This window comes from Momordica charantia, assembly GCF_013281855.1.
Source record: "Momordica charantia cultivar OHB3-1 chromosome 4 unlocalized genomic scaffold, Mcharantia_2.0 BLBB01000004.1, whole genome shotgun sequence".
Taxonomy (NCBI): Eukaryota; Viridiplantae; Streptophyta; class Magnoliopsida; order Cucurbitales; family Cucurbitaceae; genus Momordica; species Momordica charantia.
This window is the reverse complement of record NW_028275162.1, coordinates 12,468,583-12,540,671: the sequence shown is the minus strand read 5'-3', so window position 1 is coordinate 12,540,671 and position 72,089 is coordinate 12,468,583. Positions and strand designations below refer to the sequence as shown.

Sequence of the window (72,089 nt, the reverse complement as noted above, 5' to 3'; positions counted from 1 at the left end):
ATGTACATTATAACTATAGGTTATACGAGAGAAATGTTATAGAATATGATTCTATTTTTATGATAAATAATTAAGTGTTAATTATTTATTTGATTTATATATATATATATATATATATATATATTAATTATTAATTGGATTAATAATTAATAATTATTTATTAATTAATATAATTAATTTTATATTTTAATTATTATATATATATATATTATTATATATATATATATTATTATTTATATAAATATAAATATATATATATTATTAATATTATTAATATTAATAATATTAAACTCCCCTGCAAAATTGCAGGGGAGTGGGAGGTTAGTGTGACGTGGGGAGTTACCCCACGTCACTGTTTTGTTTTCTCTGCAGTTGTGCAAAAATACATAATACAGAACATAGCAAAAAATCTCCCAGTTTTCTCTCAATCAAGCTCTCCCTTAACTCTACATGACATTCCAAACAAGACGCTCCCACAAGCACGGTTCTCGAAACCAAAGAGGATAACAAGGAAGACATAGTGGTGGTGTTCGAGGGAAACTCGTTGAAGAAACGTTCTTCAAAGGTAAAGTTTCCTCTGTATTTTCTTACTTTGTAATTCGATTTTGTATCCCGAAATTCAGCAACGAAAATCCGTTTCCGCTCCGGGAATCACATCCCTTCACTTCCTATTGTAGGGTTTACAAAGGAGTCGACACGAGCAATTGGGAACTTGATTGGTAAGTTTGAAAAAACTGACTGCGATGAAGATGGGTCATGCTGGGGACAAATTCTTAGAGTTCGAATCTCTATTGACGTGACAAAACCTCTATGGTGAGGCGTCCTAATTAAGGTGGGTTCCATGGCTGACTAGAGGTGGATTCCTATCACTTATGAGAAGTTACCGATTTTTTGTTATGGATGTGGGAAGTTGGATCAAGTTCTAATAGATTGTGAAGAATATGTTCCTGAAGTGGGGGAGCAACTTTAATATGGACCATGGCTTCGCGCTATAAATTTTGCTAAGAAAACTCGGTAGAGCCCTAGATCTGTAGGAGAAAACAAAAGGGAAGGGGAAAGGGTCGGGGGAGGAATGAGAGATGGAACGTCAGTGACGAGGAAGACGAGCGGCAAGACTCGAAAAATTCTGGTTGTGAAGGGACGAGTGGTGGGGGGTGATCAGTGGCCGCTACCCAATCGGAGAAGGCAGTGGACGTTTCCAGTGATGATGTACAAGGAAAACCGATAATTGAGGAAGCAATTAATGTAGTTTCTAAGGAAAATAAAGAGGGGCAACGATCTGATTCCAATCATCTGAATCAGTCATTAGATACAATAATGAAATCTTCCATGAATTTCAGTATGGGTAAAGAGGGGACCCACATGGATGCTTTAATCTCTCCTTTGCTGGCATAAAATAAAAGAGGACATGTGGAACAATGTACAGCTGTAGACGTGGACCAAAATAATAATGAACCGGTGTATCAAATTAGAACTCTCACCCAAACCAAACCAGTGCAGATTTTTCCAGAAGTTGTGACAAAAAAATCTCAAACACTACCTACTAGAGAGGAGACGATGAGTATAGGGGAGAATGATCTTAAACCAAAACGTACCTGGAAGCGAAAACAAACTCCGAATGCAAATTCTCAAAATGGTTTAATTAGAGAAGACTTGGTTTTATGTGGGAAGAAGCATGATTTGAGCTGGAAGATTCGACAGTTAGCAAAAGAATGTGTGTGGTATCACAGGATCAACTGAGAGACCAATGAAAATCTTAAGTTGGAATGTTCAGAGTCTAGGGAATCCCCGAACATTAAGAGTGCTGCGACACATTATTCGTAGCCACAAACCCCAACTGGTGTTCCTGATGGAAACCAGATGCCAAAGTCATAAAGAGTGGAAGATAAGATTGGAGTTGAATTTTGATAATTGTCTTTGTGTCCCGAGTATATGCCTTAGTGGAGGTTTAATGTTTCTTTGGAATAAAGACTGGGATGTCCCAATCTTCTCGTATTCTCAAGGACACATTGACGCAGTTATTAATAAGGGGGGTCTAAAGTGGCGTTTCACAGGGATTTATGGCCAATCGGTCCAAGATAGGAGAAAGGAAACTTGGGAGCTTATCAATTGGTTGTATAGTATTTCGTCACTTCCTTGGGTGTTGGGAGGAGATTTTAACGAGATTCTCTATGATTCGGAGAAGCTAGGGGGAGTCTCGAGGCGACAAAGGCTTATGCAGGATTTTAGGGATATTATTGACTTGTTTGGTTTAATTGATCCGAGATATTCAGGATATGACTTTACTTAGTGTGATGGGCATTCCTCGAGACAACCCATTTGCGAGAGGTTGGATAGATTCCTCATAAATGTGGATATGTTCCAGATTCAAGCTTCTATGGTTGTGCATCATCTGGATTTCTTGGCATCGGATCATAGGCCAATTATTACTGAATGGAGTGTTGAGGGTGAAGACCTAAAAACTGGAAGTAGGGGTCGAAGGCCGTGACAGTTTGAAGCTTCGTGGTATTCAATGGGTGAGCGCAGGGAAGTTATTCAAAGAGTGTGGTCAAAACAAGGGGGAAGCAATGCGATAACGTTTCAACGAAAGCTTCAGAATTGTTTTACTGAGCTCAGTAGGTGGAATAGAATCATACTAGATGGTTCCCTTCGTGGTGCTATAGTCAAAAAAGAAGCTGAAATCCGGGATCTGTCGCTGGCTAGATCTGGCAATTAGAGGCAGAACATTTGGAAGGCTGAGGGTGACTTGAACAAGTTGTTAGAAGAGGAAGAGGTCTATTGGAGGCAAAGGTCTAGGGAAGTGTGATTAAATTGGGGAGATAGAAACACAAGATGGTTTCATATCTGAACAACTCAGCGGAAGAAAAATAACAGAATTGATGGCCTCTTTAATGACTCAGGTATATGGTGTAGATTAGAGAATGATTTTGAACAAATTGTCGTTTCCTACTTCAAGCCGCTTTTCTTGTCAAGTAATCCTAGTGAGCAAGATTTGCGGCCAGTCTTGGATGTAATTTCTCCTAAACTCTCTTTTGAGCAGAATTAGAGGCTCTCAAAGGATTTACACCTGAAGAGGTTATGAGGGCTTTAGCTAACATGACCCCATCTAAAGTGTCGGGTCCAGATGGGTTCCAAGCCTCTTTTTTTTCAATCTTATTGGGACATTGTAGGGGAAGAAACTATTAATATTTGTTTACAGGTCTTTAACGGCTCTAGGGATGTGGGATATCTGAATAATACACTTGTGGTTCTCATCCCTAAAAAGAAAAATCCAGAACACATGAAAGATTTTAGGCCGATTAGCTTGTGCAATGTGATTTATAAGATCATTTCGAAATCTCTAGCTAATAGACTGAAACAGGTGTTGAACGATGTAATTTCTCCTTCCCAGTCGGCTTTTGTCCCAAGGCGTCTTGTTACGAACAATGCAATTATTGGCTTCGAATATATCCACTCTCTCCAAAACAAAACTTCTGGAAAGACTGGGGCAGTAGCCTTGAAGCTTAACATGTCAAAAGCTTATGATAGAGTGGAGTGGAGATATCCGAGAATGGGTTTCTGTTCCAGATGGGTCGAGTTGATTATAAGTTGTGTGGAATCGGTGAACTTCTTAGTCCTTATTAATGCAGTTCCAGGGCCATACTTCAAGCCAGAGAGAGGACTTCGTCAAGGAGACCCTTTATCCCCTTATCTTTTTCTTTTATGTTCTAAAGGTTTCTCTTCTCTCCTCCAAAGAGAAGAGGAGAAAAATAATTTTTGTGGCTTTCGTATTAACAAATATTGTCCCTCACTTTCGCACTTATTTTTTGCAGATGACAATTTAGTTTTCTTTAATGCTACTAAAAAAGATTGCGGTACTATTAAACGTGTGCTTAAATGCTACCAGATGGCATCGGGTCAAACTATTAACTTGAATAACTCACTGTTCATGACAAGTAGAAATACGAGCCAAGACATGGTGGACTATATACATAGAGAACTTAATGTCCTTCATACACAGCAGCTAGGACAGTATCTCGGCTTGCCTTTGTAGATTAACAGGGATAGGTGCAAAGTTTTTTTCAGCGCTTTGAAAGACTCAGTTTGGAAGGTTCTGCAGGGTTAGAAAGGAAAAATTTTTTCAATGGGTAAAGAGGTTCTCATAAAGGCAGTTGCTCAAGTTATTCCCAATTATACCATTAGTTGTTTTAGGCTTCCAACCACTCTTTGTAATGAACTCCACAATATTTATGCTCGGTTTTGGTGGGGCTCAACCTCTGAGAGTCGTAAAATCCATTGGCAAAGTTGGAAACGACTTTGTACTCGTAAGGATCAAGGTGGGATGGGCTTTAGGGATCTTAATATTTTCAATCAGGTCATGCTTGCTAAATAAAGCTGGAGGATACGAAATCATCCAAATAGTCTCCTGACAAGAATTCTTAGACGGAAATTTTGAAGACCGGGACTTTTTTTATAGCCAAATTGGGTTATAATCCTTCTTATGTGTGGAGAAGCATTATTTAGGGTCGCGAGCTTTTTGAGAAAGGATATCAGTGGAGAGTGGGATTCTAATATTTCAATAGATGCTGACCCTTGTATTCCAGGGGACGACCCTTTTAAACCCGTTTTCACCCCCACACATGTGCGGAATCGTCTGGTTGCTTGGCTTCTGGCTGAAAAGGGAAGATGGGATGTGGAGAAGGTTCAAAATAGTTTTATTGCATCGGAGGTCGACCAAATTTTGCACACCCCATTACCTAAGTTTGACGTGGACGATACAATTATTTGAGGATTGGATAAAAAAGGTGTTCTTTGTTAGAAGCGCTTACCATCTGGGTATGCAAATGGCTGATGTCCAAGAAACAACTTCTTCTAACTCGATGCATCAATCCTATGTTTGGAATCGATTTTGGAAAACTACCGTCACTCCTAAAATTAAAATTGCTTGCTGGAGGATTGTGAAAATTTTAATTCCCCTTGAGACTAATCTGATAAGAAAAGTAATTGTTTCTGATGGTGTGTATGTTTTTTGCAAGAAGCACGAAGAGACAGCGGTACATATTTTTTGGGAATGCAAGATAACAAAGAGCTTATGGGATTCTGTTACAAATCTTAACTTGTGGCATTTTCCGTTTGACAGGAGAACGTGGACAATCGGGGATTATTGGATGTGGATTTTGGAGATTGCAAGTGTAGAGGATCACCATCATCAATCAGTAGTCTAGACTCTAAAAATGCTAGCAATCCTATCAATCTTCGAAGAAATTCAGAAACAAACCCAAAGTGGGTTCCTCCAGCTACACATACCTGGACGCTAAACACATACGCTTCCTCGTCGAATTCTCACCAAGCAGGAGGGCTAGGGTGGGTGCCGAGGAATTGGATGAGGGACGTGATTTTAGCCGGCAACAAATAGGTGAATTTTTGCTGCAACGTAAAGAGGTTGGAGGCAAAAGTAGTGCTGGAAGGGCTGCTTCATCTATGATCGTGCGCGCCTTCTTACCCAGTTCGTGTGGAAACTGATTCAGAGGAGGTCGCCAAGCTTCTGCCTGGAGAGGATGAAGATTTAACGGAAATTTGGTGGATCGTTGAAGAAATCAAGCGGATGGAAGGTTTTTGTGGGATAATTTCCTTTATGAAAGTGAATAGAAGAGCAAATTTTTGTGCTCATGCACTTGCGAGGAGAGCCCATGAGAGAAAGGAAAGTGAGATTTGGGAAAGTTGTATCCCTAGTTGGCTGACTTGTTTAGCCAATCAGAACCTTCTTTAGTTCAATTAGTCGTTTTACTTCTATATAAAAAAAATAAAAAAAAAACTTCACCTTCGTACTAACAATATTGAGAACTTCATTGAAGACTTATTCAAAGTACAGTGACTAAATTTAGACATTTGAAAATACACGTACTGAAATATAATATTAAGTCTCAAAGTACAGAGACTAACATGATATTTTAATCTTTATTATGTCAATAATATGCATTAATAGGGATTAGATTTGAATAAACAACTAGTCAAAAAAACAGGTCCGATTACGCCTATTCCTAATCCTAAATGGAATGTAAGGACGTAAGTATGCATATGTAAACATATTATCTATTTAAATACGCTCGGATGACCCCTTCTCATAATTATAATGTATATAACCTAGCCCTATTCTGGTCTAGCCCGGTATGGAATGAACTTATAATCATGGAATCGACTTGATCATCAGATTATAGATTATAAGTTCATAACCCTATTCTCATTTTGGGCGTGTAAAAGAAAAATCACTCTCCAAATCATGCCTACATTTTTTTTTTACTTATTCCACACAGCTTTACATACGTATACATCTAAAATATAATGCTTCCCTAGGAAGCAAGGTTCGAAATGTCGATGTCAATGGAAATGTCGAGGTCCCGATTTTATGGGCATGTCGATGTCGACAGATAATTGTGAAAATTAATAAAAATTGTTTTCATTAGCAAATAAAACTTTAATTGTAGCTTAATTAAACTATAATTGATCACTTTTATCTATCATCTGTAAAAATATGAGTAACTTACTTATGAAAATGTCGATGTTGATAGAAATTTCGGAATAAGATAACGAAGATTAATGAAAATAATTTGAATTAGTAAATTGAAGTCTAATGTTGCTTAATTATGTTTTACTAATAATTCATATCCAAATATAGTCTTTAGTTACATAATTGTACAAAAGATATGAAATATTGATATATACACACAGGAGGATTAAATTGGGTTATTAGAAATTGAAGGATAAGTTTGAAAATTTATAATTAATTTTGAAAAGAAAAATAGGTTTAAGATTGAAAAATCAACAGGAATAAAATAAGACAAGTCAATAGTAAAAATTGAAATAAATAAATAAATTTAAATAATAATATGATTATTAATTCTAAGAAAGAGAGAAAAAAAACAAAAGGAAAAAAAAAGGAGCAGCGCAAAGGTGGGAGCCCTTGTCTCACATTGAAAAGATTATGAGGGGGGAGGGGACTGCCTCTTATTAAATCCCCTCCCCCTCCCCCTTCTCCTTCACTCATTAGTTTCCATCATTATAGATCGTGGATGGGCTGGGCCTATCTTATGGGCCTAGTGTTTTAGTTAATTTTTTTTTAATTTTTAATGAAATGTCAGATTATATCATGGAATGTCGATATTTCATCCGACAATATATTGACAATATATAAAATATCGTTGATAAGGGGGGAAATGATTTCCCCCATATGTCGATGACGACCCTTTCGACATGTCTACGTGTAGGTCGACATTTAGTTCCTTGCTAGGTATAGATTCTAACTAAGAAACTAACATATTCAGTTAATCAACTCCTACGAACATTTTGTAAGGAAAAATAATAATTTCTTTTAGTATCTTTTCATTATTTATTTAACTTACTTAAGCATGATAATTAATCAAACCATCATAATACTTGAATTGTTTATGTCATCAATAAATAGGTTGCCTAATATCAGGACAATGGATAAATCATGGAGGAAAAAAATAGATTGTCTGGAGATTATGACTTGTGAGTCGAATCATTCATCGAATCTGGGTTTCGTCATGCGAGTGGTTCTAATTTTATTTGCTGTCCCTGCTTGAAATGTGGAGACCGTGTAGCTAAAACGATGCTGCAACCATTAGAAATAACTTGTACGAACATGGTATTGATCAAAGCTATAGGGTATGGTTTTGGCATGGTGAAGAATGATACAGAGTTCAATCAGAATGATGAAAATGGTAATGATTTGTTTGATGTGATTGACATGGTTCAGACTGTTTATGAAGGAATTTCACATGTATCGGAATCATTTGAAAATATGTTTGATAAGAAACTATTATACAGTGGATGTTAAAAGTTCACGAAACTATCAACTCTAGTTATATTATACAACTTGACGATCTGGGTGGAGTAATTCGAGTTTTTCAGAACTACTATCTGTAATAAGTTATCTCCCACCAAAAATGAATGAAACGTCGAAATCCATGTACGAGACTAAAAAAACATTGTGTGCTATAGGTTTGAATTACGAGAAAATTGAGCATGTCCTAATGATTGTTGTTTGTACAGAAAGAAATATGCACGCATCAACCGATGTCTTTATTGTAGTTTGCCTAGATGAAAACTAAGTAAGAATACAAGAAAGGAGAAAGAAAAATGTCCCGCTAAGCAGATGTGGTAATTTTCGATAATTCAAAGATTCATTAGACTATTTAGGAGCTCCGATCATGCTAAGAATTTGACATGGCATAGTACAGGTAGGAAAATGAATGAGATTTTGCAGCATCCAACTGACTCTCCCTATTGGATGTTAATAGATCACCTTTGGCCAGATTTTTGTTCGGAATCAAGAAATCCGTTTAGGTTTACCAACGGATGGTGTGAACCCACATGGAGATAGGAACAACAAATATAGTTGTTGTTTTTTGGCTTTCCTGTTCACACAATCTTGCGTTTTGTTGGCCATTGCATGTAGGAGATTGAAATTTTGTTGCGTGGAAGATTTGATCGAATACTTTTTGGCAATACCCTGGTTATCAACTACATCTATTGTAATGGTCTATTGAGGTATGGTTATTGATCACTATTCATGCCTCATGTTATTGACTATATTATTGAGCTGAAACATATCTTATGATCTTGAAACGCATGTGTTGGTCATCGTGAAATTATTCGTTGTAGACATCATATTGCTATCATATATTGTCTCAATCACCACCCCATAAAATTATTTATGCATTATGTTTGTTATGTTTCTATAAGAATGGAAAAGGTAATATAATTATTGTGGCCATACCTATTTCAAATTAGTGTGCCTCATAGGATATGCTTGCTACAAATCACAATTTGTTGAACGAGTATTCATTCTAGACAAACCAATGTATGAAGTTAGGTTCATGTTTTCTTAATTGTTTGTTTTGAATATGTTTTTTAGTTTGTGGGAGCGAGGGTTCAAGAAAGCAAGAGCAAGAATTCATTATGGACAAACCAATGTATGAAGTTAGATTCATGTTCTCTTAATTGTTTGTTTTGAATATGTTGTTCAGTTTGCAGGAGCAAGGGTTCAAGGAAGGATGAGCGGGAGTTTCTATATGATGTTAAGGAAAATATCTTAATGTACTTTCATGTTTATGTGGTATGAACTCTAACAACATATAATAGTAATATATTAGCTACATTTTGTAGTTTGATATTTCACGGATACTACTGTGAAATTTGAGGTTTTGTTCCATTGCTTAAGTCTTGCAAGAAGAGTCTAGAGAACCATGGAGAGCTTAGAAGTGAAGAATCACTTTTGGGTCATTTTTTGTTGGGTTAGCAGTTACTTGGAATATAGTTTGTTTATGTATGGATTGATGTACATTTGAATATAATTTGTTTATGTAATGAATGAATACTTCATTTATGTATATATAATTTACTATATGTATACACACTTTGTATTTATATGGGGTTGCTGTACTAATAAATGTATATGCTTTTGTATGTAAAATACGTCACAATTAACAAGGACTGGTATAATTATGGAAAGCGATTTCTTAAAACATTTCAAAACAAGTTTATATGAAAAAAATTACATTTATAAATGACAACAAAATAGGTTTCGTGACAAAAAAAAAGTAGTTGAAAACCGTTTCCTGAAAATTAAAAAATGTCATTGTCGAACTTCTATTGACATTTCTGAACCTTGTCCAAAACATGAAACTTGTTATTATACAATTTTTCGTGATTTTTAAATAAATGTCATTATTAAATATACCATGATAGTTTGAAATTGTCGTTATACAATTTTTCATGACATGTATAGAATGTAATTATTTAATGTTCCATGATTTTTTTAAGTTGTCATTATACAATCTTTCGTGATTTTAAATAAATGTCATTATTAAATACATCATCATAGTTTTCAATTGTCGTTATACAATTTTTCGTGACATGTATAGATTGTCATTATTTAATGTTCCATAACATTTTTAATTTGTAATTATAAACATTTTCATGACATTTATTAATTATCATAAAAATACTTTTTGTGACAATTATAAATTGTCAATACATTTTTTTGACTCGAGGATATAATTTCTACTTCATTCATTGATAGTTATCAATAAATGAGTAATTTGACATTTTTAAATTGTGGTGATTGATTCTTAACAGCTTATAACAGTCGTTCTAATTGTATTGATGATAATATTTCAATAAATGTCACGTTCTCTTCTTCCTTGATGCCTTAATCCATGACAGTTATATAACTGTCATGAATTATGTTAATGACAATTTTTAATTATCATTGAAGCCAGAATTTATACTAGTGAAAGCTAAGCATTCATGCAAGGGCTAGAAAGTAAATTTACACTCCTTGATTTCTCGAAGAAGTCTAGCGCACTCTCTCACACGTTCCTCTTTTGATCGGATGAAGAGGAAGTGAAAATAAACAAATGAAATGAAACGAGCTGGAATTTTAATTGAATGAAAAAAATAGAATTTTTATAACTTAAAAACAGAAAAGTAAGGTGAAGGAATGTTTTAGACAAAAGTTGCGAGAAATAAACTAAGTAATTCTATGGAATGAAAAGTTCCTTTAATGTTTCACCTCATGCTAAATTTATAGGGAGCTGGGTTGGTTGGTTGTTTTGCCTAACCACTTTGACCAACTAAGCCAAACAAATACGTAGAGAAGAATAAGTCAAAACTCATTCAAAATTCGGTGTTTTATATTTTCTAAAAATTGCTCTAGTGCACTAGGCATAGTGTTCTCTATAGGCATATTGTTTTAGCAACATCCTACTTCTACTAAAAAACAGAGTTTTTACTTAGAATTTGTATAAAAATGCATAATACTAAGTCACGCACTACTGAATTATGCTTTGATAAATAGGCACAACTTTGGCCCTGAGAAAGCTTATTAGGGATATCTACTTATTAAGCTAAGCTCAAATTAACATGGATTAACTTCATTTTACCTTTGAAATCAAGGATTATTAGTACGACAACAACATCTACCTTGTCACTCTAAGAACCACAACAATGGTTACCTGAACTCTCTCTATCATATATCTCTTATGTAACAAAAAATGTCTGTTTTATTTAGTTGGTTAGTTAGAACATCTTTAGTTATAAAGTTTATTAGGCTTTAACCATTATGTTAAGTAGCTAATGTGCATACTACCCTTAAATAGAATACGTTAACTATCACTTACACAAGGCGAACCAAAGATATCCTTGAGGAGTACATGAAAAGGACGATAATGGGAAAACTACCCCCGAAGAATGTCGTGGGACATCACTGTTTAGCCTATGCACAACGCGTCTAGTCGAAATAGTCTTATACGCCCATACCTACAATCCTAAATAAGTAATTTTGATGAGTAAACAAATTTTAAGTGTAGTTGCTCAAATAAATTAACCTGTAAGGCATGTAGGAAATTATACAGACTATACTTCTCAACATGTCCGACATTATTCTTCATCTTTTTCTAGTATGTTGCTACTGTATCCCTTAAAGCATTATGGAGGCTTTTGGTCGTCTTATTGAATATAATGGTACTCCAATCATAATTATAGAAGACATCCACTACAAATATGGATTTTAATATCGGACAAAAAAAACACGGAAAAAACAATGTCGCACAAAAAAAACACGTAGGAAACAATGTCGAACAGGATTAAAAAGGCGATAAAATAAATAAAAAATTAAATTTTATGTTTCAATGTCGAGCTAGGTCCGACATAGTAAAACTGCCTTTAATGTTAGGCCCAGCCCGCCATTAAAAGTGACCTAACTTTTTTAACCCTAACTTTAAGTTTCACCACGAAAATTTGTCACTTTACAAAATTTTTGCCTCCCTCCGCCGCCGCGCGAACAAGCTCCGTATGAAAATCTAGCCCCATTGCGTGCGATGGGGACGATCGGTGGCTGGATCGATGAAGAACTCTAAAAACAACCTCCATCTTGAAGCGACAGTGGATTGATGTGGAGAGGGCAACCAGATTGATGTAAGAGAGCACGATGACATTTTTTAAAAACGTTATTGTTTGTTGAAATCCCAATATCATGAGACTAGTTTGGTTTTGGTACAATTAAGATGGCACATGTCGCATATTTTTCTCCCACTTCATTTGATCGTGAGTATTATAGCTTCTTTTAGTTTTGTGTCATATTATTTTGAAGTTGAATAGAATGGTCAACTTTAAAAACATTACTGTTTATTGAACAAACTACAAGGACAAAGTCATAAAAATCAAAATGCATAATATATAATTGAAGTTGGGGGAAAGAATCAAAATGATCAACTTGGTCTAAGTACCATTGAAGACTCTCTTGTGTAGCAGAAAATTCAAGCATTTCGGGTAGCGTTGTTGTTATTGCTATTCCAAATGAATACTCTTGTGATGCTTCATGCTTGCTTGTGCTTTTAAATTTTCAACTTTCCAATTGAATGCATTTCAACCTTGGATAGACTAGATAAACTTTGATCATTCTTTTCTATATCTTCATTCTAAACTAATCTACTGGCACATAGACCTTTTTTTTAATTTTTTTTCTAGTTCAAGATACTTAATTAGCTCGAAATATATGAGCCCATAATTCATGGAGAGATGTCATCCTTCAAGGCCATATCTGCAAATTTCATGAGTCAACAAAGCTCAGGAACATGCTCATCTTCTGGATAGGTATGAATCACCTCATTCTATAGTAATTTGAACATGCATATAATTTTGATGATAAGAGACGTAGTTGTATGGCTATCATATAGTTATGGTTGCCAGTTAATATTTAATGCTTATCATATGAATAAGGGTATATACATATTATGTTTAAATATATGTTATATGTTATCATATCTCACTGTAGTTTATGATATTGTAGTAAAGGTCATGCTGAAATTCTGACATTTTTTTTTGTTTGAGTTAGATTTGATCGATGAATGAGTATTAAATTCTTATTGTTTATTGTCTTCATTGAGTTATGTTGGCCCGTCATTAATATCCGTCTGACATCAAAAGTTACAATAACACTCAAAACGATGTCGGACGCGTGTCCAACATCGTTCCCCTTCATGACGGGCAATGCCCGTCATTAAATCCCGATTTTGTGGATGTTTTCTATAATTATGATTCGAGTACCATTATATTCAATAAGACGACCAAGAGCCTCCATAATGCTTTAAGGGATATAGTAGCAACATACTAGAAAAAGATGAAGGATAATGTCAAACATGTTGAGAAGTATAGTCTATATAATTTCCTACATGCCTTACAGGTTAATTTATTTTAGCAAGTACACTTAAAATTTGTTTACTCATCAAAATTACTTATTTAGGATTGTAGGTATGGGCGTATAAGACTATTTCGACTAGACGCGTTGTGCATAGGCTAAACAGTGATGTCCCACGACATTCTTCGAGGGTAGTTTTCCCATTATCGTCCTTTTCATGTACTCGTCAAGGATATCTTCGGTTCGCCTTGTGTAAGTGATAGTTAACGTATTCTATTTAAGGGTAGTATGCACATTGGCTACTTAACATAATGGTTAAAGCCTAACAAACTTTATAACTAAAGATGTTCTAACTAACCAACTAAATAAAACAGACATTCTTTGTTACATAAGAGATATATGATAGAGAGAGTTCAAGTAACCATTATTGTGGTTCTTAGAGTGACAAGGTAGATGTTGTTGTCGTACTAATAATCCTTGATTTCGAAGGTAAAATGAAGTTAATCCATGTTAATTTGAGCTTAGCATAACAAGTAGATATCCCTAATAAGCTTTTTCAGGGCCAAAGTTGTGTCTATTTATCAAAGCATAATTCGGTAGTGCGTGATTTAGTATTATGCATTTTTATACAAATTCTAAGTAAAAACTCTGTTTTTTAGCACAAGTAGTACGTTGCTAAAACAATGCGCCTATGCAGAACACTATGCGTAGTGCATTAGAGCAATTTTTAGAAAATATAAAACCCCCGAGTTTTGAATGGGTTTTGATTTATTCTTCTCTACATATTTGTTTGACTTAGTTGGTCAAAGTGGTTAGGCAAAACAACTAACCAACCCAACTCCCTATAAATTTAGCATGAGTTGAAGCATTGAAACAACTTTATCTTCCATAAAATTACTTAGTTTATTTCTTGCAACTTTTGTCTAAAACTTTCCTTCACTTTATTTTTCTGTTTTTAAGTTATAAAAATTCTATTTTTTCATTCAATTAAAATTCCAGCTTGTTTCATTTCATTTGTTTATTTGCACTTCCTCTTCATCCGATCAAAAGAGGAACGTGTGAGAGAGTGCGCTAGACTTCTTCAAGAAATCAAGGAGTGTAAATTTACTTTCTAGCCCTTGCATGAATGCTTAGCTTTCACTAGTATAAATTCTGACTTCAATGATAATTAAAAATTGTCATTAACATAATTCATGACAGTTATATAACTGTCATAGATTAAGACATCAAGGAATAAGAGAACGTGACATTTATTGAAATATTATCATCAATACAATTAGAACGACTCTTATAAGTTGTCAAAAATCGATCACCACAATTTAAAAATGTTTCAAATTACTCATTTATTGATAACTATCAATGAATAAAGTAGAAATTATACCCTCTAATCAAAAAAATGTATTGACGACAATTTATAATTGTCACAAAAAGTATTTTTATGATAATTAATAAATGTCATGAAAATGTTTATAATTACATTGGAACATTAAATAATGACATTCTATACATGTCACGAAAAATTGTATAACGACAATTGAAAACTATCATGATATATTTAATAATGACATTTATTTTAAATCACGAAAGATTGTATAATGACAACTTAAAAAAGTCATAGAACATTAAATAATGACATTTTATACATGTCACGAAAAATTGTATAACGACAATTATTTAAAATCACGAAAAATTGTATAATAACAACTTTCATGTTTTGAACAAGGTTTAGAAATGTCAATAGAAGTTCGACAATGACATCTTTTTATTTTCATGAAACGGTTTTCAAATACTTTCTTTTTGTCATGAAACCTATTTTGTTGTCATTTATAAATGTAATTTTTTTCATATAATCTTGTTTTGAAATGTTTTAAGAAATCGCTTTCCATAATTGTACGTAGTACCTGTTAATTATGACATATTTTACATAGAAAAGCATATATATTTATTAGTACAGCAACCCCATACAAATACAAAGTGTGTATACATATAGTAAATATCCCAATCATCCAGAGTATCTACAAGTCTAATAACCATATATATTGCTTTATCTTCTTGCCCATCATAGCAAGCTCACTAAAATATATTGAGGCTATCTTAGCTGTATCTTCATCATTATTGAACCTCGAGGTAGTAAGAGATTTTTCCAACTCAAAACATTTAACCTACACATTAGTGTCAAAATAGGTCTCTAAGTCTTGATCTTGATACATCTCTTCTCATAATATTCCCTGGGGGTGTTTGTTTCTTTGGGAATGTAGATGTCCGCTATCTTCAGATTACCACGTTTGTTTTGTAGGAAAATTTACAACGATGTGAATATTTGGATAGCCACACTTATTTTGCAAGATTTATTCTTGGGATGTTCTAAATTTAGATAATATTCCAAAAATGGCCTTATGAATATTCATATAATTTATACATTAATTTAATATAATTTTTAATTTATATAATAGATTTGTTTTTATATTAATTCTGGATAAATATTATTTTTTGTAGGTTGTTAGGTAGAATTCATATTAATATAAGATTTTTTTAAAGTAATTAATATTAAATATAAATTCCATTTTCAACTTTAACATTTTTCCAAAAATACAATTATATAATTAATATTATCGAGATAAAATTTATTTATTATATTATCAAATTATATTTGTTAGAGTATTAGTCTCTACAATATTCTTTGAAGGAGAAAAATATGAAATATATGATAATCATTAAAAAAGGTTGCTTCATTATATATCTTAGATGACAGATATTATTTATAATAATTCCTTCAAAATCTTAAAAATAAATGAAGATATTACATAATTTAATTGAAGCTTATTTTATATGTAAATGTAATATATAAATATACTTAATTGCATAAAGTGGTTTATTAGTCAACGAGTACATTAATGTATTTAAATTATAAAATTAAAAATAAAAATAAAGAAAATTGATAAAAGAAAATATATGAAAAAATAATTAAGGGCAAAAATGGAAAGAGAATATGCTCTCGACATGGGAATCTTAGAAATCCATGTTTCAAAATGACATCCAAAAAAACTCAGGTGCCTCCCGTATGGACATTGTAGGATATCAGGTATTCTACCTGCAAAACAAACGTAGAAATCTAGATGTTCATCCCAAGGGAATCTTGGATTTTGATGAAACGCCCCTTTATGCCTAAGATCAGTAACTAGGGTAAACATCCTATGATGTTGTCTTCCCCAACAGGTCAAAACTAATGACCTTCGTCTTGACTCATTAACCTCTTTTAACGATAGGTGGTAGATAAATGGACCATTACATATTACATCCATATCTATGATGCGGTTGAAATAAGTTCACTTAAACATACATAGTTGGGTTGAGATCAACTTGTCATTAAGGGCCCTTTGTTTCTTGGAATGTTGATACCCGGCATCTTTAGATGCTCGAAATCTCAGATGTCTGGAATTTTTATGTCCGAAATTTAAGATAGTCAACTGGATAGGAACGAGTCCAGTAGAGTTAATCTTAGGTGTCACTTCATAAATTCCATAGACAGGAGAAAACTTAAAATTGTAAGTGTGTAGAAAACTATTTTTATGCTCTCAAAATCTTTTTGGAAAGAGGGGAAAAGAAACCCTAACACATAAATCTTTCATTCGTGATTCATTGTTTTAGAAATCTAAAATGGCGAGCCACAAAAATCTTACCTAGGAGTTCATCTTCCTTCTTTCGTTCTTTCCTTTGGGAGTACCAATAGAAATTTTTTTAGACATTTCGGATAACTGTTTTTTTTTTTACCTTGAACTCATTTTCTAAAAAAGTGAGGGTGTTGTCGTAATTTTACAACTGCCACCATTTAAAAGGGGTAAGAAAACATTGTCTACAGGTTAAAAAAAAAAAACTTTAATTGTAAGAATTAGGTGAAATTCCTAAAACCCAAAACTCTTTTTTTGTTACTTTTTATAAGTTCCAAGACAGAATCGTTTTCCAACAATGTGAAGTAATGAACCTAAACATATCCATCATAAATTTTTTTAAATTTTATTTTTGTCAATAACTTTGTGTTTTTTTTCAAGTGAATAATGAGCATGAGTGGTACTATAACTCCAACTATGTAAGCTAGTGTTGATGCGTGGATTTCGGTCCTCCGGTTCTCCTCCTCGCACCCACCAAACTTGTTACTTCGAGACTAGTACCTGAAGCTTAAGTTAGCAAGAGAATAGCGTAAATGTAGTCAACTTTTGGATGCCCTTACCTCTAAGGTTGGATGGCTACTTATAGCGTGAAGTTGTTCCAGAACTTTCCGTAGCTAACCCTAATTCACCGTTGCAGGGCCTGGGCGAAATTGTGGGGATCGTTGGCTGGGCCGTGGGCCGAGCACGGCTCGAGACCAAGCCCCGGGTCGGGACCGAGCCCCTCGTGGCCCAGTGGGCTTCCCTCCGGTCGTAACTTGTAGCTCGACTATCGATTCCCGTTGCATAACAGTTGCCCCTTATACTCCCAATGCGATGCTTTCGATCTCATTGGGAATATAACTTTTATAGTGACTTATCTTGTCATGTAGGCCCGTGATCCAGGAGAATACAAGTTTTTCGGGGTTCGCACCGAGAATGTTTCGGTCTAACGGTCAAGGATCGTGGCCCGAGCCGATTGAGTTGTCGAATCGTTGTGGGGCTCATGGCACCCTAGTCGCAGTGACCTGTCTTATCTTCACGAGACACAAGAAAGTGTATGTCGATTTTCCCTTTCCTTGAAAGACTTTTTAGCTTTTAATCAAGTAGCTCCTTCCCAAATCGTCCCGAATGGGTGGTCTACTTTGATCAGTTGCTTTATTTTGTGGTCGTACCTCAGGGGCGAGCAGCCTCTAACCGCTGCGGATTTTATGTCGCTTTATCACTACATTGCTCGTATTTCTTTTCTTTGGAATTATCAATTAACCCTCTTACCAATCACTTATTGGCTTACGGCTCTAACTCTGATGGAGTTTTGTTGCTTTCATTTCCGTAGGTTTCTAACCCGTTGGCCATAGCCAATGGTTTTACACCCGCTGCCGTTTTCGGCCTTTTACTCCATCTTATGTTTTAACCTAGCTAGGTCAATCGACCCGCTTCTGGTTCGGCCGTGTTAAGATTGTTTAATTGTTCTTTCCAAATGTGTCGATTAAAGTAGATTCGTGTTCCGTCGCACGTGGTCGGCGTCGAGTGGTGGTCGGACCCGAGCCCTGCTCAGTCGAAAATAAGACCTATTGACAAGAATAGGCTATCTTATAAAACTGTCGATTAATGTAGATCTGTGCCCGTTCGCACTTGGTCGACGCCGAACAGTGGTCGGACCTGAGCAGTGGTCGGTCCCGAGCCCTGCTCGGCCTGCTCGACTATAGCTGGTTTTACCGTCGCCGTGTAGAGTTGGATTTACCAAGCTCACGTTGCCGAGTAGCCAGTACCTATTGCCCCCTACTCTCAAGGTAGTGTATTGTCGATATCTATTGAGAGTACGCTTGTAGACGAGGCAATGTGTTTTATCAAAGTCGCAGCTCGGTATCTCGTTTTGGATTTAGGAGACATAGTTGACAGAGAACCAAACAAATGAATACTTTATTGCATAAAAGAAATAGTAATTAAAAATCTTGCTAAAAGTAGAGAAACAAAAACAACCACATTTGAAAGAAGAAAGGAAAGGTCAACAGCCCCCCTTAGTAGAAGTCCTCTCGTTGTCCCTCATTGAGGTATAGTAGCATTCCCGCGACACTCATTGTTCTCTTTTAATCTCTCCTATCCCACCTGGTGTTGGGAACTTCATGGACTGGTGATATGTGAATGGTATTGCTTTGAGCATATGCATTGTCGGTCTTCCCAATATTGCGTTGTAGGAGGATGTGTAGTTAACAACCAAAAAGTCCACCATCTTGGTGACACTCTTCGGCCCACTTCCGAACGTTACAAGCAACTCTATCCTCCCTTCGGGAATGACCCGTTCCCCTCCAAATCCTACTAGTGGTGCTGGGCTGCTCTTAAGCACCTTTTCTCCTAGATCCATAGCTTTATAGGCTGTTCAGGAGATGATATCTGTCGAGCTGCCCCCATCCACCAAAATTCGATGTACGTTCATGTTTGCTATTTTCAAAGTGATAACCAGTGCATCGTTATGAGGGTGGAGGAGGTGAGTCGCCTCGTCCTCTGAAAACTCGATCGTCATCGGCCGGTTTGTAGTATACGCTTGGTAGACCTCATTTTGTTCGTGATTCGCCCTAGCTTCTCGCACATCTGCTTTTCTTTTCCTTCCAGATTCTCTTTCTATGGGGCCTCCCATTATAGTTCGAATCTCTCGAGCAGGAGACTTGTCGCTTTCGCCGTTTTGTGTCGCTTTAGGTTCCTCTACATACTCTTCGAGGTAGCTCCTTCGGATTAGCCCTTCCACCTCTTCCTTGAGATCAAAACAATCCTGAGTTGCATAGCTGTGATCCCGGTGGAAAAGGCAATATCGGCCTTTACTTCGCTTAGTTGACGGGGCCTTCATCCTCTCTGGCCACTTAAGCAACCTTTGGTCTTTGATCTCCATCAGCACTTGCTCGAGTGGAACGGTGGTCGGGGTATACTTTTCAAATTTTCGGGGTGGATCTTTCTGGCTACTCCGATCCATCTTCTCCCATCTCGACCTCTGCGGTTTATCTCCCGACCTCTCCTTCTTTTGGTCGGTTCGCTTTCCGTCTGGCTCCCTTTTTGAGTAAAAGAACTCACTAGCGCTCATGTACCTCTGAGCTCGACTCAGCGCCTCCGAGAAGGTACTCGGTGTTCTCTTTCCGAACGAGAACGACAAATGCTCATCCCTGACGCCGGACATGAAGGCCAGCAGAGATACAGCGTCTGTAAGGCCTTCTACCTACAGCTTCTCCTCGTTGAACCGAGCTACATAGTCGTGCAGACTCTCTGCCGTCCTCTGTTTAATAGTTAAAAGATAGGCCACGGGTCGGCTCCGACACCGTCCCCCTACAAACTGGGTCACGAATGCTCTGGTCAAGCTCTTGAAACTCGAGATTGACCCTCGTTTTAATTGTCGGAACCATATTCTGGCTGACCCGCTTAATGTAGTCGAGAATACCCGGCACCTGATCGCTTCCGACATTCCGTAGATATCTATCCATTCTCGATAAGCATCTAGATGGTCCACTAGGTCGGTCGTCCCGTCGAATTGTTTCACCGTGGGTAGCTTGAATTTTGGAGGGACCCTCTCTCCCATGATCTCCTCCGTGAATGGTGAGTCGGCTTGATCCAGTAGTTCTTCGAGGTCGAATCCCTTCTCCTTTTGGTTGTGTCGCTTCTCCGAAGGCTCTGGCCGATCTGTCAGTTTGCCTTTGTCGAGACTTATCGGCTCAGAGTTTCTGTTATCATGGTCGCTCTTGCCCCCATTTGGTGCCGGGGATTTACGTTGCTTTTTCATCTTTTGGGAGTCGAAAATCCGGGTTCGTCGCCTGGTATTTCCACCTATCCGCAACTTGCTCCCTGCACTGTTTGTTGACTCCTCGGTCTCGCTTTGCGCTGGGCCCTTCCCCTTTCTCGGGTCTCTGACAAGGGGTACCTCGTCGGACTCTTGTCGCTCGAATTGTCGAAGGACTTGGGTCATGCGTTGAAGCATGCCCTCTACCTTGTCTTCCAAGATCGCAAACTGCTTTTGGAGTGGCTCAGGGGTCGTTAGTGCATGCGCCTCGGGCAACCCCTCCTGACGTTCTGGGTTTGGCTGGCTGGTCCCATCCTCGGGTCCTCCAACCTGGGGGTCGTCCAAGTTCAGCCTCCTCTTGGCATAGCAGTTATCATCAGAGCGTCGTGGACTCCTTTCTGGTGTCATGTTGCTCAACTGGATGCTTTAAATCTTCCCTACAGACTGCGCCAATTGTTGATGCTTGGATTTCGGTCCTCCGGTTCTCCTCCTCGCACTCACCAAACTTGTTACTTCGGGACTAGTACCTGCAAAACCAAATCGAGCTAAACCGGTGTGACTTTAGTCACACGGGCTCCGATGCTTAAGTTAGCAAGAGAATAGCGTAAATGTGACTAACTTTTGGATGCCCTTACCTCTATCTAAGGCTGGATCGCTACTTATAGCGTGAAGTTGTTCCAGAACTTTTCGTAGCTAACCCTAATTCATCGTTGCAGGGCCTGGGCGAAACTGTCGATCGAAGACGGGGGATCGTTGGCTGGGCCGTGGGCCGAGCACGGCTCGGGACCGAGCCCCGGGTCGGGACCGAGCCCCTCGTGGCCCAGTGGGCTTCCCTCCGGTCATAACCTGTAGCTGACTATCGATTCCCGTTGCATAACAGCTAGCCACATGCAATTTTGTCACAAATAATTAAGCGTGTGTTTGGAAGTGATTTTGATATGTCCAAATTCATTATCAAAATCAATTCTCTTTCCATTAATATATTTTACCAAATTAAAAAATTAATTTTTAAAAAGTTTAAAATCACTTTAAATTGATTTTCATTCTATCACTTGTATTGTGATTTTAGAAAATCAATTATACTATCTTTTTTTTTTTCAAAATCACTAATTTTACCCAGGGTTCAAAATGTCGAGAGACATGTTGACATGTCGCTGGACATGCCGACATCGAAATAAGGGGAAAAAGTCGATTTTCCCCCATGTCATCGACACGTCGAAATGTCGACATGTCTTTTTCTTTTTCCTCTTCTTTAAAGTTATTTTATTTTCATCATCTTCTTACTATGCCACTGCAGTCTATAATAATTTAGTCCTTACTCAATGTCGACGTGTCGTGTAAATTTGATTGGAAAGTTGGATTGATGATTGATTTGAAGATGTGTTTGAAAAATTTGTAAATTCAAAATTGAAAAGAGAAATAGGTAAAAAGTAAACAGGTACGAGTTAATTAGAATTTAGAAATGTGTTTGGAAACCAAATCAGTAATTATCTCATTTCCAAATAAATCCTATTATGAAATAATTTCCATCAATCTTCATTAAACGAAAAAATCTTTTTTCGATATTTCTATCGACACGACATTTTCATAAGTAAAATGGTCATATTCTTACATTTAATGATTAAATGTGATCAATTATAGGCTAATTAAGCTACAATTCAATTTTTATTTGCTAATTCAAAAAATTTCCATCAATTTCCACAATTTCCATTATTTTTCCCGAAATATCCATCGACATCAACATGTCCGTAAAATCAGGACCTCGACATTTTCAACGACATCGACATTTTGAACACGGATTCTACCATCACTTCCAAACACACCCTGAATTATTTATATAAGCAATAATTAAGCAAAATAAACGCAATCAACTACCTTATTAAAAGAACCAATAAGTTATAGAGGTATATTTACTATTTGAATCAATAAGGCTGACCACCTTGATAATGAATATGAGAATCCAAATCCAAAGATTGTAAAGATGACTACATCATCAGACATTGGTTGTGTAAAAATCATGGAGACAGAAAGTTCAAACATTAAACATTCTAACTTGAATCAGCCATATGCCTCCAAGTTGACAAGTCATTCATTATACTCCTTTGTTAAAGATTATCAATTGAAACCAATCATTTGGTTTAATATCACAATCCCACTTTGTTACTCAAATCTAGCAATTGGGTGATACCCAAGTCAAGGAAAAATACTTCACTTCAAAGGCAATCTTAGGTCATATCTTTAACATAAATGAATTTTATAATCCCAAGTTCGGGCCTTGGGGCTTGCCCGTAGTTCCAACTCAAAAGAATTTTGTAAATGTGAATAGCGTTTTAAAGAGTATTATAGACAACAAAGTGAAAAATGAAGTTTGAAGGCAATTGAAGGCTACAGTACTACAAGAGGGAAGGATCTGATCACTTCTAACACTCTGTTGTAAGTATAAGACACACCTACAAAAGTGATGAACTAACCCTTAAAACTCTATAAAACAAAACTGAACATGAACTATTTTACATAATGTAAGAGGATATCTTGAGCATGCAGCCATAGACAAACAACACCTGAGCGAGCACAGCCCCGACACTGTATGCTGAGGGAATGAATCAACCATCAGACAAGTGAAAAGAGCCATCATTCAAGCATTCGAGAGCAGTTATAAATCCATTGGTTGAGCAACAAGCTGCAAAATGGAAATTAACTAACAGCACATAATTTTTGTTTTTTTAAATTAAACACTTTAATGAAAAAGAGATGCATTAATGAAGTTAAAAGAAGAAGAAGAGAGAAAAAATAGACCCACTAAGCATAACAGAAAATAAAACTGCTTCACCACTTACAAAGAATAATAAGAAAAATCACTTCATAGAGAGCATAAAAAAGAAGCATAACTTTTTGCAAAATCCCATTTAGTAAGCCAATCGAGATTTTAGGAACCGTGGACAGAATGAAGATTTTAGGGAAACAAACCTTTAAAGCCTCCTTCCCAGCCCAGATGTGATGCCAAAAGAGAACCTTTGTTCCATCACCAACTTTTTTGGAACATAACTGAAATCAATTAATGACTAACCATCCAAAATCCATCCACTCAACCCAAAAGCTTAAGCTGATAGGTTTGGGTAAATTTAATTCATTTATATTGGATGTCATCTAACACTCCCACCCACTTGTGGACTTGGAAAATTGCAACAAAACCCAACAAGTGGAAATTATAACAAATGGGGAGAAAACAACAACATGGTGATTCGAACATAGGACCTCCCGCTTCGATACCATCTTAAGGATGAATAAACCACTACTCAACCCAAAAGCTTAAGCTGATGGGTTGGGTAAATTTAATTCATTTATATTGGATATCATCTAACAATTTCATTCAAATCTAACTGATTGACTCCATGTCCTATTTTTTCTTGAATAGCCAACTTTTCGATTTCTTATTATCCAGTCTTTTAGCATCTTTTTTTTAATGGTCCAGTCTTTTAGCATCAATTGAAAAAATAATCATCAAATATTCTCACAAATATTTCCACTGCAAAACTTGCTTCTCTTGAATGATCAACTACCACCTCAAGAGGGATGGAACCGTTAAAAGTTCTTAGTTTGAATACAATCTTTCAGCTAGTCCCTCGCATGGATGGTTATTGAAGCACACCAGACAAAACCCCCATAATTGTTCTTAATTGCTTTAACAATCTCCTCCACTGAAACCCTAAATCTCTCAATTTTGGCACCCTGTTATTGAAAGAATATCAAAGAAATTGGATACATGGAAGAGGATTTAGCTCCCTGGGGGCGGTCAATTGACTCTATGTAGCATCCCTTTATTTCAAATGCCTTTGGGGGTTTGTAAACAAATTGAAAAAAAAAAGAATGAGAATTTTCGCAAGGCAATTCAAAAGGGCCTTTGAAACATCTTGTTTACTGTAATATATTTTTTTTATAGGAAACAGAGAATAATAGATTCATATCAAAAGAGCCCTAAAGGGCAACAACAGCCTAAAGGCGGAGGGTAGAGAGAACCCTCTCCTAAGGAACTATACAATCGTGGCTTTCCAATCTTGTAATATCGATAAAAGGCTATAATTACAAATAAAACCTTCTCGTGGATTGATGCTCCACCAAGAAGATGTATGCTTAATATTCGCGCAAAAAAAAAATCTATGTGGACAAATGTGTACTCAAAAAGTCTACTGTTCCTCTCTTTCCATAGAAGCCAAAGGAGGGCCCTTGCCCCACAATTCCAAAGGACCGAAGCTTTCCCATTGAGCGCTGGACTTCCAAAACCTTCTATGATAAAATCATCAATCTTTTTGGGGGGACAGAAAGAAAAGTCCATAAGGGAAGCCAAGTAGTTCCAAGCCCGTGAGGCAAAAGGACAATGGAGAAAAATGTGATCCACCATTTCTGCATTCTTTAAGCAAAGCACACAAGCCGAAGGAGAAAGAGCCCAATAAGGAAGCTTTCATTGGATCCTCTCGGCCGTATTTGTGCCCCTATAAAACGAGTCCATCGAAAGAATTTCAGCTTTTTCGGTACCCTAAAATTCCAGATAAATGAATCTGTTGCCGTGCTCAATTTAGGGGAAGATGTAAAGCTAGAAAAGATGATTTCGCTGTAAAAAGTCCCTTGTTGTCTGTCTTCCACCATAAACAGTCCCTACCCTGAGAATCACTCCTTCCAGCTAGTTGACAAAAGCAGCCCATCTATCAATCTCCCAGTCAAAAAAACTCCTCCTCAATCCAATGTCCCAAGTTGAGGCCTCAGACTTCCAGCAAGCTGTTCCAAGTTGTTCACTGGAATATAACCTCTAAGCATATAGAAGATAGAGGTTTGGGATTGGTCTGCCGAAGAAGAACAGCGCATTACTAGCAAAATGGGGTTGGCGTTTTGGCCTTGAACCCCTCTTGCTATGGTGGCAGGTGGTGGACAGCATCTATGATTCAGATAAGTTTGGTTGGTTTACAGTTGAAAAGCCAAATGCTTGTCTCCGATGTCCTTGGGTCAATATTACTAAGCATTGGAAGAAGGTGGAACTCTATTCTTCTTACAAGCTTGGTTCTGGTGAGCGGATTGCTTTTTGACACCATCAATGGGTAGGAAATTCTCCTATAATTGTTAGTTTCTACAAGAAACTTCCAGCTCTCTCCTTCTCCCCTTGGTTCTGTCTCAGATTTTTGGGATTTAACAACTGCTTCATGGAATGTTGTAACAAGATCTTTGAAAGATGATGAAATTAATGAGTTTGCATGCCTTCTGTCCGTCCTAAGTTCAACCGCTACCATTAATAATGAAGATGGTGAATTTTGGCTTTTGGAGGCTTTGGGTGTTTTTTCAGTTGCTTCATTGTGCATACCCCATTCTCCCTATTCCTGGCCTAAGGAATTTTTTTTTTTCTTTTTTTTGGAACAAGATACGAACTTTTCATTGAAAGTATGAAAAGGAACAAAAAATGTTCAAAGATACAAACTCCCGAAGGAGCGAGAGAGAAACTAAAAGAGGCAAGCTTCTTAAAGAGAGCAATAAAAGCGAACAAGAATTAAACGGGAGCAATAAAGGCCACCCAAAACAACATAACAAAAAGGATGAAAAACTAGAAATCTCAGAGGGATGCTTTCAACTTCGAAGGGATGCTTTCAACTTGGCTAGACTGAAACTATCCACCAATGACTTGCTTTTTCCTTGAGACAACGACCCAAAAAGAGGACTCCACTTCACTACAACCCAGAAAAAATTCATCTGACTCCAAACTAGAAGGAATTTCCTGCTTGATACCAACAAGGCACAACCGCAGAACAAATAAAAACAGGAATTTGATCTCTTTCACTCCTCTAAGAAAAAGTGTTGCCCCTAAAACCAACACTTTCTCCAAAAAGACCAACTGAACCAACAAAGAAAGCAACCAAGATATCATTTCTCGGATAACCACTGATCCAAATGCCAAAATTTTCTGCAAACCAAACAACACCAAAAATCAACCCTTGGAACATTGAAGACCAATGACTTTGGAACTCTAACTTCAAACCCTACTGCAAGACCAGAAAAACTTTCCATCAAAAACAACTGCTGCAAAAAGTTGTTTGTGAATCCCAAAAAACGAAACATCAAGAAGAACTTTGATGTAGAGTCTTGACTGCTTATACTCAAATTCAAATCATTCTCATCGTCCGCAAAATAATAATCCACCTGGATTTTCTTTGATCCTTCATTGGTTGACCTAATAGAGCCGAGAGAGAGAGAAGGGTGGATCTGAAGGGACGTCTGGAAGATTTAATTTGAAAACCCTTTAGAATCCCTTCTCTTTCCTCAATAAAATCTTGTGCTAAAAAGGAATGATTTAAACCAGCTATATTTGGAGAATCGAGATCAGCACTTTCTCTTTCCTTCTCATTAAATGCAGATTCCAAATTTAAATTGAGAGAATCAACTGTCAATAAAGCTTCCACATCCTTAGTCGAAATTTCCTTCTTGAATAAAAAAAAGGTAGGGGAGGAATAAAGTTTCTCCTTGAAAATATATCCGGGTCAAATTTAGGGCTACACTCACCAACTGGAGTGGAATCCGAGATTGCCTTTTCCTCTTCCGATAATTTCCTCTGTCTTCTTAAAAGTTGTTTCATCTTCAACCAAAGACGCTTCATCTACCCAAAACTTCATGAAACCTCTTCAGATCCATCGAGTTTGAAGATTCACCAATCAAAAACTTCATGGGATGATTGACTGTTTTAAACAAAGGTTCCACACGAACCACAAAAATTCTAGATTTCGAATGAACATCAATAGAGGCCGGAAGAAATCCAGCTGATAATTGGATAAAAATAGCTGAAGTTATTTTGCCTGTTTCCTTCATTTTGTGTCTTATGGGCTGTGCTAGTGGGGAATGTATGGATCATTTATTCTTCCAGTGTCCCTTCGCATTGCACTGCTGGTCTTTACTATTTCAGGAGTTCCATTTGAGTTGGGTTGCGTTGGATGTCAAGGAGGATCTGATCCAGTTGTTATATGGCCCGGTTTTACCGTCCAAAGCTTGTCTTCTTTGGACTAATGCTTCCAAAGCTATACTATCTTAATTATGGTTAGAAATAAATCTTCGTATCTTTGAGGGCAAGAGCAAATTAGCTTTCAAATGTTTCAGCCTTGCTAAGTTTAAAGACTCATAATGGTGTTCTCTTTCAGATCCTTTCGGAAATTATTCTCCTAATCCTATTTGCCAACTTGGACACTTTCATTTTCCCTTCTTAATTGTTACCTTTTATGTTCTCTCTTCTTTTTTCTGCACTCTTTCGGGAGTTTGTATCTTTGAACAATTTTTGTTCCTTTTTTCATACAACGACAAGTTCATTTCTGGTTAAAAAAAACAATCTCCTCCACCAAAGCATCAACTGTAAACCCCTCTGTTTGATCAATACCCATTGCTTGTATTCTAACAACCTCAGACCGTCATGCTTAAATAATTTCACTTTTCAAATTTAAGGAAAATTTTCTCTACTGCCTTCCACCCATCTGGTGAGGTATTTCCTCACTCTTTGATTGAATCTCGAGCAAAAGCCCGTAGGCAATACAGAAACACCCCACCTATTCGAGAGGGTGGGTAAGCTCTCCTTCTACCTCCTTACAATACTGACCAAAAACAAGCATAATCCCCGACATTCCCTAACCTCCTTCTATATCTACTCGGCCCTCACTCCCACACTGATCCCTGGGCCCCACAACCTAAAACGGTTATTCCTCCCCTCTACCCGAGTACAATTCCTTTCTTGCCCCTCATAGTATATTTGTTAACTATTGGTGGCCTAACAACTTCCCCCTCTATCAGCTCCACCTTGTCCTCAAGGGAGAAATCCGAAAATTGGAGTTGCATTTCCTCGAATTATTCCCAGGTAGCTTCCTCTTCAGGTAGTCCCTTCCAACTCACTAAGACTTCTGGAGCACCAGTGGCCTCATTAGCTCCCGTAGCAAAGATTTCTTCAGGCTCTAACTTCCACTCCATCTCCTCTGTCAGTTGGGGAGGGGATCTGTTGGACAGCAAAGTTGCTTCCAATAGCTTTTTTAAGCTGAGAGACATGTAATACGGGGCGGATCACGGCTTCTGGTGGCAAAGCCAAGCGATAAGCAACCTGGCCAATTCGTTGTTCCATTGTGTAAGGGCCAAAGTACTTGGCAGATAGCTTTTCATTCCTCCACTTGGCTAAGGACTTCTGGCGGTATCCACGAATTTTCAAGAATACAGCATCCCCTACTTCAAACTCCATCTCTGTGCGATGTTCATCCGCCAACTTCTTTATCCTTCACTGTGCTCACAGCAGGTTGTCTTTAAGCACCAATAGTGCTTGGTCTCTGTCCGCCAATTGTTGGTCCAGTGTTGCAATAACTATCCTCTGGTTGCCATAGTATAGCAATGGGGTGGTGCACACCCATAAACGGCCTGGAATGGTGTCGAGCCGAGGGAGCTATGAAACGTGGTATTATATCAGTATTCTGCCCACGATAACCAGCTTTCCCAAGTACGTGGAGATTCCCCACAGAAACAGTGAAAATAGGTTTCGAGGCATCGATTCACCACCTCTGTTTGACCATCCGTCTGTGGGTGATAGGCGGTACTCCTTTTAAGCTTAGTTCCTTGGAGGCGAAACAGCTCTGTCCAAAAGTTACTTAGGAAGATCTTGTCTCTGTCGGATATAATTGATTGTGGGAACCCATGTAGACGTACCACCTCTTTGACAAATGCCGCAACCACTGTCTTTGCTGTAAACGGATGACAGAGGGGGATAAAATGTGCATACTTGCTCAACCTGTCAACAACCACGAATATTGTGTTTTGTCCCCTTGATTTAGGTAGTCCTTCCACAAAATCCATTGTGATGTCTTCCAATATTTGCATTGGAATAGCTAACGGTTGGAGTAGCCCTACAGGGGAAACGGTCATAGACTTGTTGTGTTGGCACACACAACATTCTTCCACAAACTTCTTTACATCAGCTTTCATCCCTACCCAGTAAAGTTCTCTGGTTATCCTCTTATAAGTGCGTAAGAATCCAGAGTGGCCACCCATAATCGAGTTGTGGTAAAGATGGAGGGTGGATGATTTCAGTGAGGAACCACCAGAGATTACCATTCGATTCTTGTAGTTGAGGGTACCATGTTGAACACTGTACTTGGGATGGCTCTCCGGGTCAGCTGCTATCTCACGCAAGACCTTGGATAGGAACGGATCGGTCGAGACCTCCGACTTAAAGAGCTCTACATCTAACAAAGCGGCGACGGTTAGCACATTCAACTGACTGGTGGGGGGCATCCTCGAAAGGGCATCAGCCGCTTTGTTTTCTAAGTCGGGCTTGTACTAAATCTCAAAGTCGTATCCAAGGAGTTTAGACACCCACTTTTGGTATTCAGGCTGCACAATCCGTTGCTCTAGTAAGTACTTAAGCGCCTGCTAATCAGTTCGGACAATAAACCTTTACCTTTGCCCCAACAGGTAAGGCCTCCATTTCTGAATTGCTAGTGTTACCGCCATCAACTCCAGCTCATACACAGATTTAGCTTGTCCCTGTCTAGACAGCGTATGACTGTAGTAGGCAATAGGTCGTTGTTCTTGTGTGAGCACTGCTCCCAAACCAGTACCCGAAGCATCCGTTTTTATCACGAATGGCAGATTGAAATCAGGGAGAGCTAGGACTGGTAGGGTCACCATAGCTGTTTTCAACTTCTCAAACGCTTCGGTTGCCTGATCATTCCACTTGAATGCGTCTTTTTTAAGTAGTTGGGTGAGAGATGCAGCAAGGTTCCATAATTCAACACGAATTTTTTGTAGTATCTGGTTAGGCCTAAGAAGCCCCGGAGTTCCCTCAAATTCCTGGGAACAGGCCAACTTAACATTGCTCCAATCTTCTCAGGATCGGCCTCTACCCTCTCTTCTGATACCCAATGCCCCAAGTACTCCACCTTGGTCTGAGCGAAGCTGCACTTCTTGTAATTGGCGTATAGGGAATGATCTCGCAGCAAGTTAAACACCACCATGAGGAGAGTAATGTGCGTTTGCAAATTAGGGTTTTGGAATAGACCCAAGACCATGTAACTCGTCCAACAACTGATCGATCACGGGTATGGGGAACTTGTCAGGTATGGTAATGTTATTCAAAGCTCTATAGTCCATGCAAAAACGCCAGCTCCCATATTTCTTCTTCACAAGTAGGACTGGGCTCGAATATGGACTAGGGCTCGGTTGGATCAATCCTTTCTGTATCATGTCCTCAATCATTCGTTCGATCTCTGTTTTTTGGGCATGGGCATAGCAATAAGGTCTGATGTTCATCGGAGGTTCCCCTTCTCTAATCCCAATTCGATGATCAATGTTTCTGGGGGGAGGTAACTGTTCGAGTTCATGAAACAAATCTTGATATTCCGCTATCAATTGCAGAATTTCTGCCGGCAAGGTTACCCTGTCCATTTCCAACGCCACATTCAAGGCCCACAGTTCCACAAGGAACCCTGATCAGTTTCTTGCCAAGCACGAGTAAGTCTCTTGAGTGAAACTTCCAATCGTGCCAATGTAGGGTCACCCCTCAGCATGATCCATTTGTCTCCTCTGATAAACGACATGGTCAAGGCTGGCCAGTCCGTTTTCATCTTCCCCATTGATTGAAGCCACTTCATTCCCAAGATTACATCTAGGTCATTCAACTCGATGGGTAGGAAGTCTTCCACAACCGTCACTTCTGGTAGTTCTAATATCACCCTGCAACAGATTCCCTACCCCTTTAAAGTCGTCCTTGTTCCTACGATTATTCCGTAATTAAACGTTTCCGATTGGGGAATTTTGAGTTCACTTACGAGCTTCTGTGACATAAAATTGTTAGTAGCTCCCCAATCCAACAGCACCACCACCTCGCGCCCTTGCACTGTTCCCCTTACTTTAATCATGCCTGGCGTCGTTAGTCCGACAATCGTATTGAGGCGACACATCACCGCCTTCCCTTTTTCCTCCATGCACTTGTCCACTTCCTCTTTCCTCTTTCGATATTCCTCCTCCGTCAAGCGCTTATAGGCAGTTTCTCTCCTCGCCGTCGATGTCCCTGCCATCGGTACTACCGCTGCGGTGGCGACTGGCTTAGTCGTCAAAGTGCCGGTGCGTGTGGCTGTCGTTTCTAGAGGTTTGCCCGTTGGTTTACCAGCAACGGCATTTACCCTCGTGGCCCGATCAACTGTTCCACTTCCTGCTTCTTGGACCGCTGTGGCGATATCCTCAATTAGTTGGGACCTGCGCATCATCTGCTCTAGACTGATAGGCTCAGTGGCCAAAACTTCCGCTCTAATGACTGGGTCCAGGCCATCGGAAAGGTGAGACAACGGCGCCGAGAGGGCTTCGAAGGTCTAACAGTATTCCTCCACTAATCCTTCCTGTTTGAGCGCTAGGACTCGTGCACATAATCGTCCCTCTTTGCCCTTTTCTGAATCTCACTAGCAATCGTTGTCTCAAATTCTCCCAACTAGTGAACTTATCTCTTGGCTCATGCCAACGATACCACGCTAAGGCTACCCCATCGAAGCTAACCACCGAGACCACTAACTTCTCTTCGTCAGTGAGTTTATGAATCTCAAAGTACCTTTCAGCATGAAATAACCAAGAATCGGGGTCCAAACCAGTGAATATAGGCATTTCGACTTTTTTGAACTTACTTCGGTCATATCCTTGGTCGTGGTTCTGGTTCCCTCCGATCATTTCCGCCGTCTGTTTGTTCTTCAACATCGACGATTCTCCCAGTTGCGAAACCGACGAAGTCGGCCCTCCGATAATTTCGGCCATGAATGCTTCCAGCATCAGCTGTGTTTTGCCGCTTGCCTTCTGTTGTTCATCGAACTTCACACACAAGGTTGCGATTGCCCCCTTAATGTCGACGATTTCCCTCTCAGTCGCTTCACACCGTGTTTCAAGTTCCTTCACCGTCATCTTCTCTCAGTTTTCCCTGGCACCGAACTTATTCCGATACCAATTAGTGAGGTATTTCCTCACTCTTTGATTGAATCTCAAGCAAAAGCCCGTAGGCAATACAGAAACACCCCACCTATTCGAGAGGGTGGGTAAGCTCTCCTTCTACCTCCTTACAGTACTCACCAAAAACAAGCATAATCCCCAACATTCCCTAACCTCCTTCTATATCTACTCGGCCCTCACTCCCACGCTGATACCTGGGCCCCACAACCTAAAACGATTATTCCTCCCCTCTACCTGAGTACAATTCCTTCCTAGCTCCTCCTAGTATATTTGTTAACTATTGGTGGCCTAACACTATCATGCTTACAAATTAAATGGATTGGTAACTTAATCTTCTTCGGAATTTTTAAATATTTCTTTCAATAATGCTCTACTTATACTACCTTTTTCCTTTCCTCCTTTCTGTAACTAATTTTGTCTGCTATAAATGTTGATTAATCAATATTTTAAAAGAAACACACATGGTAGAAACATTAAAGTGGATGACATGATATGCAAAGACCAAAGTAATAAAAAAAAAAAATAATTGTATAGAGATTGTTACCTTATCAAAAGTACACATGCTCCATATGTAACTGAAATCTGAGTAATGAATTCAAACTTTTCTACTGGTAGAGCTCAGCATTCTTTACTCAGCGCATCTGCAATTACATTCCTAGCTTCATTGCACAATGTTTCTGGATCCCCTTCCACCAAAACTTTGTGGACAATAACTTTGACAGATCCCACATTCAAGATGCCTTCAAAACCTGATGGCATAATGCTACCAGTTCCGACAAGTGTAATGGGTACAACAGGCACTTTGGTCTTTGCTGCAACACTGAATGCTCCTTTCTACAAATCAACACTTTTGTTTCAATAGAAGACATTTAATTAAAAAACTATACATACAAATGAACAGATACTTTTATACTTTCTAACCATTCAAATACAATTTCCTCTCAAGCACCTTATTTAACTTCAAAGATACAGAAAACTTTCTACGGAATTCAATATGGTGAAAGTAAAATGGTAAACAGAAAGTTAACCACACTAGAAAACTGCAAAGCAACCAATACAAATAATATAATAGAAAGCAGCAAAGCAAGAAGACAATTAAAACGGTGAAACAGTTTATTTTAATGCTCTAACTTCAGTATTGAATGGGATTGGTACTACCATTTAAAATAATTGTGTATTTCCAAGTCGAGTAAACCACACTAGCTTGTGAAGAAAATATGAATTCCATACATCTGTTCGTGTCTACCAAAAATCAACACTAGTGTCCCCAACCTGCAATGGTTTGAAATATGATGCCTCTTACCTTGAAAGCACCTAATTTTCCATCTTTACTACGTGTTCCTTCGGGAAAGAAAAATACAGATGCACCCTTCCTTATAAGCTCCATGCATCGCTTCAGACAGTCCTTCATTAAAAAATTAACAAACTTTGATACAATAACCTAACAATATAATTCTTAACCATATAAAAAATTCCACTAATTTACACAATTCAAATTTGTCTCCTAAATGATAAACTGTGCAAAATCCACACAGATAATGGAAGAAAGTACCAACTGGCTTCTGCTATCCATGCGCTTCAAAGGAATGACGCCCATCATAAACATAGCCCAACCAATAATGGGAAAGAGAAATATTGTAGTCTTGCTAATGAACTTAAAGCTTCTGCCAAGAGTAAGAAGTGTATATATGTCTAGAAAGCTCTGATGGTTGGAAACATACACAGCAGGAGAGTTTGGAGAGGGCAAATTCTCCAACCCTTCATATTTGATCCTAAAAAATGGAGCAATAGACAAAGTTGCCCACATTTTAGCAATTGTATAATGAATTCTTCTGCGGTATCTATCCATCAACAACACAACTGGATGTGCCACCAGCATAAGCATAAAGAGAAAAATAGCAGTGATTGCAGTAGTAGCATAAAAGCACATTCCTCTGACTTTTGAGCCCAATGGTACTTCTGCACTTTAGGTAGTTGAAAAGAAACAAAGTAAATTTGGAATTAGACATATAAGATAACATGTTAAAAGAAAAAAAAAAGGAGAGAAAAAAAAAACAATATTCATCCAAGAGAGACCTGATAATGGATAATCAGCTTCATGAATTCCCATTTTTGCAAGTTCAGACCTAACAATAATGTGCCGGGGTACTCTTTTTCCACTAAGCAGTTTATTGTGCCAAGGGTTGTATAGATTCTCGTTTGGAGTAGGATAACACCAAGAGACACCAGCATATTTTCGGATGATAGATGAGAAGCAATGATGTTGAGCTGTAGGATATCAAGAGAAATGTCAAAGCCTTAGCTATAACTAACTTTATTTTTTTTAGATCAAGAAACTATTTCATTGATATATGAAAGCTATAACTAACTTTCTATTAGAAAAAAAAAACGAAAGCATAATGTTAATCAACCCAGTACTGCTTTCAAGTTTCAACACATTTTCTCACAAACAAGTTATGTATGAAGCATTTCATAAAATAGTTGTGTCAAAATAACATGCTTTTGAGTTCTGCAGCTGTGTCAAAAGAAGTTGTTTTTTCCTTAAAAGGAAATTCATGCTGAAGCATTATGAATTCAAGTACATGTACATCCAGAGCTGTTTACTAACACCCAGTGGTTTCCTAATGACAAAGTCAAGAAGTATAGAATCTTTTTGCATGGTTGAGAATCAGCAGGTGATCAAAATAAAATGAAGAAAATTGCATATAGAACACTCGATAAACAATAATTGTGCGCAATTTCTTCATAACATGTCATATTTCTGATAATCCTAGTCATTAACTAGTAAATGAACAAGGAAGGTTTAGACATGAACAGTTGCACAAGGTTTAATACATTCCACTTCACAAGCAAACATGCTATAGGCAAAAATTTTGTTTTATAAACTCTGCGTCTGGCCTAAGATGAAAAAACCGAATATTTGGCAAACACATGATATAGCATGAATCATTATACAATATTGGACAGGTCATAAATTTCTGTTTGTCTAGGCAACCTACATGCTGCTAAAATCCCAAAAAAACAAAAGGTAGTGGAAACTACTGAGCACTCAAAAAGTGTCAGGTTACAGTTAAGTTATTTGAGAGAACAAATTAATTAGAAGAAGATTTCTTAGCAAAGAATAACTTACCAACATTTCTCAAATTTGCTCGTTGATGTAGAGAGACACAATACTGAAGACCCATAAATGCATTCATCTGCAATTAAAGTGGTAATTAACGTTCTCACTAACAAAATAAATGCATACTAGCGTTTCTTGTAATTGCCCTTGGGGCCTTTTGTATAGAAATATTTGTTTCATATTAAAAAAAAAAAAAAAAAAAAAAAAAAAAAAAAAAAAAGAAGAAGAAGAAGAAGAATACTAATAATGCCAAAAAAGGATGGAGCGTTTCTCTCTCTCCTTCATCCTATTCTTGTGACCTCATCCCCCTTCACCATGCTTCTACAATTGCCCTCTTCCGCGAACATGGTTGCTTCAATCAGGCAGCCAAATGTCTATTGAGTGAGCAAAAGGTGTTTGTCCTTGAAGAGTGCACGGATAAGCATTTTGAGGAGCATGGTTGTCTGAATTAAGCATTGATTAAGATTTAAGGGTATTTGGAAAACTAAAGTTCACTAAGAGATGAAATTCTTCCTTTGAGCATTTGCCCGACATCAGTTAAATATCTACTATAGAATTCATAAAGGCTTCCAAACTTTCTTTTATTTCCTATCTGGTGTGCACTGTGCCAAAAAGCCTTAGAAGATGAAAACCATACTTTTTACCATTGCTTTTTTGGAACTAAGAGTTGGAGAAATCTATTTTGAAATATCTTCATTTGCTAGTGCTTCACCAAGAGCAAAGCGTTCCTTCCACTTCTTTGTGGACATCCTTCAGGCTCCCTAAAATCATTTGGTCCAATACCATTATGACTACACTTTAGTAGTTAAGGTTAAAAGAGAATCTTTCAAGGATATTCGAGTTAAATTTTGCAATGTTTAAACACATATCAAGCAACCTACAAGAATATCTTCCAAACTCTATCATCAGCTAATCAGCAGACTTAAATTTTGCAACAGAAAATATAGAAATAAACAAAGACAATTGAACAAAAGTGATAAAGAGATCGACTAAAACGCTTACCGGCAGAGAAGATGAAGCACTGGAAAGCCCAAGTTCTTGATAACCTAAACATTTGGTCCAGTCCAACAGAATTGCGTTAATTACACACAAATAAAATTGTAAAAACACCATAAAAATAAAGAAACTCAAAATACCGTAGCGATGGAGAGCAAGTGAAAACCCGTGGTGAGGTAGAGAAATGCTTTCCATGGACACAATGCAGACCAAACCTTGAGAAGAATAAGAGTTCAATAAAACAGATCTGCTCTGTTTCATGACAAAATGCATCTTAGCTTGGGCTGAGGATTTGTAAAACAAAGATAAGATTGTCTGTATAATTCTATGCATAGTCCTTATTAGGGAACTGCACAGTTCAATTTGATTCAATTTCTTTCCAATGCTGATAAGCAGAGCATCATACTCACTTTTTTCATGGGAGCAAACCAAGTTCATTTTGCCTCTAATACAAACTGGTTTAACTGGATTAGTTTTCTTCTTTTGGACCAATAATGTACGGCCTCATTTCTTCCCAATTTTCAGTATTAGGCCAGAACTCAGTATGTTAGGGCTTGTTTGGTAACATTCTCGTTTCTTGTTTCAGTCTCCTTTTTAATAAAGATAAATAGAATTTCAAGCCCAACATCCATAGATTCAAGAATGATAAAACAATATTTTTACTTATATTTTGGAACAAATTGGAAACGAAAACAAAAAAACAAGAAACTTGTTTGTGTTGTTTCTTAAATTTCTATACAATTTTGAGAATTTTTCTAAAAAATGAGAAACGAGAAAAATAAATAGTTAAAAAAAAAAGCTTAAGTTTCTTAATAAAATTGGAAACAAGAAACGGTTACAGAACAGGCCCTTAAATCCTAGTTCATTTCACCTTTTTTTTATTGTATCTAACCGAAAGAACTTAATAAGTTTTCTAACCAATTCAATAGACCATCCAACTATTCTGAAGTCATGTGACTGAGACTATAAGAACATCATCAACTAGTAACGAAAACAACCATATCATAACCTAAACATACTTCTAAACAAACATCAGCAATTTATGTCCAGGAATTAACTTAGGATCAAATGGGTTCGCGACAAAAGTCTTGTTCTACAGGTTGCAGAAGATCAATCATAACAAAAAATACAAAAGCATGATGATGGAGGGTAAATTCAACAAGAGGACCAATGTTGAGAGAGAGAGAGAAACAAACATTCGCATCACCCACCCAGTTGTTGACGGATGAACTGATTAACAAGAGAGATGGGAGAGTGAATGCTGAGTCGAGGGAACTGATTATTGAAATAGAGAGAGAAAGGACAGGGAGGGAGGAGAGAGGAGGGGTAGAGAGAAAGTTCGTCTTCTTCTTCTTCCAGAAGAAATTACAAGGAAGGATTTGACGTGGGCTATATTTGTATTTGTATTTGAAATTTACATCATTGTCTGGTTAATCCAATTTTTACAGATATGGGATGGCACTCTCGGTCTGCCGGCATGGAGCTGGTTAGACAGATCCGTCATTTTCATTTTTGGAAATTGGAAACTACAAATTTTTTTTCTCTGGAGTAAAATAAATCTAACTTACTACCTTTGATTGCCAAGAAAACTTCTAGGTAGGGGTGGCCACTAGGATCGAACTAAAAGCTGAATATTTTCGGTTTGGTTCAGTTTGTTAGTGAAAAAATCAAAGCAAGTCGAATCGAACCAAACTCTTATAAATCTATATCTATACTATATTCAAACAAAAGGATTTCTGAAAAACATTTCTAGTACATGGTATCCATCTTAATTTTAAGTAAATTACATAATCGTCATTTTCATAATAATTTACAATCCAATACATGGAATAGGTAGGTATGTTCCAGTCAGACGAGTGCAAATTTGGTTCTGGTTGTGGAGATGAACTGTATATTATTGTTGATTTCAATACATGGACTATATTAATTAACCATTACTTCATAACAGCCCCATCAATTCGTTAATTATATTTATGTAGAAATCGCTTAGAACCATTTAATGGAAATTGAAATGTGCCATTCAATTCACAGTTACAAAAAGAAATTATTATCATGATTACTAAAACGTAACATACAGCTATTCAAATTCCTAATGAAATATATATACATACACACAAAGATACCAAATTCAAACTCTCCAACTCTCAAAACCCAATTCTCCCAATTTCATAAATGTTGCGTGAAGATGCTCTGTACTCACCATAGAGTAAAGATTGAGTCACATATGACACAGAAATCTTTTCGAACTAAGTTTAGTGCGGCGATTCCCAACAACACAATAGAAATCGAGGGGAGGGAGGTTAGTGAAAGGATTAAACGTACCCGACGATGGTAGAGTGAGAATCGACCAAAAAGGAGCAGAAGAAATCAGCAGTGCAGTCACGACGGCGACGAAGGCAGCGCAAAGACGGTAGAATAAAATTGGCAGAGGGACGAAACGAAAGAAAATGATTAACTTTAATTAGGGCTTTGAACTCGTGTAACTTTAGTTTACAAAAAAAAAAAAAAAAAAAAAAGCCCTTCAATATTTTGTTTCATACAAATATTACTCTAGTACTTTTTCTTAATTCTTCAGTTATATATATATGTTTTTCTTTTCTTAATTATTATTTTAGTACAAATTGGATCAAACTTATAACCTTTTAGTTGAATTATTATTCTTAATTCTTTAGTTATATATATATTTTAGTAAAAATATTATCACGGGTCAATCCTCTTATCCTACTACATTTGGTTGACCATCATGCTTTAAACTCATTCCGTCTAAATCATTTGCTATTTACCTTGGCCTACCATTAGGTCATCCATGGTTGTACTTTGTAATAATTATTTAGTAATTTTTTAAATTAAGGACTTTTTTTTAAAATATATATTATTTTTAAATGATATTTTAAACTAAAATGATTATATTTATTAAACCTTTTACTTCTACTTAATTTGCTAAAAAAAAAGTCTTACTAAATGAAACGTTATGAGTTTAAAAAATTATTATTTTAACAGAAGAACTTGGGAAAGTTCATTTTATTCTCTATTTTCAAATAAATATAATAAATTAAAATTAAAATATTTAATATTTCAATTAACCACATAAAAAAATTAAACAACTATTTAAAAACTTTAGTGATCGTTAAAAGCATTAGTGCTCATTATTTAAAAAAAAATAAAAATAAAAAAAAGCCCAAGGTTTACCAGGATGTATGGATTTGTTGGTGTAGTAATATTTTTTTTGGTAAGGGGATTTAGTAATTTTTTAGTAATGAATATTGCCTAAAAAATCAAGGGCAATATTGTGTAGAGTCATTACCATGTATACTTATTTTAATTTATTTTATTTTAACAAAATAACAAATAACAAATTTTGTACAAAAAAAACAAAATAACAAATTTAATTATATTTTTTAAAAATTAATTATTGAACAAAATTAGTTTAAAATTTATAATTAGTTTTTTCTTACTCGGAAAAACAACTATAAATTTTGCTGAAAAATTATAGAATCAAAGGTGATTTATTATTTATATTATTAGTTTTATTTTTATATTATTGTTTTCTTTTCTTTTTTTTTCTTTTTTTTTAATCTAACCAAATTTTTAGTTGGCCATTAATATGTTCCTCATTTATTTTGTCCTACCTTCAAAATGTTTAGGTATATATCAATTATGAAGTCAATGTTTAGGTATATATCAATTATGAAGTCATGCTGACTTTGGCACTTTCAAAGTGTTATTATTGTGTTTCTATAATGAAATTTATTTTCAAACAAAGTTCTAATTACGAAGATAAATATTATCTCAAACTTTTTATTTTAAATAAAATATTTTTTAGAAATAGTGCGTTTGTTTGAGTTAAATTATATTTTTTTGTATTGTATTTATAGAAAATATTATTTCATGTTTATTAAAAGTATATCCTAAAATTAAATGATAGAATAATTTTTTTTTTCACATTAGAAAATGAGAAAAATCTTGTTTATTTAAATAAAACAAACAACCTATTTGAAAATTGACCTAATTTTTTTTTTTTGAAACAAACAAAAACGAGGAAAGGAACTATAGAGAAGAAGGAATTCGCGAACAATCATTCTCAATGCAACGGACCACAGATGGTGGGCACTCCTCCACCCAAACCTGAAGATCGAACGACTCTAAAGCCAATCGCGCCAGCCAATGAGCAACAAAGTTGCCTTCCCAGTGTGTAAAAATACTTGAGATAAAAAAAAAACAATGATATTAAGATGGACTACAAAATAATCTAAACTTAAAAATAGCAAAGTGAATAACAAAATCAAGACATATTATCGTATATTTTCATAAAATATATTGATTCTTATGACGTTTGAGATGAAACTGACAAATACTTTTGAGATACACAATGACAAACGATTGTTAAACAACGTTGCTCTACAACATTAAAAAGAATATTAAAAATGTTAGTATTATATCACTAAATGTTGAAAACAATTAAAATAATGAACCAAACAGAGAAAAATATGTTAAAAAAAAAGTTTATTTAATATTCGTTGAAAGTATATCATAAAGATAATTCACATTAGAAAATGAGAAAATCAAACCTTAATCATGACGTAGACAACCTATTGAAAACTGACCTAACCATTTTAATAAGTATGTAAAACATTTAAAATAAAAAATAATAATGATATTAACATTAACTATAAAATAGTCCAAACTTAAAAATATAGCAATAGTGAATAAAAAAATCAAGGCATATTTTCGTATATTTTCATAAAATATATTTACTTCTTATTGATGTTTGAGATGAAACTGAAAAGTGTTTGCAAGATATACAATGATCAACAATTGCTAAATAACATCATTCTACAATATTAAAAACATATTAAAAATGTTAGTATTCTATCACTAAATTTAAAAATATTAAAAACAATTAACTAATTAAAGAGAGAAAACTAGGAATGGGAAAAATATAGAAATCAAATTAGTGTGAAAATAAGTGGAAGAGAACCACTTTTATGGTTGTAGGAAGTACAATAGTTACAAAAACCTCTAAAATTCTAAAACATCTCATATTTCACCATTGAATTTAATTAAATGAAAAACTTTTATTTTAAAAGTAATTTATTTACCTAAGGGTAAAATTTTTTATATTTTTAACCTTGGATGTTTCATTTATTTAATCCACTTTGTGGTGCATTTAAATTTTATTCTCCTGCCATAATTAGTTTAGGATAAATTTTAGGAAATTTTAAACTAATTTTTAATATCTTAGTTTAAAAATACAAATATTCACATATTTTACTTCTTAATGATCAGTCATTTATTTTGTTAACTATATTATTTTTATTTGCAAATTATTAATTTTAATTTTTTTTTATTATTGTAAAATAATATTTCAAAGACATTATTAAATCAATGACTAATATCTAAAATTTTGTTTTCCTAAATCTTTGAGGTTCTAACTCTTTCATATTTCACTATTAAACTTAATTAAATTTCCCTTTCATATTTCACTATTAAATTTAATTAAAATTTAAAATTAGATAGAACTTTTCATATTCTTAACATTTCAAGTTTCGTTTATTTAATCCACTTTGTGGTACATTTAATTTTGTTCTCCTACACAAATGTTTCAAAATTCATAATTTGTTTATTTATATCTTATGAAATTTTAAACTAATTTTTAATATCAGGTCAGGACCAAGTGCTTTATATAAGGCAAGATCGATACTTGCAACTAGCTGCAATTATTGATCTTTCCTAATATCTTGACACTTATCTCAACATAATTGGATACAACAAAGAAGATAAGAATTGGCCGACAAGACAAGTCATTGACTGACATGTTATCTCTTTTGGAATCTACTTTATAAAAAGTAAAGATAAGCGTGATCGACAGAGGACATCTTATCTTTAAAAAAGTAAGAAAGGAAATAAAGTAAAGTGGAAATAATTACAAACTGACAAAATAATTTTAAAAAGTAAAAGTTGATATCTCTGCTATCGGATAAGGAAACTTGCTTAAGAAGTTAATGACGTCACCCAGCTTCTTCTGACTTAGCGAGGATTCCGGATTCAGTATATCATCGTATAGGCTTTTCTGGCGTCTGTTTAGGTCGTTCAATCAAGGGTCTTACTCACGGCCTCTCGCCTTAACTGCCTGAAGAACGCCTTCTATCTTCAACCAAGGCTGCCTTTGAGATAGAGAATCATCTCAACTGAGTCGATCCTTTACGCTAATCGCGCTACCATGTGGTTGGTTACTCCACATCAGAAGCATGTTGTAACGCCCCGAGTCCCTCAGGTTAGTTAGTCTCGAATCGGGAGATTTTTTCATTTAAATTTCAAAGTGAATGTTAATTGAATTTATCGATATTTATCGGGCTCTAACAATCCAATTAAATTAATATTAACCGAGCTTGGTATGTTGGGTCTTGTGTTGAGGGAATGAACTCCTTCTTCTTTGGGCTTGGATGATTGGGCTTTCATTGAGGGAAAATTGTTTTAAATCAAAACAAAAGGGAAACCCTAACACTTTCTTCTTCTTTTTCCCTCCCTTTGTTTCTTCCCCATCCCTAGCCGACAGCCCCCCCCCCCCCAAGCTTCTTCTCCTTCTTCTTGGAGCTTTCCAGCCGGCGGCCTTCTTCTCCGGCGAAGCGACACAGCAGCAGCAGCTTCTCCACGCTGGCGTCCTCCTACAGCAGCTCGCGGCGGCGCACGACGCACGGGCCTTCTCCACGGCAGCGACGCGTTCCGAGCAGAACCGGACGCCCGACGATCTGCTGCTACTCCTCCTCCGGTGACGTGCGCAACACCCGGCGGGCCTTCTTCACGGCGGCGACGCGTTCCGAGCAGAATCGGATAGCAGCGGCAACAGCCCAGGTCCGACGTCGTTCCTCCGGTGACCCCGCGCCCAGATTTGTAACGCCCAGCAAGTTTCTTGACGTTTTCTTTCCTCGGTTTGGTGTTATCCAGCCCCTCCGGCAACGTTAGACAATTACCCACACATAACCGAAGCTTGATTCTTGATACCCACTCCTTACGGCATTGGGTCGGCATTGAACCACCTTCAATCGGACCCAAATCTATGTTACCCATCAGTTTTTGACATCGGTCCAGCAAGCCTAAGGCCATTCGAAGTCGAATTTTGGAGCTAGAACATCCTCGGCGTCGACCCACTTCTAACCCAAGAGGTTTTGGTGTGAGTTAGTAGGTAACAACTCACCTAAATTTGAGTTCAATATTATTTAAATGTTTCCAATTGGCTACTAACCTCGAATCGTACTTTTTCCTTGTAGGAAGTGTTTGACAAGCTTAGGAGCTTTAGGACTTTTGGTAGTAAGTAGCACGGGGGCGGGTGCGTGCGTTGGTGTTGGTTATTTGGTTGCCGATGTACTGTTTATGATGCTTAATATTGGTTCTGATACGTGGTTGTGCAGTGTAACTCTTGTTTATGTAGTTTTGTATGCCTGATTAGTGTTGAATGTCCGTCGGTAATAACAGTGGGAATTTCGTATTGTTGAACTTCTGAGATCTGTGGTAGAATGATGTATGATTGTAGGGAATGTTCGTTAAGGTGAATTTATTTTGGAAATGTTTGTTGTCTGAATTCGTATGAAGTGTTTGGTGTGTCTCATGAGTTTTATTATATCTAGCAACGCTTATTGAATATGGACGTTGTCATTCGTATGTTGTGAAAGTATGTTTAGTTTATTGTTTTGTTATTATAATGATGTTTATGTTGTGGAAGCATGTTGGTATGTGTTGGCGAGCGGCGAGATGCATTGAAATCATACTAGTGGTGGTGTTGTTGATGGGCGTTGTGGTGATTGGTGTTATTAGAGAGTTAGTACTGGAATTTTGGTTGGAGGCTAGAAACGATGAGTGGAGTTTTGCAAATTATGAAGTGAATGGGTGAGTGTCAGGGCCTCGGGTATAAATGGTCGGGGGCTAATACGTCACTAATTGGGTATCGAGGCCTCGGGTATAAATGGTCAGGGGTCGATACGCCAATATTGGATAAAGATGAGTGTCGAGGCCTCGGGTATAAATGGTCGGGGGTCGATGCGAGGAGTCTTTCGAAAGGAGAACTATTGGGGCCTTGGGTATAAATAGTCAAGGGCCAATAGATGGTAAGACATCGAGGCCTCGGGTATAAATGGTCGAGGGTCGATACACTAGTGTCGGGGCTCTGGGTATAAATGGTCAGGGGCCGACACTACCAAAAGAATGGTTTCGAAGAGCTCGAATAACTGAGGCGAACATAGTTGTAGTTGAGGTATTAGAGAGCCAGGTGGACGGTAATGTTTTTATCTGATTGTGGTTAGCTTCGGGTCTTTTAGAGTATGTTTATGGATGAATGTATAAAGTATTGGTAGAGCATGTCTATGGTTGTTCGCATACTGTAATGATAGAGCATGACGATGTATGTTCCCTTTATGGTTATGAGCATGATGTTTGTGTGTGTTTGGCGAGGGCTACTTACGGAGTATATTTTATATACTCACCCCCTCCTCTGCAATGATTGTTTCAGGTGAAGGACTCGTGGGTGACCATGGTGATGGGACGAAGGAGACCTGACGAGCGAGGACCATAGACTACTTAGTTTTTCCTGTTTAGTTTAATTCATTGGTTAGGGTCTTATGTTGTGGCCAATAAACGGTTTATTTTCATTTGAATAATTGAGAGATTTGTTTTTCTTGTTGTTAGTTTTGCTTCGGGTTAGGTACCTATTTGAGTTTTATTCCATTTGTTTAGATTCATATAGATTGAATAATAAACTTGCCTCGTGAAGTGGTTCACGAATGTTGCTGAATGTTATTCCATGAGATTGATTTATCGTTAATTTGATGAGGATTGGAACTTGATTTTTTATGAGTTTATGCGTATAGGAAGTTGGCAGGATGTAGCCGGAGTTAAATTTGATTAGTTGGGTAGTGAATGTGACCTAGAGGTGTGCGGAAAATTCTGGGTCGTTACACATGTCATCTACTTCATCGTATCTTCTTCTGAAGTTCCTTTACGGAATAACAGACTAGGATAGTGATGATAAGAACGGAATACAATGATCTTATATGAGAATTTAAACAAAATTTAAACAAATTAATTTACAGTAATTTACAATAATTAAAAGAAAATTTAAAAAATTAAACACTTGAAAGATCCAGATTTAGAATCATCAACAGGGCTGTGAATATAAAAATGGGTCGTTTATGTCGTAGCCTTCAAAGGGATCGAAATCGTCTACATCATTGTTGACGGAGGCAGAGGAATCAGCATCCGCCTGAGGGTCGTCTGGGTCAGAGATCTGAACCGCGACAATACTGAGAACAGAGTTGAAGTCGGCCTAAGATCCGACTCCAGCTAGTGAACTCATGACTGCATTTTTGGCGAGAAGGAAACTCTCGTCTTCTTGCCTCGTCATGTCTTGGGGATGAACGTTGGTCTTAAACCAGCCTTCATCTTTTCAGCTTCAAGGTAGGAATAGTCGAATTTTTCCCACCATTTGATGCGTAAAGCTTTGCTCAACGCCTTGAAGTTTCCACTGGGTCCTAGCTGGAAATTTAGCAAAAGATCCATGGTATTTAAAAATACAAAGCGAATCTAAACATCTTAGAAAGAGGAGACAAATAGATTCTAACACCGCCGTAACCAATATTTGACGCGTTGGTGTCGACAATAATTTTGGCCTGCTCATCCACAAGAGATAAGCATGGGATGCTTTTTGGCCAGGGATTTGATGGATTGGACTGGGTGTGTATGCTCTACAGTCAACGACTTTGGATTCTTTTTTAATCTGTCATAGAGTGGCAGATAGATTGTATGGAGATCTTTAATAAAGTCTCCAATATAATTCACTCAGCTCAAAAACCTCTGCAGCTGTGTTTTGTCTTGAATGATATCTAGAAATTTATCCACAAATTCTAGAAACCGCTGGATTGGCTTGATAATTCCCTGATTAATGTTGTAACCAAGAAATCTGATCTTTGTTTGGAACAATTTAATTTTTAGTTGGGAGACCATAAGGCCGTTTGTTCTGATAATGTTAAAGAACACTTGCAAATGCTTGAAGTGTGATCTACTGAGTTTGAGAATACCAAAACATCATCAATATAGACTATTGAGAAATCTTGATATTTGTTGAAGATATCATTCATAGTCTTTTGAAATTCGGACGGAGCATTTTTCAATCCAAAAGGCATGACGTTCCATTAAATTGTCCAAATGGAATATTGAAGGTCGTCTTGTAACGGTCACTTGGATGAATCTGGACTTGCGAAAACACAGATTTCAAATCAAACTTTGAGAAGACTTTTGCTAAAGTAATTCTCTTTAGCAGATCTTGCCGATTAGGTATAGGATACCTAATCCATTTGAGAACTTTGTCAAGAGGCTTGTAATTAATTATAAGTCTGGAGATTCCTCGCTCATTTTCAGCTTGGTTGTTGACATAGAAAGCCGAACATGACCAAGGACTCTTTGAAGGGCTAATAAGTCCTTTTTTTGAAAAAGATCTGATATATCGTCAGAGCAAGTTTTGACCAGATCTTTGTTCATCTGAATAGGCCGAGCTTTAGTGGGGATTCGGCCTCTTTGAAATCATCAACATATGGTAGATTAACCATATGTTTCTTCCGATACCAAAAAGCATTCGGGATATTCGAACAAACTTCCTTTTCCAGCTTTGCTTGAAAGCTACGAATTTTAAGTTCAACAGATGGCTTGTAGATTTGAATAGCCACCTTGTATGTCTTAATATCATCCTGAAGGAATTCAATCTGTTTCTCCTTCTTGGCGATACTATTGATAAAAAGATGAATGTCTTCCTCAATAGATGAAATATATCTTAGAATCACAGGATGACTGAATCCGAAGATAATTTCTTTGTTGAACTTCTTTGAGACAATCCCTTTATCAGTGACTGAAAAAGGATATAATTGTGCCAAGAAAGGAGTACCTAGGATGACTCCTTCATTAAGGTTCTTAACTAAAATGAATGTGTTGATAAGGCACACGTCTTTTTTGCAAATGTGGACCTTAGAAAGTTTGTATCGGATGTTCAACGGATTTCCACCGGCTCCGCTTAGAACTTCTTTAGTTTTTTCGAAGTATTTAAATGGAACTAAACCTTCTTAGATGACGTTCTGATTGGCACCAGAGTCAATGAGAGCAAATGTTTCTAGCTGGAAGTCCATAACTTTAAAGATAATCTTGGACATCCACTTCTGGTTTTGAACTTTACTAATATAGTTGATTCCACTTGGTAAATCAACTAGCAAAGCTTTTCCCGTTTCTTCTGGGATGAATAAGTTCCTCCTTGATATAATTTAACTTCCTTATCAGCTTGGGACTCTTGAAACTTACTAAAAGCGTTTTCAAGGGTAGAAAGTTGTTGTCTGTTGTCGGCAACTTCTCTTTTGAGAATCTTCACTTCGTTATAGAGATCATCAACTTGGATAGGCTATTTAGCTTCTCCTTTGACTTTGTTTAGTATATCCTGGAAAGAATATACTATCAAGTTTTGATTTGACTTCTTTTGAGGGTTTCAGCCTCAAGGCTTTCCCTTAGTCTGATGAAACATGTTCGTTTGGAATTCAAATCAGGTAATTGCTCGATAAGATCAAAGAGTATTTCTTGATCTTTGGTAATGACATTGATATGGCCGTTACATCTTCCAACACAATGACCAGTACAGGGGATACCTCCGTCTTTGTCAGAGGAGTCGCTTTGAGAGAAGAAATTTTTTTCACTTGAGTCTTCCTCATCTATGAGGTTGATACCATCTTCTTCAGATAAAGACTCGGGTTGAGAAGAACTATCTTCGTCGCTTTTGATAGCATAGGGAAGAGACTGGCGTGTTTCTTCATCTATGGTCAAGGATCTGATCTTATCCTTCAAAGGGCATTTGTTAGTGTAATGACCTTTGCGGTTGCATTTGTAGTAAGCGACACTTGTCTTGTGGGAATGATTCTTTGAATAATTCCTTCTGCTCTTGCTTTTGTTGTAATATTTCCTCTTGTGTCGAGGAAATTCAGGGTCCTTTGACTTACTCTTGCTAAAAGGTTGTTTGTTGGAAGATTTCTTTCGCTTCTTCCTTTCATCTTCGAGTTTGTAGTTAAGACCATATTATTTGCAGAAAGTTCCCAACTCCTTACGGTAATCGGGATCTTTAATAACCTTGGTGGTATGCTTATGCTCCGAGCAAAGATAACGGCATATTGCTTGAACTGTGGCAGTGATATCACCAATGGTTAACTCAAACTAGTTGATCTGTTTGGTGGTAGAGTTGGTTGCCGCAGCCTGATAAAATCTTTGAGCTATGTAATGTGGAAGCCCTTTAACAAACTTTTGTTTCCAGATATCTACTCCATATGACGTAATTATATAAAGACGTGTTAAGAACGTATCTTTATACCATTTGTAGTTGCTCATCTTTCGACAATGAAGTCCTAACAGAGCTTCAGTGGAGAAATCGAAATTGATCTTTGTGCTACCAATGAAATTATTTGTCATTGCATAGACCAATTGATTGACCATGTCTTGTTCTTCAACCTGCATGGCATTTGATCCTTCTTGTTTGACAACAGTCTTAGTTGCCGTCAAGATTTTTTGCCTATCCTATTCCGTGAGTGGGTTATGCCACCAACTTCTTAGGTTTCCAGAGAGACTTGAGATTAGGATATGGGCAGTTGCTAGACCGTCTTTCTAGTGCTGTAGGCAATAGCGACCATCAGCATTTCTTGAAAGGTGTTCTACATTTGAGCCTCAAAATATCCATCGATATTCAAGGTAACTATTGATGATCCATTGTAGGCTTGTTGATCATGACGGAGATCATCCCATCCTAGATCAAGAGGAGAGGGTTGAGGATAATGATTTTTCATTTCCGTATGTATAGTTACCGAAAGAATTGTTGAAGATGAGGCTTGAGCCGTTGTAGGTATTTTAGCAACTACGTTGATACTCTTAGCAACATCAGCCTTCTTTAAAGAGTCTCTTTTGTCGATGGACAAAGAGGAAAGTCTTTTGTTGATCTCGAGTAAGAGATCGGAAGGGTCATCCTTGAGAGTTCCAATCTTGAAACTGTTAGGTTCAAAAATAGCCTGGAAAGGATCAGTCTGAGGGATCTCTGGGTTCTTTGAGATGATAGGAAGAACCAGATTCTCAATTCTTTCAACAGCTTTAGAAACTTCAGAAAGAACCTTGTTTGAGTAATTGAGTTGATGTTGGATGTTTTTGATTTCACGTACACCAACTTTCTAGACTTTATCTTCATCTATAGTCTTATAGGGAGAAGACACCATCTTTATGGCCGGTATGATCGGGTGAGAGAAAGTAACTTCTTCCTCAGGAGGGAAGGTGGAAGCTATTTCTTTGCCTCTTGCAGTGACCCAAACAGTGTTGTTTCTGATAACAACCACCTGTCCTTGGGCTTTGAGAGACTCTACGAGAGCTTCGTTTCTTGCAAGCTCTTTTTGTTTTAACTTTGAGGTGAAGTCTTCTATACACATGATAGGTTTCCTCGTCTCTTCTGGTGCGACAATCCATATATTGATGTATTTGTCGTACAAATCTTTATAACGTTTTTCAATCTTTGAAATAACGTTTATTTGGTTGAAAGTCGGTTCAGTTCTCCTTTCCATGTCGGACTGGATATGAGAGAGTGATCCTTCTTCATAATTAACGTCAGGGATAGGATGGGTGAAGTCCACAGACCCTCGCATTGATTCAGATCTTTTGAAAGATTTGTTGAAAGAGTTAACCAACCTTGTGTTCGAAGATGTGCTTGGACGACTACTCACGACCTCTCTAATTCTGGGGTATCTTGCCTCAGAATTAAATTGTATTTCGTCATTTCCATCTGGAAATTTGGTGATTGACGCCTCTATGCTAGTTCTTTTAGTGGGAGCTGACTGACATTATACTGAACGCACACACTAAGCGTGGTAACAATTCTATAGATGGAAGCGCACACCTGTCAGAGTAATATAAAATGGATGGAGTATCCAAGTATCGATCCTCAAGGACTTCTAAATAATTTCCAAACTCTAAAGTTTTAATGAATAGTGAACGTTAAAATGAGTGATTCTTGTAAAATGGGAAGTGGTCACAAATAATGGTTTTGGATTTGGGATTTGGTCTTATAATGGTAAAACCTAGCCCGAATTACTTCAAGTTAGCCAACAAAGAATCAAGGATACGCTAAGGACGATATGCATTTTACTTTAGGAACCAACGACTACGCTTTTCACTTGACTTATGTCTAAGCAAGTTCAAAGTCCTAAGACATTCCCTAATATGTCTATTATGAGAGATATTTTAGTTTTAGGATGGAAATAGTCGCAACCTCGGGTTAAGGTCCTATGTCTAGGCTACTTAACCGGAACCCTTATATCTAAGGCGCTCATCTCCTCGGTTTAACCACTCAACAATGCAAATAAGCAACCTTTTCAGTATTGACTTGTTAAGACTTACAGTGGCCTTCTCTAAATCCTAACTTTTTGGGAAAACATGTTGAGCAATGAGTGGAAAGCAAAAACACTACTTCTTAGCAACCCTTTTTAGAAATAAAAGGCTAACTATCTATAATCGGGCTAGAGACGGGAATTTAGAAAGACATATTGAAGAAAATACAGCAAGTAAAATGGTTGAAATTGAAATGCATGTGTGAAAAACAAAAGTTAACTAACAGAAAGTTTTGCTCGGGATTGAGAGCTTCGCCCTTCTCTTTCAAGCAAGGGGGAGTGTCACGTGCTCTTTCCTCCAAAAACACAATTCTCTTAACTAAAAATAAAGTAAAGGCAAAGTAAAGATAAGCTAAGTGCTGGATTTTTATAAATTTGAATAGGTAGAAAATAACTAAGTAACAACGGAAACAAAACAAAGCTCAATAAAGGAATGTAAAGTGCTCGGGATTTAAAAACTAAAAGCAACTAATGAAAGCAACTTAAAAGTACTTGATGAATTTGGTGGAGAAGCTGCTGGAATTTATAGCTGTGCATAATTGGTTAGGTAGGTCCTAAAACGCTGGTGGATCACCCATTTCCAACTCCTTTGACTGACTAAATCCTGCTCAAACTGATAGTGGAACACTTCTTCTACACGTATGCATCGGTTGGAACTACCAAAAAGCATTGGAAGACGCGTTTCATTAAGGGCAAAGTTGGAAGAAAACCAGTTTTTCTACAGCCTCCCAGGCGCCAGGCGCCTCCAATGATGGTGTTTCCGACTTTTTGCTTCTTTTGATTAATTTGCACTCCCAAATGGTTCTAAAATGTCATAAATACAATATAAGCCAACCACAAACAATCATAAATGAATTTTGCATGAATTGGAACTCAAACAACCGAGAAAAAGTCCGAAACAAAGTTAAAACATAGTAAAAACAGCATCTAAAACCTTCTTTTTACGCATGTAAACAAGCGTAATCACCCTACCCCACTTGAGCTAGCATTCGCTCTACCTCCCTATGTTGGTACTCCAGGCTAACTCTTCGAGGGGTATCGACGCTTGACATTTATCCCCAAGGTACCGACCTTCTTCTACCACGATTGGTGCTCGACCTTGCCATTTATCCCCAAGGCCTTGATCTATTACCCATAAGCATCACTTTACGTTAGTCCCCCAAGTCTAACTCTTCGAGTTGTATTGGCCCTTGACATTTATCCCCAAGATACCAATACTTCTCTACAGAAACTTGACGTTCGGCCTTGCCATTTATCCCCAAGGCCTTGAACTGTGCACCAGTCCTTGACATTTATTCCCAAGGTACCGATGACTACCTGGCGTATTGGTCCTTGACATTTATCCCCAAGACCCCAATACTCCTATACAGAAAACTGAGGTTCGGCCTTGCCATTTATCCCCAAGGCACTCACTCAAGGCTTTGCGTAACCAAGCGACTAGTATGCAATTTCTCTTCAAACGACCCACAGGTTAACGAACCACTAACCCATTACATCACTCCTGACAATTGCCACTAACCCTCCCAAGACAACCTATAAGCAGGTCTTCCACGTTTCAATTGTGCCCACAATTTACCAGCATGCTTTTCATTATACCAAACAAATCACTAACACAACAGCTTCCAACACAAAAAACAAAACAATAAAAACTATATAACAGGCTATCAGCACGTGTATTTCATCTTCGACCTGTTCACAAACGTCATAGGCCAATTACTCCCAACCACTACAATAAGAAAAGACCAGTCCCCTCCAACGATAATAAGTCATGCATTTTTATAATGTCTAACAATGAAAATAGTAACACGAAAACTCGACACAGTCACTAGAAGCCCTCAAAACCAAGACTAACAATTCCTATATGCACGAAATAAATTATTTTAATTAAAAATCAGCACAAAACTACTCTGTTAACACCAAATAACGCACGCACTCGCCCCTTGGTGCTACTTACTCACTCCTATGCTCCAATATCTTGCGTCAATTCACCACTTAATCAACAATAGACAAACGAAATAATTAATCCAAAATTTCAAGCCATCCAAATTCATTCTAAGAGATCTAGCAATGTCCATTACCGCAAAAACCGACTTCGTATAGGTGCGGGTAACTCAGGCCTAACTCGAATAAATGTGGGTTGCGTATATCGAGCCTCTAATGGTTATGGGTAGGCGCCGAAATCGGAAACTGCTGTTGTCCGACTATTTTATCAGTAAAAACTCACCAAATCGATACCCACGACACTGTGTGCAGCAAGGACCCACGCCACGACTTTCGACCACTAAGGGAGACCGAACCCGCTCGCGAGGGAAAGGCTGCGCCGCCGGAAAACACTCCGCAGACAGCACCCACGCGCAACGCCGCCGCCTGCCTCTGCCCGACGCCCGCGCACGCCTGCTGCTACCGGAACCCGCGTGTCCGATGCTGCCCGATGCCCGCGCACGCCTGCTGCCGCCGGAATTCGTGCGCCAGTTGCTGCCCGACGCCGCGCACCGCTGTTGCCCGGAGTCGCATGCCGCCACTGCCTGCAGCGCCGTCTGCTGCTGTCAACCGGGGAAGGTGAGTCGCTGCGTCGGAGGTCATCGTCCGTTGAGTGCTTCGGGGAGGGTTCAGGTGCCGGTAGAAGAAAATAACAAAAAACTAAAACGGGGGGGGGGGGGAGGTGTTTCACGAATGGGATGGGTTTGGGGCTAGGGTTTTCTCCTTACTTTTCTTTTGTTTTTACAAAGAAGGGACCCACTTGGGCTAGGGTTTTTCCCTTACTTCCCTCTTGTTTTAAAACAAGGAAGGCCCACTTACCTAGATACTTAATTTGGGCCCAACGACCTAGGACAATTGCGAGAGAAAATAATCTCCTCGTTAAACAATAATTAGATACGCACGTACACGTCAACACTCATAACAATTACCGCAACACCTCGAAATAAGATGAAATGAAACAATTAAATTAAATAAATAAATAAAAAAAATTTCTAAGAAAAGAGGCCCCGAGACTCGAGGGTAACCTAACCTGAATAACGCGGGGCGTTACAGACTTCCCCCCTTGAGAAACTTTCGTCCTCGAAAGTTCGTTGTTCGAATAATTCAGGGTATCGGGCTCTAATCTCGTCTTCCCTTTCCCAGGTAGCTTCCTCCACTTGGTGATTCCTCCACAAGACCTTCACCAAGTCAATCGCCCGATTCCGCAGCACCTTGGTCTCTCTTGCTACGATCTCAATGGGTACCTCCATATAGCACATGGTTTCATCTACCTGCAGTGGTTAATAATCCAAGACGTGTGAAGGGTCATGGACATACTTCGTCAGCATGGACACATGGAACACGTTATGCACTGCACTCAACGACGGTGGCAAAGCCAACCGGTAAGCGACTGGGCTAATGCGCTCCAAGATCTCAAAAGGACCAATAAATCTTGGACTGAGTTTTCCCTTCTTACCAAAACGTAGGACTCCCTTTACCGGTGCCACACGAAGAAAAACGTGGTCGCCGACGTCAAACTCCAATGCCCTTCGCCTAACATCAGCATAACTCTTCTGTCTGCTCTGAGCCGTCTGCATTCTTGCCCTAATCCTTTGGATGGCACCATTAGTCTCCTGCACCAACTCCGGTCACAACAGGACCCTCTCACCGACCTCGTCCCAATGCACCGGCGACCTACACTTCCTCCCATACAAAGCTTCGTATGGGGCCATGGCAATGGTCGCCTGATAACTGTTATTGTAGGCAAACTTTGTTAAGAACAGGTATTTGTCCCAAGAACCACCGAAGTCCAATACGCTAGCCCTCAACATATCTTCCAAAATCTGATTCAGATGCTCAGTCTGGCCATCGGTCTGGGATGGAACGCCGTACTAAAATTGAGCTGCGTCCCAAGTGCTTTATGCAAATTTCGCCAAAAAGTTGACGTGAAACGGGGGTTCCGATCTGACACGATGGACACTGGTACGCCATGGAGTCTAACTATCTATTGCAGATACAATTCCGCCCACCTTTTTACTGAAAAAGTGGCCTTGCCTGGTATGAAATGCTCAGACTTTGTTAAGCGATCCATAATCACCCAGATCATTGTGAAACCTTTAGCCGTCCTCGACAACCCCGTAATGAAGTCCATGGCTACGTCATCCCATTTCTACATAGGTATACTTAGAGGTTGCAACAACCCGGCAGGTCTCTGTCTTGAGGCTTTCACCTGTTGACACGTCAGACATCTACTAACAAACTGGGCAATTTCGCGCTTCATGTTGTGCCACCAATAGTGCTTCTTAAGATCCCTATACATTTTGGTACTCCCAGGATGCACCGAGAACGGGGTACTATGCGCCTTGGTTAATAAATCTTTCCTTAAAGAGAAGTCTCTTGGCACACACAGTCTCCCCTGATAAAGCAGAGCCGTATCTCCTAAAAGAGAAAAATCCCCTTGACCCACCATACTGAAACCCTTGCTCAGGCTGGGATCTCCCCTCTGTGCAGCGATGACCCGCTGTCTTAAAGTGGGTTCAACTGAGAGTCGAGCTAACACTGCCGAGACATCTTCCACCGCTAACTCCACCTCAGAACGATCCAACTCGTCTAGTACTGGTCTACGAGGCACTGTCGGAGGTGCCATGCTCGTTGCCCTCCTACTAAGTGCATCGGCCACCACGTTCGCCTTGCCCGGATGGTAATTGATCCCACAGTCATAGTCCTTTACCATTTTTAACCACCCCCTCTGCCTTAGGTTAAGTTCTTTCTGAGTGAAGAAATATTTCAAACTTTGGTGGTCGGTGAAAATTTGAATCCTTTCCCCATATTCGTAGTGTCTCCATATCTTCAAGGCAAACACTACCGCATCAAGCTCCAAATCATGGGTGGGGTAATTAAGCTCGTGTTCCTTTAACTGCCGCGAGGCATAGGCTATGACTTTCCCATGTTGCATCAGAACGCAACCCAAACCTCTTCGCGAAGCGTCACTATACACCACTAAACCTCCCGTCCCATCCGGTACTGTTAGCACCGGGGACGTGACCAAACGCTCCTTTAGTTCTTGAAAACTTTTCTCGTACCCATCGCTCCAAGCGAATGTGGCATTCTTACGGGTCAACTGAGTCAAGGGCGCCGCCAACCGAGAGAAATCTTGGATGAACGTTCTGTAATAGCCAGCTAGTCCGAGAAAACTGCGGATTTCGGTCACTGTGCGAGGCCTTGGCCAACCACTGACCGCCTCTACTTTGGCCGGGTCCACGACAATACCTTCCCTGGTGACTATGTGGTAAAGGAAGGCCACCTTATCCAACCAAAACTCGCATTTCGAGAACTTCGCATACAGGCTATTCCCCCTCAAGGCGGTAAGGACCTGTCACAGATGTCCTTCGTGCTGTTCTTCTGTCTTGGAGTAAATTAAAATGTCGTTGATAAACACGATCACAAACAGGTCCAAAAAATTTTTAAAAACTCGATTCATGAGATCCATGAATGCCGCAGAGGCATTAGTGAGTTCGAAAGACATTACAGTAAACTCAAAATGCCCATACCTGGTCCTGAAGGCTGTCCTTGGTATGTCGGCGTCCTTAATTCTCAACTGGTGGTACCCCGATCGTAGGTCTATCTTCGAGAAAACCCTTGCTCCTTTTAGTTGGTCAAAGAGGTCATCGATGCGAGGAAGAAGGTACCTATTCTTCGTTGTCACCTTGTTCAATTCTCAGTAATCGACGCAAAGTCGCATAGATTCGTCTTTCTTTTTCACAAAAAGCATTGGAGCACTCCAAGGAGACACGCTCGGGCTAATGAAGCCCTTAAGAGCTCTTCTAGTTGAGCCTTGAGCTCCTCAAGTTCCGCTGGAGACATGCGGTACGGTGCCTTCGAAATAGGGGCTGTCCCGGGTAATAAGTCGATGCAAAAGTCCAGTTCACGGACAGGGGGTAGCCCTAGAAGGTCTTCAGGGAACACATCTGGGAACTCTTTGACCACGTGGACGGAGTCGATATTGGGCGGAGTCACACTAATGTCGACGACACTGGCCAAATATCCCCAAGCACCATTCTGTAATAGGCGCCTTGCCTTCAACGCCGAGACTGCCCTTGGAACTCCACCCGTAACTTCTTTAAACGTAAAGCTCTGACCCGAAGGTAGTTGGAAAGAGACTTCCCTTCTCGAGCAATTAATGTTGGCTTGGTTGGTAGCTAGCCAATCCATGCCCAATATGACGTCAAAATCCCGCATGTCCAGTTGGATCAATCTTGCCTTTAGGGTCTGATTGTCAAAAGATAACTCACCTGCTCTCACCATTTGACTAGCAATCAAACTGACCCTAAAGGCATAGAAACTGACAACAAAACCCTAACGGCTCTAGTTCGAGGGTTGCCTGACGAACAAACGCAGTAGAGATGAAGGTGTGACTCGATCCCGAGTCAAACAATACATAAGCAGGCACATTATGGACTAAAACCGTACCTGGGAGATAATGCAAAGGCAAAGACATAAACCCCGCACGCAATACCCTAAATAAAAACAAAAAGAAAACCCAAAGCGAGAAAGAAGTACCTGTGACAACGGTTTTGGCATCCGCCGCTTCCTTGCGAGTAAGTGCGAAGACACGAGCCCTCTGATTACCTCCCATGCGTTGAAACTGTTGGGGGAGCCCTCTGGCCTAGCCTCTGAGTATTCGCTGTAACGACCCAGAATTTCCCCCACACTTCTAGGTCACGTTAACTACCCAACTGATTAAACTTAACCCCAAACGCATGATGCCAACTCCCTATGCAACAGTTATATAAAATCAAGTTCCACCTCTGGTCAATTCAACAATACATCAATTTCATAGAATATCAATCAACAACATCCGTGGACAACCTCACGGGGCAATTTTATTATTCAAACTAAGCAAAACTCAATGAATGGTAGAGAACTAAGATAGACACCTATCCTGAAATAAAATCAATAACAAGTGGGAACCTCCAAATTATTCAAATACGAACAAATAGTTTATTGACCATAACATAAGGTCTTAACTAATAACTTAAGCTAAGCAAGGGTGACTAAGCAGCCTATGGTCCTTGCTCGTCATGTCTCCTCCGTCTCATCACAATGGTCGCCCACGAGTCATTCACCTGAAACAATCATTGTAGAGGGGGGGTGAGTATATAAAATATACTCTATAAGTAGCCCTCACCATCCACACACACAAGTCATGCTCAACTAAATCATGAAACATTCATAGTCATGCCTTTCATCACATTATGCATTCAAACATAGACACATTTCATAAAATTTGGTGACAACCACAACCAGGAACACACTAACTACCAACCTCTAGTCTCCCTAACAACTCAAGTACCTCTACGCTTATCACAGCTATCCTAGCCTTCCACAATTAACTCCTTCAAGTAGAGTCGGCTCCTGACCATTTTTACCCAGAGCCCCGACACTGCTGCATTGGCCATCGACCATTTTTACCCGAGGCCCCAATGACTTCACCCTCTATTGGCCCTTGACCATTTTTACCCAAGGACCTAATAGCCTTCCTTCCAAAGGACTCCTCGTATCGACCCTTGACCGTTTTTACCCGAGGCCTCGATACTCAATTAGTGACGTATCAGCCCCCGACCATTTATACCCGAGGCCCTGACACTCACTCATTCATTTCCTCCAAGAATCCAACTCTCACCAGAGTCTTACTATATACTTTCTTAAGCCATTACCCCTGCATCTTTCAACTCACAAATACAATTCAGCATGCTTCCACAACATAAACAACATTCTAATAATGAAATAATAAACCAATCATGCTCTCACAATATAACTTTTCTTAGCAACGGCTCCACAATGAGTTTCGTCGCAACAAAGCATAACCAAACAAATTTGAAACCATTGGAGTCCGACACAGTTCACCCAAAACACTTAATATCCACCATCAATATTCAATAAGCATTACTACGTATAATAACGCACAAGACACGCCGAATAACTCATGCATGTTCAGGCAACAAACATTTCCACAGCAATATTCAGCAGTTTAGCAAAGCAGAAACCTCACCATTTTCACCGACACATATATCCAACACTACTCCAAGTATATCGATTAACACAACGAGAGTTATTTAGCACAATGACGTAACAAAATTAATATAAAACGCCACAAAACCAGCACATTAGAGACCATTTAACATACATTAACGCACGCACACGCCCCTTGTCTACTTACTCACAACCGCGCCCTTAAGTTTTACGTCGACCTCACACCTAAGCACTAAAACAGAAAAATACAGCAAGTTACGTACACTATTTAGCCATTGAAATCAATTCTAAAAGGGTTCAAATGACTCATTACCACCAAAACCGACTTCGTATAGGTGTGGGTCACCTAGATCTAGCTCGCCAAGGTGTGGGTAGCCTAAATCGAGCTTCGAACGGATGTGGGTCACCGCCAAACGTCTTAAACGCTGCTATAACGCACAAATCCCGCCGCTGGAGTTTTTGTTCGTCGGATCGTAGCAACAGGTCGTCGAGGTTCGCCGCGGATCTGACCCGTTCGCCGTGCGCCGCCGTTTCGCCGCTGTAACGACCCGTTCGCCGTGCGCCGCCGCGAGGGACGCTGCAGGGAGGTTGCAGACCGCCGGGGTTTGTGGAGGACGCTGGGCCGTTCGTCGGAGAACACGTCGCCGGAGGAATCGCGTCGCCGCTGCTGCTCGGGTCGAAGTTGCGCCGTCGCTGCTGCCGCTACGGACGTGGTCGCCGGCCGCCGCTGCTGCTGTTTCGAGGAGGCGCCGTTGTTTCCGTCGCCGCCGTGAGGTGTGGTCGCTGGAGAATCAAGAAAAAGAAGAGGGGTGGGTGACGGCTAGGGCAACAAGGGAGGAGAGAAGAAGAAGATGAAGTCCTTTTTTTGTTTTCTTTTTCCTCTTTTCCTTTGTTTTAAAACCAACTTAACCCAATAAAGGCCCAACAAGTCCAAGCCCAAGAGAAAGAAATCCATTCCATCTTAAAACAAGACCCACTACCCGAAGTCCGGTAAATATAAATTTAATTGGAGTTTAGAGCCCGATAAATATGTATAAATTTAATTAACAATTAATTTAAAAATAATTAAATGAAAAATCTCCTGATTCGAGACTAACTAACCTGAGGGACTCGGGGCGTTACAGACTTCCCTCCTTCAAAAACTTTCGTCCCCGAAAGTTTACTGTTCCAACAGTTCAGGGTATCTCGCCTCGATATCGTCCTCCCGCTCCCAAGTAGCTTCTTCCACTTGGTGGTTTCTCCACAAAACCTTAACCAAGCAAATCGTCCGATTCCTTAACAACTTGGTTTCTTTTGCCAAAATTTTCACAGGTACCTCTTCGTAGCACAAGGACTCATCTAGTTGTAATGGTTCAGGGTCCAAAACGTGCGAAGGGTCATGAATGTACCTCCTCAGCATAGACACGTGAAACACATTGTGAACCGCTCCCAACGATGGTGGCAAAGCCAACCTATACGCGACTGGGCCGATACATTCCAAAATTTCAAAAGGCCCAATGAACCTTGCACTGAGCTTCCCTTTCTTCCCAAATCGTAAAATTCCCTTCACGGGTGCCACACGAAGAAACACCCGCTCACCTACCACAAACTCGAGCTCCTTTCGCCTGACGTCTGCATAACTCTTTTGACGGCTCTGTGCAATTTGCATCCTTCCCCTTATCTTTTGAATGGCACTGTTAGTCGTCTGCACCAAATCCGGTCCCAAGAGAACTCTTTCTCCGACTTCGTCCCAATTAACCGGAGACCGACACTCCTTCCCATACAGTGCCTCGTATGGGGCCATCCCAATCGTGGCCTGAAAACTGTTATTATAAGCGAACTCTATTAGGTTGAGGTACTTGTCCCAACTACCACCATAGTCTAACATGCAAGCTCTGAGCATGTCCTCTAAAACCTGGTTCACACGCTCCGTCTGACCATCGGTTTGGGGGTGAAACGCTGTGCTAAAGTCCAACTTAGTGCCCAGGGACTTGTGTAAACTCCGCCAAAAAGTCGAGGTGAAACGCGGGTCGCGATCGGACACTATGGATACCGGTATACCATGTAGCCTGACAATTTCCTGCAAATATAGTTCTGCCCATTTTTCTACTGTATACGTGGCCTTGCCGGGAATAAAGTGAGCAGACGTGGTCAAACGATCTACAACTACCCAAATCACAGTGAATCCCTTAACCGTCCTTGGTAGTCCTATAATGAAGTCCATAGCCACATCGTCCCACTTCCAAACTGGTATGCTCAAAGGTTGCAGTAATCCCGCAGGTCTCTGTCTTGAAACGTTTACCTGTTCGCATGTCAAACACTTGCTAACAAACTGAGCTATTTCCCTCTTCATGTTATGCCACCAATAATGTTTCTTAAGGTCTTGGTACATTTTGGTGCTTCCTGGATGGACCGAGTATGGAGTATTGTGTGCCTCTCCCAGTAAGTCCTTCTTCAAAGAATAATCTTTTGGCACACACAACCTTCCGCGAAAAAGCAAAGCTGCCTCACTCGAAAGAGTGAAATATCCATGGCCCATCATACTAAAGCCTTTGGCCAAGCTAGGGTCTTCCTTTTGGGCAACAATGATCCTCTGTCTCAGGCTAGGTTCCACTGAGAGTCGAGCCAACAACGCGGAGACATCATCCACCGTCAGCTCCACCTCCAAGCATTCCAACTCGCTGTGCATTGAACTGCAGACCGCTACAAGAGATGCCACACTTGCCACCCTTCTACTAAGAGCATCGGCCAACACGTTTGCTTTACCCGGATGGTAACTAATCTCACAATCATAGTTCTTCACCAACTCTAGCCACCGTCTCTGTCTTAAGTGAAGCTCCTTCTGAGTGAAAGGTACTTCAAACTCTGATGATCCGTGAAGACCTGAATTCTTTCTCCGTAAAGGTAGTGCATCCATAACTTTAAAGCGAAGACCACTGCTGCTAGTTCTAAGTCATGAGTGGGGTAGTTAAGCTCATGCACCTTCAGCTGTCGAGAAGCATAAGCTATAACCTTCTCATGTTGCATCAGCACACATCCCAAGCCCTTTCGCGAGGCGTCGCTGTAAACCACCAGACCTCCCGTCCTATCGGGGACAGTTAACACCGGTGCGGATACCAAACGCTTCTTTAGTTCTTGAAAAGTCTCCTCACACTTGCTGCTCCAAGTGAAAGTAGCATTCTTACGAGTCAACTGTGTCAACGGTGCCGCTATCCGAGAGAAATTCTGGATGAACTTCCTGTAGTAACCAGCCAAGCCGAGGAAACTACGAATCTCTGTAACTGAACTAGGTCTTGGCCAATTGCTAACAGCCTCTACCTTGGCGGGGTCTACTGCAATACCCTCCCTGGTGACTATGTGACCTAGGAAAGCCACTTTGTCTAGCCAGAACTCACACTTTGAAAACTTTGCATACAACTCATTTTCTCGTAGTGTAGTCAAAACCTGTCTGAGATGCTCCTCGTGACACTTCTCGGTCTTGGAGTATACTAGGATGTCATCGATAAACACAATGACAAATGAATCTAAATAATCCTTAAAGACCCGATTCATTAGCTCCATAAAGGCTGCCGGAGCATTTGTGAGTCCAAATGACATCACGATAAACTCATAGTGCCCATACCTTGTTCTGAACGTTGTCTTCGGAATGTCGGCCTCCTTTAGCCTTAACTGGTGGTACCCCGAATGCAAGTCTATCTTCGAGAACACTTTCGCTCCCTGAAGCTGATCGAAAAGGTCATCAATGCGTGGTAGGGGATACTTATTCTTAACCGTAACTTTGTTTAGTTCCCTGTAATCTATAAAAAGTCGCATAGAATCATCTTTCTTCTTAACAAAGAGCACGAGCGCACCCCAAGGGGACACGCTTGGGCGGATGAAACCCTTGTCCAGTAATTATTCCAACTGTAGCTTCAGCTCTTTCAACTCTGCCGGAGCCATTCAATAAGGTGCTTTCGAGATGGGAGCCGTCTGACTGGTGGTTATGCTGAACGCACGCACTAAGCGTGGTAACAATTATATAGATGCAAGCGCACACCTGTCAGAGTAATATAAAATGGATGGAGTATCCAAGTATCGATCCTCAAGGACTTCTAAATAATTTCCAAACTCTAAAGTTTTAAAGAATAGTGAATGTTGAAATGAGTGATTCTTGTAAAATGAGAAGTGGTCACAAATAATGGTTTTGGATTTGGGATTTGGACTTATAATGATAAAACCTAGCCCGAATTACTTCAAGTTAGCCAACAAAGAATCAAGGATATGCTAAGGACAATATGCATTTTACTTTAGAAACCAACGACTACGCTTCTCACTTGACTTATGTCTAAGCAAGTTCAAAGTCCTAAGACATTCCCTAATATGTCTATTATGAGAGATATCTTAGTTTTAGGATGGAAATAGTCGCAACCTCGGGTTAAGATTCTATGTCTAGGCTACTTAAGCGGAACTCTTATGTCTAAGGCGCTCCTCTCCTCGGTTTAACCACTCAACAATGCAAATAAGCAACCTTTTCAGTATTGACTTGTTAAGACTTACAGTGGCCTTCTCTAAATCCTAACTTTTTGGGAAAACATGTTGAGCAATCAATGGAAAGCAAAAACACTACTTCTTAGCAACCCTTACTAGAAATAAAAGGCTAACTATCCATAACCGGGCTAGAGACGGGAATTTAGAAAGACATATTGAAGAAAATACAGCAAGTAAAATGGTTGAAATTGGAATGCATGTGTGAACAACAAAAGTTAACTAACGGAGAGTTTTTATCGGGATTGAGAGCTTCACCCTTTTCTTTCAAGCAAGGGGGAGTGTCACGTGCTCTTTCCTCCAAAAACACAACTCTCTTAACTAAAAATAAAGTAAAGGCAAAGGGAAGATAAACAAAGTGCTGGATTTTTATAAATTTGAATAAGTAGAAAATAACTAAGTACAAATGGAAACAAAACAAAGCTCAATAACGAAATATAAAGTGCTCGGGTTTTAAAAACCAAAAGCAACTAATGGAAGCAACTCAAAAGTACTTAGAAAGCAACAAAGAAACACTAAAAATGATCAAGAGAAGGAAGCAAGGCTTGATGCATTTGGTGGAGAAGCTGCTGGAATTTATAGCTGTGCAGAATTGGTTAGGTAGGTCCTAAAACGATGGTGAATCACCCATTTCCAACTCCTTTGACTGACTAAATCGTGCTCAAACTGATAGTGGAACACTTCTTCTACACGTATGCATCGGTTGGAACCACCAAAACTCAATTGAAGACGCATTTCATTAAGGGCAAAGTTGGAAGAAAAACTGTTTTCTGCAGCCTTCCCAGGCGCCTGGCGCCTCCCATGTAGGTATTTCCGACTTTTTGCTTCTTTTGATTAATTTGCACTCCTAAATGGTCCTAAAATGTCATAAATACAATATAAGCCAACCACAAACCATAATATATGAATTTTGCATGAATTGGAACTCAAACGACCGAGAAAAATTCGAAACAAAGCTGAAACATAGTAAAAACAGCATCTAAAACCTTCTTTTTACGCATGTAAACAAGCGTAATCACACCCCCAAACTTAACTTCTTGCTTGTCCTCAAGCAAAACTTAGCAATTTTAATCAGCTTTCTAACACATGGACAAGGAAAAGCAAAAGCAACCGAGATGTTCAATCATAAATTGTCTCAAGGAAAAGATGTCAAAGCCTACCATTCTATTGCCTTCGTAAGCTTAGTCACTATAAACCAAGTTTGAAATGATAAAAACTTTCTCTTTCAAAATCCTTTTTCCTTTCAAAAACAGAAAACGTTTTCAAATACCCCTAAGGAATCTGCACACTCCCTCCTTACACTAAGACTTTTACATCTAAAAGACCGGCTACTAGCCCCTGAGGTTTCCACACACTAACATCGGTTTCAACCACAGCTACTCGTAGAAAGACTTTGGAACTAACAGCTAGGTCATAAGACGACGACAATGAGAAACACGAAGTCACTTATCACCATCCTTACTGCTATTTTCAAAGTCAACACCCAACCTAAAACTAAATGGGTGTCTACAGTAGGACTCGGAAATCATAACTACATTTTCTTTAACTCTCATTGTTTTTACCACTATTTTCTTTCTAACACAAGTCTTTTCCCCACTCTTATTTTCTCTGACAAAGACTCTTTTTTACTCTTTTGCAACTTTTGTCTTCTCTTATTTTTCTTTTTTTTTTCTTTTTCTTTCTTGGTTTTTAAGCTAAGTGCTTTTCAACACTTTCTTTCTTTCCAACTGACTCTTTTTCAAAAGAAAATAGCATGATTTTTCAAATATAAATAACACTTTATCTTTCTGAAACAACGACTGTCCCCCCCAAACTTAAGAGAGACAGTGTCCTCACTGGGAAAAGACTTTTGCATTGGATGAAAAAGGCTTAAAAGTAAAAAGGACAAGGACTTCCTATATAGGGGCAAAGAAAAAGCTTAAAGTTTGTAAAGATCAAAAAGACATAAAAGAAAATGAGTTTATCACATAAACAAAGGAAATAGCTCAAAGCTTAGTCAGGCATAGAACAAAAAACTCAACAATCTCTTATAATCATCATCGACATGAAATCACATGCACAGCACAGATACTTCAAAATAGGCATGTGAAAAGCTAAACTAAGGCTAAGTGAAGGCATACTTTAAGTGATCAGAAGATAAACGATACTAATTTATACATGCTTCAAGTGAGCTCGAAACATAATCAATACAAAAACATGCGTAGTAATGCTAGAATATGCAAACTACGTCATTAACCAAAAAAATAAAACACAAAAAATAGCAAAGAAGGAACCTCCCCTTCATGAAGTCGGAGGTTGTGGACTAGGATCAGTGTCAGTATTGGAAGATGGATGACCAAGGATAGTAGCTAGCGCTGGAGGCCATGAAGGTAAAACCGCAAAATCCAATGAAGCCCTCAAGTTGTAGATATGTTGCACGACTTCTCGAACCTGATCTCGCAGCTGTTGGTTCTCCTCTCGAAGACGACGGATCTCCGATGTAGGAGACATCCCAGTACCTTCCCTTCTTTGTAACGCATGGGTGATAATACGCCGAATATTCTTCTCTTCCACAATTGGGGCATCTCTCTTAATTTGATCCTCAGGGAGCTGTACACCTTGTCGCAAGCATAAAGAAGTGACCAAACGTGGGTGATAAAGCTTACCACGTGTCCGGTGGGCACACTCATGGATACTGGTATTGATCAATTCTCCATAATTCACATCTATGCCCTTTAGCATGACATAAACCAGCAGTGCCCTATCCTGAGTGACATGCTCATCATGCTCCGTTGGCAGAATTCTGTTTTTGACTATGTATAACCATCCTGCAGCAGCTAGGGAAACATCCTCGGGTTTTAGTCGTACCTTGCCATGAGTAGTCAAATCCCAGGTGGCAGAGGGCTTCCCAACACATTCTAGAGCCTCATCAAGCTGTTCCAGAGTCGGAGTCACTAAAATCTTGTTGCCCACAGCATCTCTGATATTCTTAATGTTGAAGGTGTAGTTGATCTGAGTGGCATCAAACCGTATTTCCTTCCCGCGCACTATGGCTATATGTGACTGGGGATGGACAGCAGCATAGAACTCTCTGACTAACTCCAAAGCCTCACATTGTATGGGCTGAATGACTGGTCTCCATTCTTTGTCTCTAGCGGTCTCCCTCTAATCATCAGACACATCTCCTAGAGTGAGATCGAATCCCAATTCTGTCATAATCTTACAGGATTTCATTAATGAAGTTCGAGTGGCTAAATTTGCCGCGTTCCATTTCGTCTCGACCTCCTCTCCCTCAGACATGTCCAGTTCAATTGTATCAACTGGCCCATGTGCCACTACCTTCTTCTTAGCTTCAGCTGCTTTAGCTTTTGCAGCTCTCGTTTTAGGTTCATTCATGGGCACTGTCGGCTTCTTAGCCTAAACTGCACGATGTTTTGAACTCTTTTTCTCCCGCCTCTTGTATTGGAACATTTCCCTTATCGTCTGCGTGTCCTCAAGATCTTCTTCGCTGGTAGGTTCTTGAGTACTATTCTCCCCAACCTTGGATCTACCTGTATCACACCCAAGCGGGTTAACTACATTAGAAGAATAGTGTGAGCATCCCTTACCCCTGGTAGAGTGGCCATCGGTGTGACATACTCATCCGTTGCCAACGGAGTAGATCCAGTTGCCCCAGTAGGCAACTCTTGGTGACTACAAAATGCTCCTTCTGTAGGTGTATCCAATGGGGAAGGTTCCTGAGTATCTGTTCTCACCACTTCGTTGTCGGTATCCTCTGTTTCCAGCATATTTGAACAATGGCCTCGTGAAACCAGTAGAAAATCATCATTACCATCTTCCGGTGTAATAATCAATGGAGATGAATAAAACTCCTCCTCGTCCCTGTTCTCCATAGATGAATCCTTAGGCGTCAGACGCGTACTACTCCCATCTTCCTCAATTTCTGGGTCTGTCATCACCTCCTTGCCCTTCCTCTTTTGCCCTATCGAAACCCCGGGCTCTAGCCTATGGCTATGGCTCTTCTCTTGCTCTCCTCCATGCTCATCTCCTGCATCCATTGGCATATTGGTTGGGGTTGGCATCCTAGGAGGCTCTAAGGGTTTTAGTTGTCCCATGTTGAAGGTACTCAATATGTTAGGGTTCAATTGTGGTGCTTGAGGTCCTCTTTCTAGGAATGGAAGTTGAGGTGGTGGGGGAACCCTAGGTGAAATCATCCCATAATTTTGTGGAGGTACCCAATGACCCGTTCCATAATAAGGTGGAAGGCTAGGAAATAGAGTAGATGGGTTTGACATTCCATAAGAATGAACACTAGCTGGAATTTGCATTTGGGACAAGGGAAAATGATAGGAAGGAACCGGGTTAAACATAAACGGTTGGTACATACCCGGATTGATCATTGGAGGAAGTTGTTGAGGATTTTCAGCCCTAAACTCACTGTTTTGAGGTATATTAAGGGTGGGTAGTTGCTGAAAATTAACATAACCATGTGGGCTCATTATAGGATGATGTGTAGGAGCTTGGGATGGAGGACATTCAAATGTTTGAAGCGGGTTTCCTCCCCTAACAGCAGCTAGCCTAGAATCTGAAACCATGTGGTGTTGGAAGTTCTCCAATGGTGGAAAGGGAATGCTTGTGGCATTTGGAGCTTGAGTAGAAGAGGTAGGAAGTGAAGTATATTGAGAAGAAGAAGCCATAGATGTAAGCAAATGCTGGAAATTTTTTCTTCTTTTTGGTGGTGGCTGAAAATCGAAAACAAGGGTGATGAAGGGAGTGGGTTTTGCCGAAAAAACAAGGGGAAGAAGAGAGTTGTGTGGGTTTTGGTGGAGTTGTAAAGCTTAAACAATGGGTCTATTTAAAGCTTTCCCCAAACTAAATCCTAAATGGAAACGGATTGAGATTTAAGTTCAACTAGGTTTCCTAACCCTAAAAGGAAAAAATAAGTTTGAATTCCAAATAAGATTAGGGAAACAAGAATTGAAGTATTTTTGAGTTTAAGAAGAGATTTGAAACTTAAATCACAAAGGATTAATGTTTGACCCAAAATAAAACCCATAAAAATCGAAAAATGAAACCCAAATCACGAAGGAAAAAGAAATTCGAACTGCTGGAAAAACAGGGCAGGCGCCAGGCGCCTGCGTGATTTTTATTTTTCGCAAAGGGCAGGCGCCAGGCGCCTGCGTAAAAAAAAAGTTTTTTCAACGTTTTTTTTTTCATTCTTTTTGTTTTTCAACATTTTCCAAAAACATTCTTAATGAGCAAAACTTTTTATGATTAAACAAAAAGAATGTGAGATACAAAAATTTCCTTCCTTTACTTTTGTTCTTTCAAAACGAATAAGAAGGAAAAATATTTTTCGCAAACATTTATTGACCTGAAAGTTGAATAGAGGTTTTTCCTCTATCCACTGGTTCTCTAGAATACAGCTTAAGTCTCTGCCCATTTACTTTAAAAATACTTCCCTTAGAATCAACTAGATCCACTGCCCCATATGGGTAGACTTTAAAAATTTTAAAGGGACCAGACCATCTAGACTTAAGTTTCCCAGGAAAAAGTTTCAACCTAGAATTGAATATCAGAACCAGATCACCTTCTTGAAGATTGTTCGGTCGAAGACGCCTATCGTGCCACTGTTTAGTTTTTTCCTTAAACAGCTTAGCATTCTCATAAGAAAATTGCCTTTGACTCTTGATAAAGTTCTTAGCATCTTCTTCCAATAAGATTTTGTGCATGCAAAAGGCCGGGCTTATCCCTTGGATATCTGCTATCGTCCATCCAATGGCCTTTTTGTACTTCTCCAAAATCTACAATAAAGAATATTCATTAGTAGGTGATAAATTGGAAGTTATAATAACCGGTACAGTGTCGTTATCCCCTAGATACACATATTTCAAATGCGACGACAATGGCTTCTGCTCCAAAGTGGGTGGTTCCACTATGGACGGAAGTAACGACTTGCATTCTTCTTTTTGTATTTTTTCAATAGGATTAGTCACATCTTCCGGTCCTTCTGCCATCTTATCAAGCTCTTCTTCAATCTCTGTAACTTACAGGTCATAAAACTCATCAAACATAACAGGATTCAAGTTAGTTATAGCAGAGCATTCTTCAAAGTCTCCTGGTAATTTCATGGCGTCTAGAACGTTAAATTTAACTTCTTCATGATTTACCCTCATTGTAATTTCTCCCTTCCTCACATTAAAAACTGTATCCCCAGTGGCTAGAAATGGTCTTCCCAAAATAATGGGAATGTCTAAGCCTGCCTCGCAATCTAGAATGATAAAGTCTGTAGGGAAAATGAATTTGTCCACCTGGACTAAAACATCTTCTATCTTTCCCTCAGGTCTTATGATAGATCTATCTGCTAGTTGGAGGGTAACCGTAGTAGGTCTAGCTTCTCCTATGCCTAAAGATTTGAAAACTGATAACGGCATAAGATTAATGCTAGCGCTTAGATCACATAATGCCCTGCCTAAGTTTTTTCCTCCTATGGAACATGGAATGGTAAAACTGCCAAGATCGTTACATTTTATGGGTAGCAGGCTGCCTACAGCTTCACTACTACATTTTGTCATGGCTACCAGTTCATGCTCTCCTATCTTTTTCTTCCTAGAAACTATATCTTTAAAAAACTTAGCATAATTTGGCATTTGTTCTAGAGCATCTACTAATGGTATATTTATATGCAATTGTTTTAAAATATCTAAAAATTTTCTAAACTGGGAATCATTATTTTTCTTAACTAATCTTTGTGGAAACGGGGGAGTAGGGGTAAAAGAAGGTTGTACCTGTGGAGGAACACTCGGGGTGTCCTCATTACCTTTTCTAATATTTTCTTTTTCTGGTGTTGTTGGATTCTCTGGTATCTTTACAGTTGGTTCAGTGGACGGAATCTGTACATCTGTTGTTGGCATTGTTGGTCCATCATATGCCAGTCCACTCCTAAGGGTGACAGCTTTGCACTGTTCTTTCCCTTCTCGTTTTGGTAATTCAGTATGGCCTGGAAAAGAACCTTGTGGTCTATTCTTCAATTCATTGGCGAGCTGTCCCAATTGGGTCTCGAAATTCCTCATTGATGCCGCTTGGGATTGCATCACTGCGTCGGTTCGGGCCATGTACTCCTTCATCATATTCTCAAGATTTGAGCTGTTATTTTGAACTGGTGGAGTCTGTATTCTCTGATTGTACTGCTGTTGCGGCGGCGGGATGTATTGCTGTGTAGGTGGAACATAGGGCTGCTTGTTCTGCTGGCTCTGCCATTGATTAAAACCACTCGAACCTCTTTGACCTCCCCATGAGAAATTAGGGTGGTGCCTCCAACCTGGGTTGTAGGTGTTCGAATATGGGTTAAAGTTCCTATTGTTCCCATGTCCTACATAAAAAACAGAAGCAGGGTTATGTGCACAATTATCATAACTATGGTTTTCACTGCAAAATGAACAAATGAGATCGTTGACTTGGCAAACAGGGGCAGGAGTGCAAAAATCCGACTACACAGGTTGTATCGGTGTGGCTAATGGATTTTTTATTCCCAATGCCATCTCTTTCAGCCTCTGGTTCATTGTAACCATCTCTTTTTGCATCGAGGTCGCAATGTCCAGAGCCAAAACTCCAGCTGAATCTTGCTTCTTTGGTGCTGCCCTAGATCTTTGCGAACACCATAGTTCGTTGTGTGAAGCTAAGTCATTTAGGATGTCGACTATCTCGTTGAATGTCTTCTTTGTAAAGGCTCCGTTGGCAGCATTGTTTAACATCATCTTAGTAGGTTTAGATCATCCTACTAAGATGATGCTAACCTCTAAAGAAATGTTCTATCTGGATGCATGCCGGCAAGCCATGGTTTCGGACATTTCCTGATTAGTTCTTTAAATCTTTCCCACGCCTCGTGAACAGGTTCACGATCATACTGTCTAAAGGAGATGATCTCCTCTCTGATATCAGCGTGGTGAGTAGGTGGGAAGAATTTTGTTAAGAACTTCTCCACTAACGACCCTCATGTGGTGATGGATCCCGGTGGAAATGCATTGAGCCATGCTCTAGCTTGGTCCTTCAAAGAAAATGGAAAAAGTGTTAGTCTCAGAGCATCGTCTGTTATACCAGGTAATCGAAATGCATTTGCAATTTGAATGAATGATTTTAGATGATCATGTGGATCCTCATGTTCCTGCCCTCCAAAATGTCCAATTGTCTGCAACATTTGGAACATCATTGGTTTAAGCTCAAAGTTTGCGTGGGCTGGAATAGGGTTGACTATCCCTGAATCAAAGTTCTGAAAAGCCGTGGCAGCATATTCTCGCGTTGCCACGTCTCTGTTGTCCGCCATCTGGATATGGTTGAATTCATCATTTCTTGCATGATCCCTCATATTACCGTTAACAGCAGGTGGATCAACTGGATCACGAGGTGGAATATCTGCCATTGATGTGCTCGTACTTTCTACCTCACTTTCAGGACTGATTTCACCTTCTCT

The 72,089-nt window shown here is 38.9% G+C and overlaps 2 protein-coding genes and 1 pseudogene across 10 annotated transcripts; all 3 read right to left on the bottom strand.

Moving 5' to 3' along the window:
* Positions 1-19,225: 19,225 nt before the first annotated feature.
* LOC148211838 (uncharacterized) lies at positions 19,226-20,014 on the bottom strand. Its single transcript, XM_088122931.1, has one exon. The coding sequence runs from the start codon at positions 20,012-20,014 to the stop codon at positions 19,226-19,228; it is 789 nt and encodes a 262-aa protein (XP_087979057.1).
* Positions 20,015-22,841: 2,827 nt separating this feature from the next.
* On the bottom strand, positions 22,842-39,182 carry LOC111023707 (1-acyl-sn-glycerol-3-phosphate acyltransferase BAT2, chloroplastic). 9 transcript variants are annotated; one of them, XM_088122673.1, is made up of 10 exons: positions 36,851-36,947; positions 36,717-36,760; positions 36,352-36,475; positions 35,956-36,157; positions 35,724-35,790; positions 34,670-34,861; positions 34,146-34,552; positions 33,897-33,998; positions 33,138-33,427; positions 22,842-23,288 (listed from the first exon to the last, which is right to left on the bottom strand). In XM_088122673.1, the coding sequence occupies exons 5-9, from the start codon at positions 35,788-35,790 to the stop codon at positions 33,212-33,214; spliced, it is 984 nt and encodes a 327-aa protein (XP_087978799.1). In that variant the 5' UTR covers positions 35,956-36,157; positions 36,352-36,475; positions 36,717-36,760; positions 36,851-36,947; the 3' UTR covers positions 22,842-23,288; positions 33,138-33,211. The 9 variants fall into 9 exon arrangements, with proteins under 9 accessions (XP_087978799.1, XP_087978800.1, XP_022156865.1 ...); XM_088122674.1 differs by having other exon boundaries at positions 36,359-36,475; XM_022301173.2 differs by lacking the exons at positions 35,956-36,157; positions 36,352-36,475 and adding an exon at positions 39,033-39,182 and having other exon boundaries at positions 36,851-36,962.
* A 14,968-nt stretch (positions 39,183-54,150) lies between these two features.
* LOC148211837 (uncharacterized) lies at positions 54,151-54,702 on the bottom strand (annotated as a pseudogene).
* Positions 54,703-72,089: the final 17,387 nt, after the last annotated feature.

What these genes read in the sequence shown, in the direction of transcription:
- LOC111023707 (XM_088122671.1), bottom strand. Translation starts at nt 36,983, where the DNA reads ATGCATTTTGTCATGAAACAGAGCAGATCTGTTTTATTGAACTCTTAT. An exon ending in GTGCTTCATCTTCTCTGCCG is followed by an intron (nt 35,791 to 36,716) that starts GTAAGCGTTTTA and finishes CTTTAATTGCAG; the next exon opens with ATGAATGCATTTATGGGTCT. An exon ending in AGCAAATTTGAGAAATGTTG is followed by an intron (nt 34,862 to 35,723) that starts GTAAGTTATTCT and finishes GATATCCTACAG; the next exon opens with CTCAACATCATTGCTTCTCA.
- LOC148211838 (XM_088122931.1), bottom strand. Translation starts at nt 20,014, where the DNA reads ATGTCCGGCGTCAGGGATGAGCATTTGTCGTTCTCGTTCGGAAAGAGA.